Source organism: Eurosta solidaginis, chromosome 1, assembly GCF_040869045.1.
Source record: "Eurosta solidaginis isolate ZX-2024a chromosome 1, ASM4086904v1, whole genome shotgun sequence".
Lineage (NCBI taxonomy): Eukaryota > Metazoa > Arthropoda > Insecta > Diptera > Tephritidae > Eurosta > Eurosta solidaginis.
Window position 1 is genome coordinate 48,561,776 of NC_090319.1, and position 72,089 is coordinate 48,633,864.

At 37.9% G+C, this 72,089-nt stretch overlaps 1 protein-coding gene and 1 pseudogene across 1 annotated transcript; both read left to right on the forward strand.

Annotated features, from left to right (window-relative positions):
- Positions 1–3,885: 3,885 nt before the first annotated feature.
- Positions 3,886–22,211, forward strand: LOC137236536 (uncharacterized; annotated as a pseudogene).
- A 20,987-nt stretch (positions 22,212–43,198) lies between these two features.
- On the forward strand, positions 43,199–52,762 carry LOC137238704 (uncharacterized). Its single transcript, XM_067763809.1, has 4 exons — positions 43,199–43,617; positions 43,697–43,862; positions 47,064–47,595; positions 52,284–52,762. Exons 1-4 carry the CDS (start codon positions 43,226–43,228, stop codon positions 52,466–52,468), a joined length of 1,275 nt encoding a protein of 424 aa, XP_067619910.1. The 5' UTR covers positions 43,199–43,225; the 3' UTR covers positions 52,469–52,762.
- Positions 52,763–72,089: the final 19,327 nt, after the last annotated feature.

The window sequence follows — 72,089 nt, forward strand, 5'->3', positions numbered from 1 at the left end:
TCCAATCATAGTTAATATACTCTGTGAGTTTGGAGACAAAGTAAGGGAAAATCACCATGTTGTAAAAAGAACCTAGGTTAACCCTGGAATGTGTTTGTATGACATGTGTATCAAATAGAAGGTATTAAAGAGTATTTTAAGAGGAAGTGGGCCATAGTTCTATAGATGGACGCCATTTAGGGATATCGCCATAAAGGTGGACCAGGCCTGAATCTAGAACTTGTTTGCACGATATGGGTATCAAATGAAATGTGTTAATGATAATTTTAAAAGGGAGTGGGCCTAAGTTCTATAGGTGGACGCCTTTTCGAGATATCGCCATAAAGGTGGACCAGGGGTGACTCTAGAATTTGTTTGTACTATATGGGTATCAAATGAAAGGTGTTATTGAGTATTTTAAAAGGGCGTGAGCCTAAGTTCTATAGATGGACGCCGTTTCGAGACATCGCCATAAAGATGGACAGGGGTGACTCTAGAATTTGTTTGTACGATATGAGTATCAAATGAAAGGTGTTAATGAGTATTTTAAGAGAGCGTGGGCCTTAGTTCTATATGTGGACGTCTTTTCGAGATATCGCCATAAAGGTGGACCAGGGGTGACTCTAGAATATGTTTGTACTATATGGGTATCAAATGAAAGGTGTTAATGATTATTTTAAAAGGGCGTGGGCCTTAGTTCTATATGTGGACGTCTTTTCGAGATATCGCCATAAAGGTGGACCAGGGGTGACTCTAGAATATGTTTGTACTATATGGGTATCAAATGAAAGGTGTTAATGATTATTTTAAAAGGGCGTGGGCCTTAGTTCTATAGGTGGACGCCTTTTCGAAATATCGCCATAAAGGTGGACCAGGGGTGACTCTAGAATTTGTTTGTACTATATGGGTATCAAATGAAAGGTGATAATGAGTATTTTAAAAGGGCGTGGGCCTTAGTTCTATAGGTGGACGCCTTTTCGAAATATCGCCATAAAGGTGGACCAGGGGTGACTCTAGAATTTTTTTGTACGATATGGGTATCAAATGAAAGGTGTTAAGGTGTTAAAAAGGAGTGGGCCTTAGTTCTATATGTGAACGCCTTTTCGAGATATCGCCATAAACGTGGACCAGGGGTGACTCTAGAATGTGTTTGTACGATATGGGTATCAAATTAAAGGTATTAATGAGGGTTTTAAAATGGAGTGGCCCTTAGTTGTATATGTGAAGGCGTTTTCGAGATATCGACCAAAATGTGAACCACGGTGATCCAGAACATCATCTGTCGGGTACCGGTAATTTATTTATATATGTAATACCACGAACAGTATTCCTTCCAAGATTCCAAGTGATTTTGATTTCGCCCTGCAAAACTTTTTCATTTTCTTCTACTTAATATGGCAGGTGTCACACCCATTTTACAAAGTTTTTTTCTAAAGTTATATTTTGCGTCAATAGACCAATACAATAACATGTGTCATCCCTTTTTTCGTATTTGGTATATAATTATGGCATTTTTTTCATTTTTCGTAATTTTCGATATCGAAAAAGTGGGTGTGGTCATAGTCGGATTTCGGCCATTTTATACACCAATACAAAGTGAGTTCAGATAAGTACGTGAACTAAGTTCAGTAAAGACATGTCGATTTTTGCTGTAGTTATCGTATTAACGGCCGAGCGGAAGGACAGACGGTCGACTGTGTATAAAAACTGGGCGTGACTTAAACCGATTTCGCCCTTTTTCACAGAGAACAGTTATCGTCCTAGAATCTAAGCCTACCAAATTTCACAAGGATTGGTAAATTTTTGTTCGACTTATGGCATTAAAAGTATCCTAGACAAATTACATGAAAAAGGGTGGAGCCACGCCCATTTTGAAATTTTCTTTTATTTTTGTATTTTGTTGCACCATATCATTACTGGAGTTGAATGTTGACATAATTTACTTATATACTGTAAAGATATTAACTTTTCTATTAAAATTTGAATTTAAAAAAATTTTTTTAAAAAGTGGGCGTGGTCGTTCTCCGATTTTGCTAATTTTTATTAAGCAGACATATAGTAATAAGAGTAACATTCCTGCCAAATTTCATCTTGATATCTTCAACGACTGCCAAATTACATATTGCAAAACTTCTAAATTACCTTCTTTTAAAAGTGGGCGGTGACACGCCCATTGTCCAAAATTTTACTAGTTTTCTATTCTGCGTCATAAGTTCAACTCACCTACCAAGTTTCATTGCTTAATCCACATTTGGTAATGAATTATCGCACTTTTTCGATTTTTCGAAATTTTCGATATCGAAAAAGTGGGCGTGGTTACTATCCGATTTCGTTCATTTTAAATAGCGATCTGAGATGAGTGCCCAGGAATCTACATACCAAATTTCATCAAGATACCTCAAAATTTACTCAAGTTATCGTGTTAACGGACAGACGGACGGACGGACATGGCTCAATCGAATTTTTTTTTCGATACTGATGTTTTGATGTATGGAAGTCTATATCTATCTCGATTCCCTTTATACCTGTACAACCAACCGTTATCCAATCAAAGCTAATATACTCTGTGAGCTCTGCTCAACTGAGTATAAAAAATTTATGAACAAGATTAGCTTGGTGTCATTGGGCCACTAGAGGGCAGTGCGCTGCCACAACGCCCAATTATTATATTCAATTTATAGTGAGTTTCGTTAATGTATATTTTCATGCCACGCATAATATGAAATGAAAATCAACCCCGCTTTTACGATATTCCTCTCAAATGTCTTCACAAAAATATTGAGCGATTGTTTTTATATATGCATGATATGCATGCTATAACTCCGCTAGATGCTCTCAAAATCTTGCATATAGATAGATAGATAGATAATTGTGAGGCTATGCTCTGCGACTTATTGGTCTATTGTTCCCTCGTTCTCTTCACAGCATCTCGTCAAAACTGAGTTCTCTGAGGCATTCAAAATTAATGTTTCCACTTTCTAAATTTAGCCATTGAAGGATCTTTATAATTCTTCTCGCGTCTGCATCGCATTCAATCTCAATGTGTTCTACAGGCTCGTATTTGCTGTAACCGAACCGGCAGAAGCTATTAAGCCATATACCCAATTTGGCATGGGGCTTTTTAATCCGCAGCAATTTTAATCATGGATTTATAATGCTTTGAGTTATATCCTACTATTACTGCCTCTGCCTACCGAAGTCCTGGATTATCGCGCTAGTGTCGTTCTCTGAGCTCTTCCCTTATAGTGTTTTAACTTACTGACATAATGGCCTTAGGCCCTATTGGCTTTTCGGCCACTGCCATCCTGTCTAGCCTGTCCGCTTGCTCCTTTTCTGCAACCCTCTGTGGCTAGGTACCCAAGCCAAATGAATGGTGTTATTAGCCCCTCGACGGTTTATCCTTTCCACGCGCGCAAGGACAGTTGATTTATTCTCAGCCGAAAATATTGACTTGGGTGCGGCCTGACTCCCACTTAGTATAACAATTCTCTCATATGTTTATCGCCTCTGCAGATTTATGTCAGCACTACATTTTATGGCTATAACTTCGGCTTTGAAAATGGTCGGATATTTTTCAATTTGTATGGGCATTTGGGTTCTGGGTCCGAAGATTCCCTGCGGCGTCTTCGTGCCATCGGTGTACCATATGAGTGTGCGATTCTGGCGGAGTGCTTGAATTCTTGAAAAGGTACTGTAATATGTCTTGAAATTCATACCTAAATCAGCTATTAAAGGGTAGCAAAATATCTCGCGATTATACTAAAGTCACTGAACAAATTAGGAAAAATAATACATAGTTTAATCGGCCGGCTTACCAACGATCACAATACTACAGCATATCAAATTTTTTCGAGTGGTAGAGTTTAATTGATGTCTTCACTCACAAGATATAACATATAATTAACAATGCCAACTACGATTGAAGAAGACTTACAGATTGACTTCAATATTCTTTTATCAGAGTCCTCTTCAAATCAAACAGAAGATCAAAAACCAGTTGAAGGTACCACGCAAACCCCCAACACAAAGATCAAAATGGCACAATCAGTAGTAGAATTCATTAAGACAACTTCATCAGTGTTGCCTGAATTTGATGGTAAGCCAGAAAATTTGCACAGTTTCTTAGATGCTCTTGATATCCTTGAAGTCGTGAAGCAAAAGCAATAACAATTATCAAAACCAAGCTAAAAGAAACTTTATTATCAATGAAAATACAATACAAGAAAATAAATCAAAGTTAAAATCGGCTATTAAAGGCGAATCAGGGAAAGTTTTGACAGCAAAACTCCTGAAGGTACAACAACGTAGTAAAACTGCAATCCAGTATGCTTCGGAGATATAAAAACTCACGAAATCTTTAGAAGGAGCATACATACAGGGCCGTAGAGAGAAAATCCGGGATCGGGACTAAAAATTCACTAATACATTTCATTAACTTGAATTAATGACGTCTCATTCATGAATCATTACACTGCGTTACAAAAACGAGCTTTAGTACTATCCTATGGACCAAATATACTTTTTCGTAAAGGGGAGAAAAGATAAAAATACAAGTGTGTCGGCGATTTTCATGTACATGTCAGAATTTTTTTATGTAAAAAGGATAACGTCCCCTTTCCGAAAAAGTATATTTGGTTCATAGGACAGAATGTGTGCAACGCGGTGTTATTGATGGATTACATCAAAAAATTTTTGCCACATCAGTTAAATGATTTTTAGACTAAGAGCTGACAATAAAATTAACACAGAATATTTTCTAGTTATAATATTTTATTGTAACGTAGAAATAAAATTCTCTTTTAACAGCCACATATTGTTTCAAATAATCTTTTCCAGTTATTTGGTAATATTCTAATACATTTCTGATAAATTTAATGATTATTATAAATTTTAATTATTCAATATAGAAAGATCGGATATCAAAGAGTGGCTTTACTTGCTTTTTTCGCCGCAAAATTTTTATAATAATATCAAAATTTAACTGTCTTGCCAAAACGGATTCAACACAAAGCGTGGCAAGTCCTGAAACTCGCTCTTGAGATGAACACGATCTATAAAAGTTTTTGATTCTTGAAAGGACGCTGAAGGAACGTTCCGCACTAGCTACAGTGACAGGTATAGTGCAAAAGATACGTAAAGCAACACAAATGTTGGTGAAAATCGTATACAGATTTTGAACATATGTATATGGCATTCCAATGGTGGCAGACTGGCATTACTGAGAGATTTGCAGCTATGAGAAACTTGAGTGAGACGTTTTTCTTTTTGTGGAAACTTGAAGACATGGATGAAACTACGGTTCGATCAAGCGCAGCAAAATTTGTCGAAAAATAAAAGTCGGACATTTCTCAAAGCTTAGAATGCAAAATAATTCACTTGAAATACATTTACGAAGCAAATTTTGATAAAGAATTGTTTGTGAAATCCTAACTTTCTCCAAATGATCTCTAGGTATCGGATCATATTGGCTTATGAGATTTTAGATGTCCAAAAAATGTCCATCGTTTCGTTCACTAAAATATATACTTTCGCCCCTGAAAGCTAGGCCTCTTTCACCCAAAAATAAAATGGTGTCCAAAATTCTATATAAGATTTCTTTCCACTTTTGAGTTTTAGTGATTAGCTGGTCATTGACGTGTATCAATTTTAGCCTCCTTTTGAATTAGAATTTGTAAAGATCGCCATAAAATATAAAATTTATTAAGATCTTGAGTATTTTCGTGTGATGGTGGTAGGGAATAAAAAGCATTGCTACTGGCACTCCACACTAACCAGTCACGCTCCAATTTCTCTCCATTTGGCAAGATTCTGTTCAACAACGAGGTAGAAAATGCCTCGTCATGACAATCACGTGGAAAAATAACAGGATACTTTTGATGACCTCGACGAATTATTTCGTTGACTTCTTCAGATCGCAAAAACTCATTATTCACGGCACCGATATCGAAGTCGTTTAAATAATCTGGACTTTGATACAGAGTTGGTGGTATTGTTGGAAGACTTTTTGAAGATGAACCTTCATCAGTGTAACGACGGAACTTTACGATTTCGGATTCATGTAAACATACATTTTTGTTTGATGTTTTTATTGTCTCCTCAGGCCCAGGGAAAAAATCATTATCAATATTCGTTGCTTTAGAAATTCGGCGTAAAATTTGCACATGGAACAACTAAAGACTCTCCTGAATTAAAGAAAATGTCTTAGTACCTCTAAATCGCGGGCCCCCTGAGAAACCCCGGGCCCGGGTGAATAATCTACAAGTAAATAGTTACATATCTACCAAAACATCTCTAAATAACTCAATTTCAACTGTCTTGATAGATAAAGTAGCATACATACATATCAATTATTAAAAGAACCAAATTGATAATAATATCAAAATTAATACTTCACAAAGAACTGATTTACAATGCATTGGTCAAGGAATAACAAGCAGACTTGAAAGGAGACGATCTTTTAATTAAAAACAAATCTCACATAGTAGAAGACAATTTCCCAATCCCATGCGATGGAATTTTAGAACTATATTTTATAGAGAAATATAATTGCATTCTAGACTATGTTAAAACTGGAGACAGATTAATTCTAAGGCGTTATGATTTCCCACAAAACATAATAATGCATAAGACAAATAGACCAACTATTAATAAAACCACAATCCCCGCCAGATCTGGTCTAATTCGATAAATTAACGTAAAAACTAAAGCTCAACATCTTTTTATTCCTCATTAAAAATTGACTAAAGATGTCTTTATCGCTAATACAATTACAAATATAGATCAAACTTTTGTTAGAATCATTGTTAGAAAAACAACAGATAAAAACGCAACCATTCAAAACTACAATACTAAAACAGAAAATTTAAATAACTACATACTACTTCAAGTGACTACATAAAATAAAAATAATAATACAAAAATATTAGAAAGACTTGTCAAACATTTCAAAAATTGGTCAGTTCGCAATTAACTTCAATATGCTCAGAATATGTATATGGACAATGTCTATTAGACATATTTGCATTAGAAACACAACCGATATCTTCTAATAATTTTTATAAACAAAAATTACATATGAAAGATAACACTCCAGTCTATATCTATATAAAAGTTACAGACAGGGCCGCAGATAGCCGAGCCAGGCCCCTGGGACAGTTCGCGTTTACGGGCCCCCTAAAAAACAAACTCAATCCAATAAAAAAATAACATAACATAAATAAATTTTTCAATTCACATTGTCAGTTTTATTTCATATAAAATAAGATTTACTGGAGCACTTTACATAAATTAAATCTTAGATTTAATTTGCTTACATTAACTTTTTCTAAATATGTACATTTTAAGAGCTTGAATCAACCAAGCAAAACCGTCCGTGCTTTATGGTCTGCGAATATGTATCCTGATACTTCCACAAAAAACTAAATTTAATCGCAATGTCATTTATGGTTTCGAAACGTCTTGTCATGTTACCAATCAAGCAGTCCAAAAGAACGTAAAAAACTTGCTGTTTGAATTGAGTTTCGGAATCACACTCAGGCATATATGTAATACTCCTATATTCCTACAAAAGGCAAGGTACATTCCCAAACATCAGAGTGCCGATATATTGCTATCTAAACGTTTTTATTTTTGTATTCCATAATGGAATATACCTAAATTTAAATTTTTTCTTGTCACACTTATTCTGCTACAATCACAAAAATTTTATAGGCTGTCTTGTTTTGATTTCGAATTCAAAACACGTGACGAGCATTTTCTATTAGTAATATAGGAGTATTACATATATGCACTCAGGTGATTCACCGGGTAATTCATCGAACTGACGCTTTCTTATCTTCCTTCTTTTCTCTGCAAAGGTATTGACAATTCCTATACTCCCTGCCAGAGCCTTACATTCTTGAAGTATGATCGACCATTGATCCCTGAACTTTTTCAACTTATCAATCGGGCTACGTGTATTTTCTGTTTCCACGTCCAGTGTAGCATTTGTAGCTTGCAGTATCAGATTTCTATGGTTGATTACCGTCAACACTTTGAGCCAAATTGAGGCTAAGAGGATACACTGAAATTTCCCCATATATGCTTCAATACCTTTCAAATCCGTTACTGTTTCTGAACTCAGTGTCAAAAGCTTGATTTCATCAATAGCTTTCAATATTTGGGGATGTGAGTTGCGAAAGGTTTCACACTATCCACACAAGCAGACCATCGTGTTTGTGACATGCTGTGCAAGGAACAACTAGTTTTTTCCTTGAGAATTTTCCATCTCTGAGGGCTTGCGCTAAAGATAGTATACAATTTCTGCATAATACCGAAAAATATGATGACTTCTGCGCAACATTCAGCAGCTTGCACTTCACATAAATTTAAACTATGAGAAGCACAAGGTGCAAATATTGCCAGGGAGTTATCTCTCAGGATATGACTCTGCGCTCCTTTGTAATGACCGCTCATATTATTGCCAATATCATACCCTTCCCCACGGCAGTCATCCAGTGGAATATTGTGCTTTTTTAGAGTGCTGCGAATCAGCTCAGCGATAGCTTCTCCTATTTTTGCGTTCCAATCGACAAACTCTAAGAAGTGTTCTTGGATTTTCCATTTTCCGGAGTCCCTGTCTAATAACACATAACGCAATATAAAAACAGTCTGCTCAATATGCGCCGAATTAGGGGTTGCATCCACTATTACTGTGTTAATACTTGACGGACTTTCTCTCGCTTTCTATCTAATTACTTGACTTGCACAGATTTCTGTGAAGTCATTTTTTATTCCATCAGAGAAATAATGTGCTTGGAGACGATTCTTTTTCGTTTGAGATTCCCTCACCTTCTCCAAATATTCATACAATAGGGGGTCATAATTTCTGATCAGTTCCAAAATTCCAAAAAATTTTCCATTTTTTGGATTTCCGATCAATGAATTATCCCCTATAAATGCCAATCCTCTTTCTCCAAGAAATAAAACAACATCAAGGATTCTGCGAAGTATCTGTCTCCAGCGAGCTGCTTCGGTTTTAAGGGTTTCCGCTAAGAGAAAATCCACTGAACTTGCATTTCGAATTCTCATTTCATATTGGCGCAACCCTATATAGCAAGTTTTATGATTTTGACTATTTTCATGTTCAGGAATTTTGTCGTGTAACCTCTTCCAACCTTTTTCTTTAGAATAACCTGAAGAGCAACAAAATATGTGTGTATCTACGAAATCCTAGTTAGAGTACTGTCAATACTGCTTTGCCTTGCCGGGCCCCCAAAAACCTTCCGGGCCCCAGGGCAATTGCCCTGGCTGCCCTCCCTCTCTCCGCGGCCCTGATTACAGATTACCTCAAGCACACAAAGTAAACAAGTAGATAAATTAATCTTCTTCTATAGTGTTATTCTAAAACACGACGCTTAGCTAGGCTAAACTACAATACGTACATAAATGAAATTATATATCAAATGAAAGCTTTTCATGAGCACGTTTGCACAGAATTATAAAAATTAAAATTGGTTAATCTGTACATGAGATATTAGTGTTTAAAGCTTGTTTATTTACCCCTGCATTGTTTTTGCAGTGTCAAATTCTAATTAGCACAAAATCATATGTACCCTGCAGTCAAACCAACTAGTTGTGTGCTAGAAGAATACTAGTTTGCCAAAAATCCCAACTAGTATGAGTTCTGTCTTTTTTCCATATTAGCAACTAGCATTTTTAACACGGCGATGTCCTACGAAATATCAATTGCCAGCCTCTGCATCAGCATCATACCAATTGACAAACTAGTCATTATATACACCAACATCATACTAGATGACATACTAGTCAGCATACCCATCAGGGTCATACCAATCAACATACTAGTACGCCAGCATTATACCAGATGGCATACTGGTCATTATATACTTCAATATCATACCAATTGACATACTAGTCAGTCTATGCATCATTGTAATACCAGTTGACATACTATTCGATATTTGCATCAGCATCCTACTAGTTAAAATACTAGTCTCAGTTGGGTTGAAAAATTACTAAAAAATTGATAAATTAGCTCAAATTCATGTTATTCGTTATATTTCATATATATAAAAGATATGTATATATACATAGTGTGACCAATATGAGTGACACTAAGTGATACTCACATCCCTAGTCTGATGCCAAGTAAATGAAGTCACAACAACAATGAAGCAGACAGTCACTTGTATCTATATAAACGAATCAATCATTATGTCTGCACATATGTAGGTACACGCAGCTGAGAAGCAAGGCACAACCACATGTATATATCTGAGATACTCCTGAAAGTATGCAATGAGAGAAGCTACAAAATCGTGCAATTGTAGTTACAGCCATGGCGGAACGATACAAGGTGGCCGCATCGAACAACAGATTATAACCTTTTTTTATTTGATTTGATACATCAACTTCCGGCGCAGTACGTTTTTGACATTTGTCCATCGAATTTACAAAAACAAAGTACATGGAATTCTTATTTATATATGTTGGTATGTCACCATGCTGCCACCTTGTATCGTTCCGCCATGGTTACAGCTGAGAAATTTGAGAGCTGATGGCCAACTAGTAGATTCTGAAAATGGAAGCGCCTAGAAGATGCGAACGAGGAAATCAGAGAGTATAAAAGGCAGCAAATGTAGAGGCGCTGGAATTCAGTTTCATTTGAGCTATCAATCAGTTTGGTTATTAAGCAAGCTATTCGTTGCAAAGTTTGAGGGTTATTGTGAAGTACTTTAATAAAGGCCATTTTGCATTATTTAATATTGGAGTTACTTATTCAACAGTTTAGTGATTCGAACTTAGCAGAGGGTTGGAAATAAGAGGATTTGCAAGTAAATTCGTTATAATATGTATATAACTTTAAAATTTATCACTTCAATACATTATACTTTGGAATAAATTTTAATGAAAATACGTACATATATATGAAAACTAAAAAGTAACGGAATAACACATGAATGTGACGCAATCATAAGACGCAGGGCTAAGTTTATGGGTTCACTATGGCCAGAGCATTCCCAAATTAAATCCCTCAAACCAAGAGAACTGCTGGGGTTCATGATGGAAGTCGGATGGGATGAGGTGCTGACCAATGGTTGCAGTGCAATCCTCAATACATTATCTATCTATCTAATGGAGAAGGAACGAGTGGTGACTGTGTCGAAACAGGCCAAGCTGCACTAGCGCCGTCCTGTTATGAGTTCAGAATGGTGGTAGTGATATGCACTTTACGGAAGTCATGCTGATGGCTGGATAACCGAAGAATTTCATTTAGTTTAGGGAATCAAAAGGGTTTTAAACGTTTTCGTTACTGACTGGGTTTCCGGTCTTTCTCTGTTATTCTGGAAAGGCATAGGCTTTTAACGACAAGTAGAAACAATTTCCTAGGCTACTGATGCCCTCATGGCTAAGGTGTTTTGGCAGCGGTATAAGTCTTCCATCTGGGACTATTGATATGGAAGGCTTGGCCTTTTCAATAACTTATTTAACCTCTGTTGAGGTAACGGTGAGGGTTGACTCGTCATGCTTGTGTTTATATGACAGTTGATTTGGACGATATCCAGCATTGTCAACTGAAGTATGCATTGCAAATTGGCTACAGAAAGCACTCGCGCATTTCCTCGAGCCGGCAGACGAAATTCTAGTCAAATGAAATATTTAAATACTAACTAGTATTAATAACAGCAAAAAATATAGTCAATGAAGTATTCAAAATCTGACTAGTATGAATAAACCCACAAAATTTTAGTCAATGATCTAGAATGTTTGTACATCAAAAGAAGGCTTTTGATGAGCACATTTGCAGAAAACTATACAAATTTAAATTGGTTAAGGAAACCTTTGCCTTTTGAAGAGGATAAAGCCGTACGAACAAATGACTGGAATATTACCTAATTTGGGCTGCCGTTTCAAAACCGCCTTGCCTCAAAATTTATTTCAAAACGCCCTATATAAGAATACGTCCCGTATTAGAATTTCTTTCAAAAATGCGCTATCTCAGAATTCGGTTGAAGAACGGACATCATAGAATTTTTTTCATAAACGGCGTTGCTCAAAAAACATAGATTGAGGCCATTTAAAGAAATTCTGAGACAGGGCGTTAGGTTAGGTTAGGTTGGGTGGTAGCTTCCCTGATAGGTGAAGCTCACTTGGACAACATGCAGGTCCGTTGTGATACCACATATAATAAACTAAAATAACGGTGACGTAGATATAACTACTTAGAGAATCATTGCGTAGCAACGATAAAGTTCCGAATGATCCTGATCTGAACCATGGATAGCTCCTCGGAAGATCCAAGTCAGTCGCGACCAAGTTTCGCCTAGTTCTGGCAAAAGCCGGGCAATCAAGCATAGAGTGATTTGTTGATTCCACCTCATCATCCTCCATACAGCTGCAGCAGGATGGAGTTTCCAATATATTGAGACGTACCGCATGGATACCCATGGAACAGTGCTCTGTCAAAACCCCAATGACCATTGATAGGTGAGCCTTAGTGAACCCAATTATTTCACCAGACATCCTGCCATCCACTTTCGGCCATAACGATCTTGCTACCCTGCAAGACGTAGTGTCCGCCCAATGTTTGCTGAGCTTACTCTAGGCCCAGCTAAGGAGGAGCAATCCACAGGTGGCTAGCGGAATCCTGAAATCCCTACAGCCATCTTCATCCGGTCCAGTTGTACCGATTCGGGTAAGAGATCCGCTTAACAGTTAGCCGGAATATCACTATGGCCCGGGACACAGATAATCTTAATTGTAAAATAATTCGATGCAATCGCAAGTGAGGTCAGGCACTCCCAGACCACCCTCGATCGCACTGTAGTTGAGCTCAAGGCCATTATAGCCGCTTGAGTATCAGAGTAGATGTTATATTCCCTAACAGTAGTAGAACTGGATAGCATTTCATCCACGGCATCCTTAATCGCAGCAACTTCCGCTTGGAATACCCTGAAGTGATCAGCCAACTTATACTTGCGGCTTACATTTAGCTCTTGACAAAAGACCCCCCCCCCCCCCCCCACCAACCTCTCCGCCCAACTTCGACCCATCCATGAACAAGTTAACCGGTCCCATGCCTCAGATAATTCCTCTTCCCCCGCTCCGCCCTCGGAGGAATGACTGGGGTGAAGGTTGCATAGTGAGTGGTTATCGGCATACAGTAGTCCATTCTGTCCGGGATAAAGTCGAAACTGGTAAGTAGACTAGAGTGTCCCATATCACGAAGCCTGATCAACGACCGGGCCGCTGCTGCCTTTCCCGGAATATCTACTGGATGTATGCTCAGCATGACATTAAGTGCCAAGGTAGGTGTTGTTCTCAGAGCGCCACTGATACCAATCAGCGCCGTCCATTACACTGGCACTAACATTTTGGAGGTGCTCGCCAGTCCAGTGCTTTCCACCAGACCAGCACCCCATAGAGCAGATTCGGTTTGACCACCATCTCAAAAAGCCAGTGTACTACTCCTGGCGAGAGCCCCCATCCCTTTCCGATAGCCCCCCTGCAACAGTAAAAGGCAACCGCGGCCTTCTTGGCCCTATCTTCCACATTGGGTCTCCAGGACAGCTTCTTGTCCAGAACAATCCCTTAATATTCAATCCTGTCAGAGCGTACCAACGGTACCCCTCCAATCGAGGAAGTTCTGAAGTTGGGTATCTTATATCTCCTTGTAAAAAGAACCAATTCTGTTTTTCCGGGTTGACCGCCAATCCACATGATTGAGCCCACCTAGCCACAGTATCCAGGTAGCCCTGCAGGTCATAGCGCAGGGTGTCCAGAAATTCGCCTCTGACTAGGATAGCGAGGTCATCTGCATAGGCAACCACCCTACAGCCATTGGCTTCCAGCTCCGCAAGAAGCTCGTTGACTTCCGCATCCCAGAGCAGAGGAGATAGGACACCCCCCTGTGGCGTGCCCCTGCACACCTACCTCTCAGTTATGGCCCCTCCCCACTCAACTGCGACAATTCTGCTGCATAGAAGTTTGCTAATAAATTCAACCACAGCCGCCTCGACTACTAAACCCACCAGAGCTGTTTCGATTGCCCCCGGTAAGACATTATTAAAAGCACCCTCGATGTCTAGAAAGGCACCCAGAGCAAACACTTTGTGTTCTAGGGACCCCTCTATTTGCTTTACAATTGGATGGAGAGCGGTTTCCGTCGATCTGCCCTGACATTAGGCATGCTGTGAAGCCGACAGGAACCCCCGAGGAATCCTTTCCCTTAAGTACAGATCAATCAACCGCTCAAACGTCTTAGGAAGAAACGACGAGAGACTGATTGGCCTGAGATCTTTAGGTGATACATGAGAGCTTCTTCCGGCCTTCGAAATGAAGATGAGCCTAGCCGTGTGCCACGACTTCGGGATATAGTTCAGCCTGAGACACTTAGTGTAGATCATGGCCAACCAGCGGCAGGAAATCCCTAAAGACTTTTGATGTTGCGCAGGAATGATGTAATCAGAGCCGTGAGACTTATGGGGCTTTAACGAACTTATAGCACAGGTTACTTGAATTTCCCGTAGTGGAATGGCAGGCATTTCTGCATGGCCAGCGACCGCCAACCATGTAGGTGAAGATCCCTGCGCAACTCGGACGGTGAGAAAATGATTGTCCAGTAAAAGCCTTAGGACTCCTCGCTACTCATCGACCAGTTCCCACCATCATCTCTCAGATAGCCACGAGGGGCGGGATTCCTAGAGAGTATTTTTCTAAGCCTCGCGGATTCATTGCAGCTTTCTATGTTTTCGCAGAAACTTCGCCATGAATCTCACTTGGCTATTCTTATTTCATATTTATAAATCCCCAGACTCACTTTATAGAGCTCCCAGTTCGAGGGTAATTTACTCCTCCTGGCTCTGTTAAAGAGCCGCCTCCTGGATGCTCTTAGGCCGTCAAGAGAATCAGACCACCAGGGCGGTTTGCCCGTCCCCTGTAAGTTTTCAATGAAAAAATCACAGTTGAAAGGCGCTATTGCTTGCCGAGGTGAAGTTTTCCACCAGAACCTCTATCTCAGATTCGGACAGGTCCGAACCAACGATAGGCGCCGCAGGCAATAGCTCTCCCAGCTTCCTACAATACAAGTCCCAGTTGGTACATTTAGGGTTACTAACAGATATTTTACCGGGACGTTCTTCGTTCACCGAGAACTGAATATATCGGTGATCAAAGAAAAAGTGCTCGTTGAGAACCCTCCAGCCAGATTACGATCTTCCAGTTCTCTGCTAACGAGGGTGAGGTCCAGGACCTCCTCCCTTACCGCAGTAATAAAAGTCGGGTCATTCCCCTATTACATATAAAAAGTCCCTCATCTACAATAAAATTTAATAAAGACTCACCTCTGGTGTTCGTATCCGAGCTACCCCATATGCTATGGTGGGCATTAGTATCGGCAACTATGATTACTTCAACACCTCTTCGCCTTGCTTCAGCGGTGATTTCGCCCAGTATCAAAGATGGTGGCCCGTTCCGTCCCCATGGGGTATGTACACTGAGACCACCCATATTTCGTTACTGCCTCACTCGAGGCAGACCGTGGTTACGTCAGAATTACTGAAATTAGAGAGAATAAAAGCTTTAAATTCCTTTTTAATAAGCACACAGGATCTAGGCCCACCTGCCTCCCCATGCACCAAGGAGTTGAATTTTCCCATCCTTAATCCAGAAATTTTTCCGCCGTTACTACTCAGCCATGGTTTCTAGACAAGGACTATATCAACTCCGCCTTTTTCAAGACAGAGCAACAAGTTTGCGGAAGCCGCCTTAGAATGCTGAATATTGATTTGACGGATTTCCATCAACACCACTCTTCTTATTCTGCACCCAACCTTGGCGGATCCGCCTTTCTCACCAACAAACAGACAATTTACACTGATGACGGATCCCGCCATCGATGATTCGCCCCCGGTGGCTAGGAGCTCCTCCTCTGCCCTATCAGCCAGTCGACTACCACTGATGATAGATCCCGCTATAGACGGAACGTCAACAGTGTTTCGTTGTCCAAATTAGCGGGGTCAGCTTCCACAACCATGGGTACAGGCTCCCTGCGGACGCCTCCATCTCCCGAACATTCTCTGGGGAAGAGGAACTTTGTCCCCTGGAATCGGCGTGGCAGATTTTGAGAACCACACGCTCGAGACCATAGGAGATAACCCCCTAATGTCAGAGAGAGGAACGGTGGACTCTGCGTTTAGCAAAATCAGCACTTGCCGACGTGGCCCAACAGCCTCATCTACTCTGAGGACCCTCCATTTATGCGTCGGAAGGTTCGGGTTGCAGTAACGCATCAACTCCAGTATGTTATCCGGCTGAGAGGGTCCGGCAGGCAACCACACTTGCGCCCTCGGTCGAAGGGGGAGATCCCTCCGTTCCACGGCCACAAGCCTGGCTCCTTTCCAGACCTTCCCAACCAAAGAAACTATTCTCTTCAAGACAGGCCGACCGCTCGTCAGCACATGTAAACAGTCCAAATCCACGATACCACCCCGAGTATTCGAAGCATGGCCGCCGACCTGGGCTCTCCATAATAGCAGTCATATAGGCCGCTGATATGGCGTTGGCGACCCACGGCCACTCCACTCGGGAAATGGCACGATCCTCCCTACTCCTATTCAGGACACCGAGGGTGATGGAGCCCACTCGTTTAGCGATTTCGATAAACGCAATTGCGTCCCCACCTCCTCGGGCCCTTTTTGTCAGTCATTGAGGTATTCTGCTCATCCGACCTTTGCCGCTTCCTAGCCCCAGACCCTACTGCTCACCCGCATCGTTCGACACCGGTGTGTGGTCGTCGCCAGCTATCACGCTCCTGGCCTACTCCAGCGTCCGGGAATGCTTCTCAGAAACCTGAGCTGCATCCCTTCCTTCGTAGCGCTCCAAGATCTTCTCAGCGAGGCGCCGATCACCCAGAAATTTAATACGCGACGTCGATCGCCTACCTTTCCTGGCAGGCTTCGACCCCAGGGCTCCCGTTGGGAAAGCTCCTAGCGAAAGGGCTTCCTTACTGGTGCTGGGCTGGTCCGTCGAATTCGACGGACCTCTCCTTTTCCCAGTCACGACCCCATATGGGTCTGCATTGGGTGTCGGTTTCGACACCCCTCCACTACCCGAAATACCTGTACTTACGGGGTTTTAAAATAATAAGCTATATCTTACGAAAAAGAGCTTTGTATCAATAGAATTTTTCTTTCAAAATTGAATTATAACATTAAATTGGAAAATACGAAAACTTTTGAAAATTGGTGTGGCACTGCCCCTTTATGACTAAGCAATTGTCTATGTTTCGGGAGCCATAACTTGAAGAAAAATTAACATATCGTCGAGAAGTTGTGTACAGATATTTTCATCATAGCAGAAAATATTTCTAGTAAAAATGGGTGGGATCGGTTAAAGACCACGGCAACTTAGATATAAAAGAAGTTTAAACGGGTCGTAGAATAATAAGCTATAACTTAGCAAAAATTAGTTTTGAATCAATGATATTTCACTTATCAAGTTTTATTCAGCCCAATTCTAAACGAAAATTCCGTGCGAGTTTTTTCCCTTCTCCCATTCCTCGTATTCTAAATAAAAATTCCTTGTGAGTTTTTTCACTTCTCCCTTTCCTCCTATTCTGAACAATGTTCGAAAAAGCGGAAACCAGTTATGGGAGAAAAGTAGGTATTATGAATGGGAGGGAGAGGGAGATTTCTCTGCCATTTCATAGGAGTTTTTTCACTAGTTAAATTAAAGGGAATGCATCAAAATAGTTAAAGGACATTGGTTATTTTAAGAAAGAACACTTATTTGTACAAAATTGTGCTAAAATATATATTTACATTCTACCACAATATTCTCACTGTTAATACAAACAACAACAACAACCACAATATTCTTTATTTTAAGTCGAAAAGTATATCATAAGCAACGGAAGAGCTCTTCGCATATTTGATGCAGCCATCCAGAAATTGTGCAAGGATTTTTTAAGAAGGCTTAAATTGATTTTGGCATATGGCGAAAGGCGAACTCAACTCGACTTGGCCGCCAGAAAATTGCTTTGCAGAATGAATGCAGGCAACTCCGGCGGATTTGTGTTATCCCGCCGGTCTTCTTCTTATGCTCCTCTGTTGATGTTGCTGTGGCACCAGTTCATTACTCATTTCAGTGAATACCACATGAAATGCAATAATGTGCATTGCTTATACCTTATTTCTTAATTTCAAACAAATTGGCAACAATAATTAAACTTTAAAATTTTTTTTAACAAAATACGAAATGCGCAACGAAATTTCAATTGACAAAACAGCTGACTTCGAAAATTCGAAATTCCCATTCCCCAATTATTCTTCTCCCTAGGAGAAAAGAATTAGAGGAATTTTTCCGCGAGAACAAAATTCCGCGAGAATATTTAGAATTGGTCTGATTGTAAGAGGAAATGGGGAGACATTTTTTTTTAAACGGGCGGTGTCACGTGTTATGTATAAAAGTAAATTATCTGAAATGAAATGAAATGTAAAATTGAAGCTCACGTTGAGTATATAGTGTTCGGTTACACCCCAACTTAGACACCTTAACTTGTTATAATAAAGAAAATATGGGTATTTCACTTATTCAAAAATCTCACCGTATTAATCAATTTGTAATTTTGAATCGCCAATATAAGTATATGTACAAATAGTCAAATCATTGTTGACGGTACAAACATACTCTTATACATGGGGCATTCCATCCCATTTCGACCAATTTTGAACCCGACCCCTTTAGAATTGGCTGAAAGTTTTTCTTCTTTTTCTGGCTTACGAAAGACGTTTTTCAGAATTTTTTCAAACTTTTTCATTCAACTCAAATAAAGTTATGAATTTTTAAAAAAAAAACCGTTTTTGTTTTCAAAATCCTATAACTTTTTCAAAAATTGACCGTTCGGGATCTTTTTGTTTTTTTAAATTTTTTTTTTAAATGTACTTTTCGGAAAAAATACAAAAAAATTTTTAAAGTTTTTTTTTTGTAATTTTTCAGTTTTTCGAGATTTTTCAAATTTCGCCATTTTTTTTTCTCATAAAAAACTTCAATCAATTCTGCAATCATCCCCACTAATCCCGGAGTGGGCCGATTATTTTTTTTTTTTTTTATTTAATTGAAAAAAAAAACTTAAAAAATTTTTTTGTATTTTTTCCGAAAAGTACATTTAAAAACAAAATTTAAAAAAAAAAAAAGATCCCAAACGGTCAATTTTTGAAATAGTTATAGCATTTTGAAAACAAAAACGGTGTCCAACTCAAAATAAGTTATGAATTTAAAAAAAAAACGTTTTTTTTTTTCAAAATGCTATAACTTTTTCAAAAATTGACCGTTTGGGATCTTTTTTTTTAAAAAAATTTGTTTTTAAATGTACTTTTCGGAAAAAATACCAAAATATTTTTAAAGTTTTTTTTTTTTCTCAATTAAATAAAAAAAAAATAATAATAATAATCGGCCCACTCCAGGATTAGTGGGGATGATTGCAGAATTGATTGAAGTTTTTTATGAGAAAAAAGATGGCGAAATTCGAAAAATCTCGAAAAACTGAAAAATTACAAAAAAAAAATTTTAAATTTTCTTGTATTTTTTCCGAAAAGTACATATAAAAACAAATTTTAAAAAAAAAAGATCCCAAATGGTCAATTTTTGAAAAAGTTATAGCATTTTGAAAACAAACACGGTGTTTTTTTTTTTTTAATTCATAACTTTTTTTGAGTTGGATGAAAAAATTTGAAAAAATTCTGAAAAACGTCTTTCGTAAGCTAGCAAAAGAAGAAAAACTTTCAGCCAATTCTAAAGAGGTCGGGTTAAAATTGGTCGAAATGGGATGGAATTCTCCATATATATACATATGTATGTTTGGACTATCAATAATTGCATTGTTTAGCCCTCTTTTCTAATGAGCACAGTATTATTGTATGTGCATATATTTGAACTCTTATTAGATTTTTGTAGAAGCATGCAACTTGCGCCAATTATGAGCGATCTTCTATTCCATTGCTATGTATTTCATGTTTATCAATTTTGTTTTGTTTTGACTCCCTTATTCGTATAATTTAGCTGCTGCTAATTCTTTCAAAATTTTGGCGGGATGCCAATAATTGGTATGAAATGACAATTGAATTGGAATTGACAATTCACTCAAAACAACGTTAACAGTGCAAATTAGAACGTGTAATTATAAGTTTTATAAGAAAAGCAAGGTACCTGCATATATTTAAAATATAATAATGCCTAGAGGACGACCAAGAAGAGATCGCAGAGGGAAGACTTCTTTAAGTGGTAGAAGAGAACAGGTAAATGCAAAGGGATGCAGGTGTCGGTTTTGTTACTCTGAAAAAAACAGGCTCAACGTTTCTGCTCTGGATTGTATTTTTGATGCGTAAAGATCTTTGCTGACTGCAAGTTGTTTGTGAACATGATTATGACACTGTAAGATACATACATATGTCGATTATCGAAATTGGCTTCGGTTTAAATTTTTAATTTCGAGTCCGATTTCGATGTTGATTTTGATTTTGTATTTGATTTTGATTTTAGCTTTATTTCCGATTCCGACTTCGAAACCGTAAACAAAATGGTATCAGAAACCGAAGACGGAACCAAAAGAAAAATGCACTGAAAGTAAAATCCGAACCGAAAATAAAACCGTAACCAAACCCGAAGGTGGGGCCGAAACCGGAAAGAAAATCAGAATCCAAATTTAAACTAAAAACCGCAACCGAAATGGAACTGACGCCGAGCCAAAACATTGACCGAACGAATGAAATCCCGACGAAATCCATATCTGACGAATCCATATTCGAACCGCAACATTAGCTTTCTCGATGTAGATACCCATGTATGTTTACACATCAAACTTCAAGAGTATTTGGATGTATGTCGCTACTACAAAAGAACACATGTCTATCGTCCAAATAAAATTGTGTTTGAGCAAAGTGATTGTCTGCCGTATAATTCAAAAACCAAATAAGTCGAAAAACATTGATGTGGAGAATTTTCTCCCACAGTTTTTTATCGTAATATCAGCACAAATACTTACTGAAATTTAGACATATCTTCCTGTATAAGGGTCAGAAACTGGATCTGAAAGTAGATGTATGTAGACTAGATCAAGGACAATTAGGAAATGCATAAATCGACCTTGATGATGGCACAACACCGAAACCGGTTTGTCTCAAAACCAAATTTGACAAGGGATGACGGCAAATCGTTCCAATATACATCATTTATCCACCCTGTCGGAAAATCAACCAAACAAGATAAGTCATAAATTTCACTAACTAAGTAAGTCGAGTTTCTTGGTTTTGAATTGTACGGCAGCTGTACACTTAAATCGATTTTTGTAGAAAACTTACATCCCCCTGCTTCTGACCGCCTCATATTAAAACGATTTTATATTTTTTATTAGAATCGTATTCATGTAAGCACGAGTACACACAAAGAAACGTTTGATCCAGCATTTAATGCACAGTATAGCACCCTTTGTGGTTTAACCAGTATTTGTTCGTATTGCAATGCTAAACATTTCAAATGTGAAAAGGTAACTTCATATTATTGCAAAATTCTGATAAACTTGAAAAACAAAATTTTTTTATAGGGACGAAATCATTTTCTTACGTGCTGTCATGGTGGGAAAGTTAATCTACCGATACTTTCGCGTACCTGCTTTTTTGGAAATGGTTTTCCAAAATAATTTGAACTCTTTCCGGTCCCACTACTTACAAAATATACGACAAATAAATAGCTCATTTGCTTTTGCATCTTTTTAAGCTAAAATCGAGGAGCTACCTGGGCGTGGCACTTATTACTTTCGTATACATGGAGTGGGTCCTCTTCGTGAAAACAATGATTTAAATTAATCATACGCAAAGCTTTATATACTTGACACTGATCAAGCCACTAACATTTGACTACAAAAGAATACAAATTGCGATAGTTCCTTGATGAAATGTCTTCATGAGATGTTATCAACTGTGAATCCCTTAGCCTTCAGTACAAATTTATGGCGCAAGTTGAACGCGAAGAAGAACATAGGGTACGCAGGAAAATCGAGTCCCCCATCAAGTGAGCATGATTTTTTTAGTAGACATGCAAATCAGCGTTACAATTTGCCAAACTGCTCAGATATCGCAGCCGTTTTCACAACTGAGGATGGTGAGCCACCGGCAAGCCGTGATTTACGAGTATTTTCGCACAGCTCAGGAACACAATATTGTCACGGATATTAGCATCACTAAGCTATACCATCACTAAGGCGATGCTAAGGCCATGCTAAGCGATATTTACGTCAATAATCAAATCATGTATACACATATATAAGGCAGCCGAGAGATGTCACACACAGATGTATTTACTTATACGTCTATGTGTGCGCGAGAGACTGTAAAATACAAACATTCACATAAATAATACAATCATGAGAAGCAAGGCACAACCATATGCAGACATCTTATTTGAGATGCTCCTAAATGTAGGCAATTATAATTGTGGAAGTGTCGCTCACACATACAAGCATGGGGTTATAGCTGAGAAGTTTGAGAGCTCATGGACAATGCTAGTAGATTCTAGAAAATGCGAACGAGGAAACCAGAGAGTATAAAAGGCCGCAGATGTAGAGGCGCTGGAATTCAGTTTGATTTGAGTTGTCAAGCAATTTCGACTAAGATGCTATCTAGTGAGCAAGAGCAGTATTATTTTGAATAGTAGAGTTTCATTTGAGCTATCAATCAGTTTGGTTATTAAGCAAGCTATTCGTTGCACAGTTTGAGTGTTATTATGAAGTACTTTAATAAAGGCCATTTTGCATTATTACAAATCGGAGTTATGTATTCAACAGTTTAGTGATTCGAACTTAGCAGAGGGTTGCATATAAGAGGATTTGCAGAAAATTCGTGACAACTGGTGTCAGAAGAGGAATTGTTGAGTAAATTCCGAAGATTGGGAATACAACTTGGACATGGCAAAGTTCAGTGAATTGAAGATCCAGCAACTGAAGAAGGAGTTGGAGAGCCGTGGATTGAATACAAGCGGCGTTAAACTCGAACTTCAGGCACGCCTACGAGAAGCAATGGAAGCAGAAGGAATTGATGTGGACGAGTATGTCTTTTATCCTGATGGGGACGAGACAACAACAAAAATTGAAGAGAAAAACGAAACATCAATTACCAGCACAGACTTGAACATGATATTGGCTGCAATAACTGCTCAAACATCGACAGTAACATCCAAGATGGAAGCGCAAGAGGCACGTATAACAGAAATGTCATCACAAATATCCACCAACATGTCATCACAACTAGAAGGACAGAAAACGTATATGTCATCTCAACTAGAAGAACAGAAAACGTATATGTCATCACAATTGGAATCGCAGGAGACACGTATAACATCCAAGATGGAAGCACAGGAGACACGTATATCCGAAATGTCGTCGCAAATGTCATCTCAACTGGAAGAGCAGAAGACATATATGGCATCCCAGCTGGAATCACATGAGACACGTATTTCAGAAATGTCGACACAAATTACATCAAAGATGGAAACACAACTGAAAGAGCAAGAGGCACGTATATCATCAAAACTCGAAGCGCGTATGGACGAGAAAATAACGCAGTTTGAAGAAAACATCGAGGCAGAGGTGGATGCTTTGAGAGGTCGTATACAGGAATTGCAACTAATTCGCCCAGTTGTTTCAGCAAGCAATACGAAGGTAAAAACTCCAACTTTTGACGGCTCTGTTCCTTTCCAGGTGTTTAAGATTCAGTTTGAGAAGACCGCAGCAGTGAACAACTGGAGTGCGGAAGATAAAGTTGCTGCACTATTCGTGGCATTGAAAGGATCTGCTGCTGAAATCCTACAGACTATTCCCGAGGGAGAGCGGAACAACTACGAAACATTGATGAGCGCTCTAGAGAGGCAATACGGAAGCGAACACAGGAAGCAGATACACCAAATAGAGTTGCAAAACTGCTACCAAAAAGCTAATGAGACTTTGCAGGAGTTTGCGTCAGATGTCGAAAGGCTTGCACATTTGGCGAATGCCGACGCACCCGTGGAATACACCGAAAGAGTAAAAATTCAGAGCTTTATAAATGGCATACGAGATGTGGAAACGAAGCGGGCTATATATGCGAATCCAAAACTAACATTTGCTGAAACGGTATCACATGCTCTAATTCAGGAAACAGCGTCGCTTCTGTGTAAGCCAGTTTTCAAAGCACGCCGTGTGCAAGTAGAAAGGCAAGAGTGGGTAGACACAATTTTGGAAGCACTGAAGGGATCTCAACAAAAGAATGCCGGAGTTTTTAAATGTTTCAAGTGCGACAACTCAGGTCACATTGCGATCTTGGTCCTAATAGTTCCAACAATGTGGGTGGCCGTAAACGCAAAGCTGGCGGAAGTGAGCAAGAGCGTGTCGGATGTAAAGAACGAAAACTTGCCCCGGCTATTGAATGTCCTGTGATATATGTGTCGCAGATTGGAAGGAAATCAAGCAGTCTTACCATCAGAGGGAAAGTGGATGGTAAAGAGCGTGTCCTTGATTCGATCTGATTTGGTCTACAGGAGAGTAAAGTCATTACCTGGAGCAAGGTTGCGTACGGTCACAGGCGAGAATAATCAAGTCCAAGGTGAAGTGGTATGTGAGGTATTAATTGGAAAAGTCATGGTTCTACACAAATTCGTTGTGGCGGAGAGCGTTGACGAAGTCATATTGGGAGTGGACTTCTTGGTTGACCATGACATCAGGATCGATATGCGGAGAAAAATTATGCCCTATAAGAACTAGGACATACCACTTAACTTTAGTTTGGAAAAGGGTTCAGCAATAATCGGGTACTGGTGGAGAAGACTCGACAAAAACCACGGAAGTCAAAGGCAAAGGTTAATAGGTCGAATGGGCCAAACAAAACAAAACCAAAAGTACCTGCGAGAGAAACACTGGCATTGACAAAACCTAAAAGACGCAGGAAAACGAAGCAACGAATTTCCGAGAAAGAATGCGAGGGTAGTTTCAAGCCAGGGCGCACTACTGTTGTGTACCGTGGGAACGATACAGATTATTCGAAGCCAATCCGTCAAGCGCAAGCTCTGCGAAGTGGTTCATTGGCTAAAGAGCAGAGTGTGAGGGAACGGCCCAGGGTAATGAGTAGAAGGATGAAACACAGTTATGACAAGGACTGCAATTCGGAAGGTTTCTTGGGGGGAGATTTGGTACTGCTATACAACCCTCACCGGCGGAAAGGTGTTCCATCCAAATTTTGTGCAGTTGGGGAGCCCGTACAAAGTTGTGAAGAAGATCAGTGATACCATCCACTGCGTACGAACCATTTGGAAACCACGAAATAGAAGGGTGGTTCATTTGGAGAGGCTAGCGGTGTTTAGATCACGAAATGTGTCTGATCTGGACTTGTATGCACATCAACAAATAAATCATTATGTCTAAATATATATCCATACAAGCAGCGGAGAGCACAAACACATGCATATATCTGAGATACTCCCAAAAGTAGGCAATTATTTGGGCAAGTATCACTCACATATACACGCGCATATGAGAAGCTATACACGTGCATCTTTAGTTATAATTTTATAGCTGGTAACTGAGTAAATTCTGGAAATGCCTAGAAGTATGGAACGAGGAAATCAAAGAGTATAAAAGAGCGCAATCTGAGCCATCATAGATTCAGTTTGATTTAAGCACGCTATCTGTCGAGAATTAGTAGTGTTATTGTGAAGTACTTGAATAAGAGCCAATTTGCATTATTGAATAATGGAGTTATTTATTCAAGAGTTTAGTGATTCGAACGTTAGTAGAAGGTTACAAATAAGAGGAATTGCACTAAATTCGTTACAGTATATATAAAGGATATGATTGTGCAAGTATTCAGATTATTGAACAACCTGTTAACAACTGCATTAATTTTGAAGGGACTACCACTTTTGTAGATGCTAGGTATGTAAGTGCACCAGAAGCGTGTTGGAGACTTTTTGAATTTCCAATGCAGCAAAAATCGCACACAGTAAAACCTCTTGCGCTTCACCTTCCAAATTTACAAAATATTTACGTTCGTGATGACAATGCTATAATAGCGCAGGCAATTACGGAGTTTCGGGACACTACCCTTACTGCGTACTTTAAACTAAATACAACTGATACGTTTGCAAATACATTGACTTACCAAGAAATACCTGAATATTATACTTGGCAAGAAAGTTCACGTTTGTGGCAAAGGAGAAAAAAATTAATCAACGTAGTAGTTAGAATTTATACAGACGATCCAGAGGATCGCGAACGATTCGTATTGCGTTTGCTCTTAGATTCTGTCAAAGGCTCTAAATCATACAACAATTTATTGACAATTGGTGATGAGCTCCTGTCTTCTTTTTGGGAAGCGGCGGTGAAACAAAATCTCGTATTAGTGGATAATTCCGAATGGATTGCTCTTTTGACAGAAGTTTCTAACTTGAAAATGCCTTCACAATTAAGACGGATTTTTGACATGATTTGTTCGAACTTTGGATAATGTTTAAAGAATATTTTGTTGATGATTTTGTAAGATATCATAATATAGAGGAAAGTGAAATATTGGCGTTGCGAGAAATCAATCAAATTTTACTTTCCAACAATACATTTTTGGAAAACTTTGATTTGCCAGAAGTTTCTTTTGCAGACGAACGTACAAATTTACCGATTTATATTGAAGCCGATTAAATATGCGCGCAGACATTAAAAGATCAGCTCAATCCAGAAGAAATAAACATTTTTGACCAAGTATGTATAATGTTAAATGATGTGGGCACAACTGTTAAAGCTATTTTTATTGATGGACCTGGTGGCTCTGGAAAAACATTCCTTTATAAAACTCTTGCACACTATATTCGCAGTATTGGAGAAATAGTAATTACCGTCGCTTGGACAGGTATAGCTTCAGTTCTGTTGCCAGGTGGTCGAACTGCTCACAGCGTTTATAAATTTCCATTACTATTAAATGAATCGTCGGTTTCCTTGGTTAAACCAAACACTAAAGCTGGGCATGCATTAAAGGCAGCAAAAGTTATTATTTGGGATGAAGCTAGCATGGTACCTGGAGCAGCTCTGTTGTGTTTAGATCGTCTTTTTTGCGATATTCACCAAAATGAAACACCCTTTTTTGGGAAAATTTTATTCTGGGTGGAGACTTTAGGCAAGTTTTGCCTGTGGTACCGAGAAGTATACGAAATGCCATAGTTGGTAATTGTTTAAAGCGTTGCTCGTTATGGAAATTTTCTAATACTATTTTCACACAGACGGCTTATTGGATAATAAAGGCAGTTTTCTACATTAAGACGCTTATTGAGCTCAATCTTCCCTACAAAATTCGAATCTATAATTATTTCATTAGTAGCTAATCGAATGCCTAATGAAGTCAAAAGCACAATGCAACTCTGTTGGCCGCGTTTCGCTTCTTAGTTTTTGGTGTGTTCAGTGCTTAAAAATGTCATTTGTCAAAGTAAATGTCATTGTCTGCATGGCGGAACGATACAAGGTGGCCGCATCGAACATCTGATTATAACCTTTTTTATTTGAATTGATACATCAACTACGGGCGCAGTACGATTTTGACATTTGTCCATCGAATTTACAAGTACATGGAATTTTGTTTGTTTGTAGGTATGTCACCATGCTGCCACCTTGTATCGTTCCGCCATGAATGTCTGTCATATAGCATTGTCATTTTATTCGCTTGACATTTCATCCTTCATACTAATCGAGCAGTTACTTCTGTGTGAAAGCACAAAATTTACGATTTCATTAGAAGGTGAAATGAGATCATTAGGTTTCTGTGTGAAAACAGTATTAGTCATTTAAGCTCACAATCAATATGCGCAGTCAAGATTCCGGCTATTGTAATTTTCTTCTGCGCATAAGACACGGCCAAGGGAAAGGCGTTGGATCAGGAGTAAAAATTCCTGATCAAATTGTTCTAAAAATTGGAAATCTTATTGACTGGGTTTTTCAACCAAATAATGGAATAATAATAGAAATCGGTAATTTAAAAGACCGAGCCATACTATGTCCAAAAAATTATCAATGTGCCATGATAAACTCGAGTATAGTCGATATGTTACCTGGTCAAGAGCAAACGTACCTCAGCGCTGATACGATTGTTTTACGAGATTCACAAGATTTAAAAGATCAGATAAGATTCCCTGTAGAGTTTTTACACTCTCTGAACTTTAGTGGAACTCTGGCGCATAAGCTGCGATTGAAAATTGGATACATCGTTATGTTAATACGCAATTTAAGCCCAACAGAATGATTGGTGAATGGCGCACGACTTATTATCAAACAAATGCATCCAAATTGTTTGGACGCGGAAGTCTTATGCGGAGAGCCGCAGGGAAGACGATTTCTATTGCCACGTATAAATTTGTAGCCGAGCGAAACCACATTTCCTTTCACGTTGAAGCGCCGCCAGTTTCCCATTATAATAGCCTTTTCTATAACAATAAATAAGGCCCAAGGACAAACATTATCGAGGGTGGGGCTTTATTTAAAGGAGGATTGCTTTTCCCACGGCCAGTTATATGTGCCGTTAAGCCTAGTCAGATCCTGGGAAAACATACGGGTTCAAATGAGCAGTAATGAAAACTATACATTGTATGTAGTATATAATGAAGTACTTTTGTAAAAGAAAATTTGTTATATTGAAACATTTTATTATTTATTTAATAATTTGGCCGATAAAAACAAAAACAATTGTTAATTTGGGAAAAATTTAAACAACGTAACATCAGGACGGACAAGGCGACAGAAGTTTCGATTATAACTTTTAAATATCTTCAAAGCCTTTTCTCCCGAGAGTGGGCCACGTCATGCCTTAGTTGTTCTTAAGTTTTTCCCAATTGCCTTCTTTGCATATTTTATTCTTTTACACACTACATACTTCGTATGTATTTATGTGTTAAAGTTATGCTTGTTGGCGTTCTTGTAACCGATGTCCAAGAGTACTTACATTTTAAATGACTGATGACCTGATATGAAACTTCTCGCTCTCTGAGAGCACGTAAAAAGGTGCATTTTTTAACATTGGCAATAGATGCCATCATGCTCAAAAACAAATTTGGGCATTTCAGATTAACTTCGGGGTATTTGATATGGTAAAGCTTTAATTTATGATTTTCACCGAAAATTTGCTCAAAATTCTCAAAAAACTCGAATTGATGTCAGGATTACAAACACGAAGAAAAAAACAAGTAAGGAAGGTTAAGTTCAGGTGTAACCGAACATTACATACTCAGTTGAGAGCTATGGTGACAACATAAAGGAAAATAACCATGTAGGAAAATGAACCGAGGGAAACCCTGGAATGTGTTTGTATGACATGTGTAACAAATGAAAGGCATTAAAGAGTATTTTATGAGGGAGTGGGCCATAGTTCTATAGGTGGACGCCATTTAGGGATATCGCCATAAAGGTGGATCAGGGTTGACTCTAGAATTTGTTTGTACGATATGGGTATCAAACGAAAGGTATTAATGAAGGTTTTAAAATGGAGTGGGCCTTAAAGGTGGACCAGGGGTGACTCTAGAATGTGTTTGTACGATATTGGTATCAAATTAAAGGTATTAATGAGTATTTTAAAAGGGAGTGGTGGTAGTTGTATATGTGAAGGCATTTTCCAGATATCGACCAAAATGTGGACCAGGGTGACCCAGAACATCATCTGTTGGATACCGCTAATTTATTTATATATGTAATACATGCCAAGATTTCAAGGGTTTTTTATTTCGCCCTGCAGAACTTTTTCATTTTCTTCTACTTAATATGGTAGGTGTCACAACCATTTTACAAAGTTTTTTCTAGAGTTATATTTCGCGTCAATAAACCAATGCAGTTACCATGTTTCATCCCTTTATTCGCATTTGGTATAGAATAATGGCATTTTTTTCATTTTCGTAATTTTCGATATCGAAAAAGTGGGCGTGGTCATAGTCGGATTTCGTTCATTTTTTATACCAAGATAAAGTGAGTTCAGGTAAGTACGTGAACTAAGTTCAGTAAATATATGTCGATGTTTGCTCAAGTTATCGTGTTAAAGGCCATGCGGAAGGACAGACGGACGACTGTGTATAAAAACTGGGCGTGGCTTCAACCGATTTCGCCCATTTTCACAGAAAACAGTTAGCGTCATAAAATCTATGCCCCTAAATTTCAAAAGGATTGGTAAATTTTTGTTCGACTTATGGCATTAAAAGTATCCTAGACAAATTAAATGAAAAAGGGCGGAGCCACGCCCATTTTGAAATTTTCTTTTATTTTTTATTTTGTTGCACCATATCATTACTGGAGTTGAATGTTGACATAATTTACTTATATACTGTAAAGATATAAAATTTTTTGTTAAAATTTTACTTTTAAAAAAAATTTTTTTTTAAAGTGGGCGTGGTCCTTCTCCGATTTTGCTAATTTTTATTTAGCATACATACAGTAATAGGAGTAACGTTCCTTCCAAATTTCATCATGATATCTTCAACGACTGCCAAATTACAGCTTGCAAAAGTTTTAAATTAATTTCTTTTAAAAGTGGGTGGTGCCACGCCCATTGTCCAAAAATTTACTAATTTTCTATTCTGCATCATAAGTTCAACTCACCTACCAAGTTTCATCGCTTTAGCTGTCTTTGGTAATGAATTATTGTACTTTTTCGGTTTTTCGAAATGTTCGATATCGAAAAAGTGGGCGTGGTTATAGTCCGATATTGTTCATTTTAAATAGCGATCTGAGATGAGTGCTTAGGAACCTACATACGAAATTTCATCAAGATATTTCAAAATTTACTCAAGTTATCGTGTTAAAGGACGGACGGACGGACATGGCTCAATAAAATTTTTTTTCGATCCTGATGATTTTGATATATGGAAGTCTATATCTATCTCGATTCCTTTATACCTGTACAACCAACCGTTATCCAATCAAACTTAATATAATCTGTGAGCTCTGCTCAACTGAGTATAATAACTCTTTTTCACCCGTGGAAAATTTATCTGTGACAACACCTTTCATCGAAGGGCTGCACACGAAACGGGTTTTGGTAGCGACTTTCGATTGGTGAAAAAGTTGCCTTCTTAGCCTTCGCATTGATGTAAGTGGATGGATAAAGGCCATGTTGTTGTGGCGCGTTGCGACATTCAATTTTTTAAAAGTGAGATAAATTTTACTTATACGTATAGGTTAACACAACATGTTGCATTAACTGCTTTTTGGGGACGATAACGCAGGTACTTCACCAAGTTTTATCTTTTTACGTTCGTTAAAATAACAGTGGATCTAATTTCGTAATTGGTTATAAATTTTTTGGAGTTTTCATTGTATGTGGATATACGTATACGTTTTGGTCGCATCAAAGCCAAGAAGGGGGATAGCCGTTCATTGTTATCTTATGGCGGTGCCAGAACATCAAAGCAAAGCAACGCGATCGAAATTTATTATTTCAAATTTTTTCACTTATGTATATACCACAAAATATTTTTACAAAACTTTGCCTTTTTTATAAATTTTAATAAGTTTTGTCAGCTTACTCGCTGATTTATTCGAAAATAATGAAAACGCACCGATTTCTTGCAATTTCTTTGGCGCGTTTTACTCTATAGCCATCTGATATTCAAGACCCATTCCTGGAAACGAATTGAGAGAGAATGAATGTTTCGTATCAGGTCAACAGTGTTTTAAATCTTGAGAAAGGTATTGAAAATCTTTATCTTAGCGTGTGTTGCTTAAAATAAAGCTTTTCAGTATTTAAAGCACATGCATTTTGTTTGGTAATAGATTTAAAATCCCTTAGCTTCTCCCTTAAGGCAATTTTTTATTGAACATTTGCTATTGGGTTTACCTTTCCTAAATGCTAACAAGCTTTAGTAACCAATCGTTGATTGGGCTGGTATTTGCCTTTTATATTTAATTCCTTTTATTCTCTAAATTGACCACTTTTTTTTAACCAAGTGAAGCAGTCAAGTAGCAGCTGCAGATAGGAAAATTGAAAAGTCCGTAGATTCAAAATAGACATAAAGGAGATGTGTATCTAAGAAAAACGAAGGCATTATATCGAACAAAAAAAGAGGCAAAACAAATAATAAAAAAAAACACACAGAAGCGGAAATAGATAAAATGCAACAAAAGATTGTATTTGTAAGTGTTCAAACTGTCCAGATGCATTCAATATGATTTGGCTTTCAAGGCAATGTGTCACATGTACTTAGTTAAGGCATAATACAGTAGAATGAAATACAGAAAGTAAAAAAGGATGAAAAGAGTTTAAAAGGGCATGTGCTGTGCAATGGTAAGGATTTGTAGGTTAATACTTCGTACATATTCAAGCTGCAGATAGGAAGACAGCAAAATGCCTTCACAGACGTTTTGCAAATAAAGATATTTTTATTGAAGATGTTTCGCTTAAATTGAAAGGCTTTCAGCTTCTGCTTTTTTTCATTTTTTTCTTCTTTGTTCTAGTTTGTCAAAGCTTATGCTAAAGTAACAACTAAAGTATTCGTTCTTAAACTTTATCGTCTTGTTACAAAGGCTAATTGAAGTTTAAAAAAGATTTTTCAAAGCTTTGAGTATAATACATTTTAATAAAGATGCCAAAATTGTGACAGACTTTAACTTAGCAGCAACTCGGAATTACGAGTTTTATTGAGTTTTTCTCTCTAGATCTACCATATTCGATAAACAAAAGCATGAATCACCTTGTGCGTGTGGGTATGACACTCCACTCTCTCTCACGTTTCATCGGACTTGAGCTACAAAATAGCCATTGAAAAATTGCAAAAATAGCCCTGATTGAAACAGCAAGGGGTATCGATGAGAGCAGGGAGAAGAAGGGAAATTATCGAAGGGATGAATCGAGTAGTCACCATGAGGAGGCTGTACACCAACGTAGAAAGTATGAGGCAAGCGCTTACGAGTAAACGTTTCGGGATGAAGCCGGCTAGATACACAATAGGAAAAATTTTAAGGAGCAAGGCGCATAATGAAATAAAAGCTCTGCACTATTTTGTATTTTTTTAGTATTCCTGTTTTATAGATTTGATAATTTAAGAAAACAACATTCATTCTATTCAAGAAGTCTGCATGAAAGTTTTGATGTCTTTCGTTAGACATTTCAGATTTTTTTGAGTATGACATCCAATAAATTTTTGTCTAACATAGTACAAGTCATAAGTCTCTCTCGATGTATGAAAATATGTTTTTGAAGGCTATTTAATATTTTCTTTCATAATAAGGTCGCATATTTTGATTTTATATAAGGAAAAAAAATCTAAACCAAGCACTATTATGCTTTGTACCCGACCATCTCAATAATGATTTAATATGACCACATTGAACCTTTTAAGCCATACCGCCATCCAATCTCTACTTCTATGAGAAATTTGGGGTCGCCAGGGCCTCGGCTGCTAAAGAAATATGATTCGCTACGGGTAGCTGAGATTGACAATTTGGTTGGGGAATCTATAAATTGCGTTGGTAACCCCTTCAAAGAGTTGCGCTACCCCCATGAATCGTTGGGTATGTTTCGCCTCTTATGATAGGCATACCTGCTGTGCGTATATTCTACGTACCTCACCCGCTGAGGGGACTATATCGTCAATGCCGATCTTTCGTGTTACAAGCCTCCCAGACTCTATCGTCATGATATTGGTCCAAATCAGCAGTCATCTCATTGACGTCAACGGTCATATATGAACATATCAATTATCCAGCCTTTTTATTTCCAGGGGGGCGCCAAATGGTCCGCAAAGCAGAACTACCTGCATAATTTGTATTTTTGTTATAACTGATTTCTGGAAAAAAAATCTATACTAAAAAATGCATGCATATATCCGGAACACTTGCGACAGGCTTTGGAATAATTAAAAGCATATATCACTGTCATATCTGAAACACGAAGAGCGCCAGAATACAGGCGGTTAGCGTTATCGTGGATGGGCTAGAGAATGTACACTTAGAACTATTAGCTGAGGACACTAACACTACTAATATACCAAATTTTAGTTTCATAACATTTTTTCATTTCGGGTATGAAATCTAAAGGAGGATTAATCTTATGCAGCTCAGATTACAAGATCCGGGGATGAATTTTATCATGATCTGAAATCATTAGCGACTGAACTCTCTGAAATTCGAGACACTCTCTGTGAAGAAGTAATAGAAAAAGCGAAGTCTCTTTATGAAAAATGGGATATTGGTATAGCAAAATGTGTAAGAAGGCGCCGCAAAATGCCTGGAGAATCGGCTAGTGATGTTAGTCCTTCCACAGAATGTGACATTTCTCGTGTTATTAAAAATGTTCTCGATCGTCTCTAACAAGAAATACGTTCACGATTTACACGACAATATTACCTTGATTTTAAACTTGAATTTCTCTTAGACGGTGGAAATTTGTTAAACAACTTAGAAAGCAATTGTAAAAACTCGGGTGAATTTTATAATACAGATTTCGATGGAACAAAAATACATTTTTTTCCCGGGCGCAAGAAAACCACACTACGCCACTGATCAATATTAACCCACCTTAATGTACATATGTACATATCTGCGCTCTTGAGAATACGAAATTATATTGCAGTAAAGAGAGTGATTGCTTGTCATACGTAGCTTTTAATTTTCTAATTATATTATTTAATTAGAGGTTTGCAAACCCCAAAACATTGATACTTTCTTCCGGATACTATTTCTCTAAGCTGACAGCTTTCATCTTAGTCATATTTGGAGGTCGTGTTTTTTTTTCGAATTACGAGTAAAACGTAACTTTGTTGCACTTAAAAAACGTAGCCGATAATAACTGAAAACCTCTCCTCATGTTATCTATTATCTCAGCTATCTATTACTCACTTGAAACAATGTGTAATATGCTCTCTCTCAGTTAATAACTATTATAAATTAATTGCTTAATTATTGCGCAAAAAATGCAATGTCAGTATGTCGCTACCAAATTTTTGAAAAAGTTTAACTCGCAGTTTGAATAGAACTGGAAAAATTCTACATAATTTAATAGCTGTGAATCACATCTTTGATTTATTTACTGTTAAATTATCTTTGTTTTGCTTTGAGCATAAACTTTTAGTTTTTTATTAGTTTTATGTTGAAGCTCGAGAAAAAGGTATAAAAAAGGCGTGAGTATTAAGTCTCGCGAAGTTCGATATGTAAACATAAAGACGTACGACACGAAATACTGCAAAAGCAAATCCAAAACTTTTTAAAAACAAATCGATATATTTCGAAATAAAATCGATAACTTTTCGATAAAAACTCGATACATTTTTGATAACAAGTTGATAGATTTTCGGAAGAAACCCGATAACTGATCAATAAAGCCTGTTAGCGATAACAGTTTTATAATAATTGGAATACAAATAGAAAACTCATTTATTTCACGTCGATAAAAACCATTAAAAACTAATATTAAACAAACCGCTAACGGTTACAATCGATAATAAACCTTTAAACTCACATTCTATAGTCTCTCATACAGCATGCCACTTACAAGCCCTACGCTTATACTAACACCTACATTTACACTGACTCTTGGTACTGCACACGCTTTTATTAGCTTGGCCTGTATGTGACGGAATTTTTGAGCTTAATTTTCACCGGTTTCTAGAAGTCTGATTAATTTGAAACTTTGCATACGTATCAAGGACCGATGACAATGCATTAATGTGGTGGTGTGGTGACACAAGGTCAATGGCCATAAGGTCAATTGGCCTTATTATCACTTTGAATGGCCATAAGTTTGATTGCAACTTTGCACACATATCAAGGCTCGATGACAATGCATTAATGTGATGGTGCGGCGACATAATGTCAACGGCCATAAGGTCAATTGGCCTTATTACCACTTTGAATGGCCATAAGTTTGATTGAAACTTTGCACACGTATCAAGGCTCGATGACAATGAATTAATGTGATGGTGTGGTGACATAAAGTCAACGGCCATAAGGCCAATTGGCCTTATTATCACTTTGAATGGCCATAAGTTTGATTGAAACTTTGCATACGTATCAAGGCTCGATGACAATGCATTAATGTGATGGTGTGGTGACATAAGGTCAACGGCCATAAGGTCAATTGGCCGTATTACCACTTTGAATGGCCATAAGTTTGATTGAAACTTTGCACACTTATCAGGGCTCGATGAAAATGCATTAATGTGATGGTGTGGTGACATAAGGTCAATGGCCATAAGTTTGATTGAAACTTTGCACACGTATCAGGGCTCTATGAAAATGCATTAATGTGATGGTGTGGTGACATAAGGTCAACGGCCATAAGGTCAGTTGGCCTTATTACCACTTTGAATGGCCATAAGTTTGATTGAAACTTTGCACACGTATCAAGGCTCAATGACAATGCAATAATCTGATGGTGGGGTGACATAAGCTTAACGGATGTAAGGTCAATTGAACTTATGACAACCCCAAATGGCCACAGATTTGAAACCTTGCACATAATGCGAAGAACGCATTCCTTTATTAATGATAGAAGGGGATGCATGGCACATCTACGAAAGAGCATACTGGAGCCCTTTTTAACACGCTTTCATTAGCTTAGCCTGTATCTATCTATGTATCTATGTATCCATGTATGTATGCAACGGAATCTGGAGTGGAGCCGAGAGCCCCGGTAATGCAGAGCTCCGAACTCCGTTACACCTTTTGAAGCATTTTAAGATAGGTACTTTTAGCTAGTGCAGGCCACCAGACCAAGGCACCATAAAAAAGAATCGGGCGAACAATGGCTGTGTAAATCCAGTAGGTCACCTTAGGGGAGAATCCGCAGGAGGTGCCAGTTGCCCTCTTGCAGGTTAACAGCTCTGCTGCTTGGATCGCTCCACTATATGGTCACTCCATAATAGCTTCCTATCCAGAATTACTCCCAAATACTTGACTTCATCGCTAAACGCTAAGAACGTACCCCAAATTCTTGGCGGTGTAAGATTTGGTACTTTGTACCTCCTCGTGAAGAGGACAAGCTCGGTTTTATCCGGGTTAACTTCCTAACCTGTGGCGGTTTGTACTCCTGGAGCAGCTCCAAGATGTCAGCTGGGTCCGTTGGCGTCACTGGAACCCAGGCTCTAGCCTTTGGTCGTGAGGGGATATCACGCGCCTCCACTACCTTGAAGCCCGCGCCCGGATATACCACCCCTATCAGCGTGACGGCGGCCCTATAGAGGTTTACCGACCTGGCATCGTCACAGGCAATAAGCTTGATATTGCCCTGGAACCACACTTCATCGGTGTAAGATGGCGGTGGACCAGGGTTGTCCTTTTAACATTAACGACCACCGTAGCGAGCGCGGCCTCGATCCACTTCCACTGTAGTTTCGGGATCCTGCCATCTTCGCTGCTCTCGTCTATAATGCCAATGATCTGCCGACCCTTGGCGAAAGACCGCGTCCAGCCTCCCTGCGTCTTGGCCCTTTTCGGTGCCGTGGGGTTGGATTCATCCATGGACCGCTGGCGTTTCGAGGTTTCATCACTCTCGACTAAAACTTTTAAAATTACTTGAACTAAAAAATTAAAAATAAATTATAGTTTAAAAAAACTAAAAAAAACACGCTTTTATAGCAAACCGAACTAAAAATCAGAAAATAATTTTCAATTAAAAAGAGTTTATATAACAGTAGTAGAAGGTTAAATAATCGTTTATAGTTAATCACCTCAAAATAAAATTATAATAAAATTTAAGTCCTTAACAGAATAATTTAATTCACAGTAAAAATCGGGGGGTGTTTGATATTGAATATTACAATCATTCTATTGGCAACTATCTGAGACGAAAGATATGAAATATTGTCAAATGCACCCCACGCATTTTAATCTGAATTAAATTATTTCTTTAATAACTTAAATTTTATTATAATTTTGTTTTGAGGTGATCAGCTATAAATGATTGTTTGATCTTCTACTACTGTTATATAAAATCTTTTTAATTGAAAATTATTTTCTATTTTTTAGTTCGGTTAGCTATAAAAGCGTGTTTTTTTAGTTTTTCTAAACTATTATTTATTTTTAAGTTAACTAGAGCTTACTCATGGAAGGAAATTAAACGAGAACAGAGGCAACTTTACCAGAACCAACTAGTTTTGGACTTCTTGAGAAGAGCATTCGATTTGATACCATCTTGCTGTCGATCAGCTTGTCGTCGTCCTTTTATTGGTTTCTTAAAGGCTTGCTATCGAAAGGTAACACATTGTCAACGATTTTGTATTGAAGTTTTGTCCAATTGTATCTATTCCATAACAAACCGATGAGTACTCGTTAACAGAGCGATAGAATGCTGATAACAAATTGATAACATAGGTGGATAGGATATAACTTTACGCTATAAAATCGATAAATTTTTTTATCAAGAATCGATAACTTTTCTATAACACGCCGATAACAATTTGTTCACACTCCGATAACAAATCTAAAAGTTTAGAGAAAGAAATTCAAATCCTTTTTATAATATGTCGATAAGTTTTCGGCAAGCAATCGATAAATTAAAAATGTGGGTACAATCCGATAACAAATCTAAAGCATATTGATAACATATCTATAATTTTTGATGATAATTTTATTTAATTTTACCTTGCTTTATTTCAGTTATTTTATTTTAATTTAATTAATTGAAATTATTTTATTTTATCTTATTTAATTTTATTTTATTCTATTTTATTCAACTTAATCGAATTAAATTAAATTTAATTTTATTTATTAGTTTTATTTTATTTTATTAATTTAATTTTTTTTAAATTTTTTTTATTATTTTTTTTTTATTTAATTTAATTTTATTTTATTTTACTTTATTTCATTTCATTTTATTTTATTGTATTTTATTTTATTTTATTTTTATACGGTTTTATTTAGCTTGACTCTGTGTAGCGGCCGGCCAGCCGTTGTGAACGAATTTTGTAATTAAAATTTAAGTAACTTCCCGATAAGCTACAAGCTTGAAACTTGGAATATAGTTCAGAACCCGATGACAATGCAATAATATGAAAAAAAATTCAGATAGGTGGCGCATGGATCGAAATATTTCAAAAATCGTATTTGTGGTCCGATTTGGCTCATATTACAAGAATAGAAAGCGACATATAAAAAAATCGCCGCCAGGTGGGGCAAGGATCGAGATATTTAAAAAAAATCGTATTTTTGGTCCGATTTGGCTCATAATTGGAACACATATTACATACAGAAATATGTAGAAATCACTTCGATCGAGGTATTAAAAATACTCGTATTTGTGGTCCGATTTGGCTCACATTTGGAACAAATATTCCATACAGTCCGGTAGAAGTGACAACAAAATATTTCGGAGTTCAAGGAGGGACAAGCATACGTGGTGCCGAGTAGAGTAGAGTCTTTGGAAGGGTTATATATTGAGGACCTAGATTGTAACAAATTGTCAGGAAAGAGTCCTTGTAACAATGAGTCACTACATGAACTAAATAGAATGAGAAATAATAGGCAATTATATAAAGACTAAAAACTTTAAAATAAAATAATTAAACAATTTTTTTAATTTAATAATTAGGCAAAAATTTAAACAAACGTAACATCAGGACGGACAAGAGACAGCTGTTTCGATTGTACCTTGTAAATCTCTTCAAATTCTTTTCTCCCGGGAGTGGGATTTGAACCCGCACTCCTTATAAATTATTATAAATTAAAAATTGCTTCAATTAAATATTTTGATACATTTAAAGCAATAAGGGTAATCCCCGCTTAAAACTCATAAAAATGTGTTAAGTTAAACGGTTTTATTGAAAGCAATATTTACATTAAGTAATAATAATACTAAAAGCTAGAAAATAATTAGGTAGGTCCTAGGTACTAATCATCACACTCCTCATTAATCTAGGGCGTTGATCAGACAATTAAATAAAAGCGTTGGATGCGTCAAATTTCTATTGATAGTCATAAGTAAGACCAAATGAACCTTAATCATATTCTTAGAAATTTAGAATATTGATGAGGAGTGTGATGCCTAGTACCTAAGACCTACGTAATTATTTTCTAGCTTGTAGTATTATTATTTCTTTATGTAAGTATTGTTTTCAATAAAACCGTTTAAATTAAAACAAAATTTTAAATCATTTTATACTATATTTTAATTTTTTATTTTATTTTATTTTAATTATTTAATTAATTAATTTTTTTGTCTACACTTTTATAATTCATGTAAATCTATCCAATAACGCGCACATGCAGAACGGCAGACTAGTTTTTTGGCTCAGAGTTAATTTTAGAAATTGTCAAAAATTTATGAGTTTTACCCCTCACGTCAGGTTAGCTTTGAGTTAAAAACTTAATTTCTCGTTCTGCAATCAACAATTTTTTTTAAAGCGATTTACAACCTTTTAATATAATGCACTTGATGTCAATTCGTCTCTTTGTAATACTTTGTATGCGAAGTCATGGCTGCAGGCTATAAAAACACTAACATTAATAATTGGTTTAGAGTACAAAACGCTTAAGTTGCAAAAAAGTATAGGCAAAAAGACTATTTGAATTCTTTGTCATAAGCTTGGGATGTTCACATTATACTTAACTGACTTACTTTTCCATAAACAATTATTAATTTTACTGTTAAAAAATAAATTATATAGGGTTTTCTGCTCTATCGAACTGCATTAATAAGCCAATCTAGTGAAAAACCTATTTACCAGGTTAACATATAAGACAAGTCGACTAGTAGCAGAAGTAATTATCTTATTCTATGAATGTAAATATGTAACAAAACACATCAAGTTTCAATAACGTTACTTAGTAATGTAACTAACTACTAAAAAACTGGCAATAATTTTTAGTTGTTAGAATTACAAGTATATAAATATTTCAACATGTAAATATAAGGGGAAGTTTAAAGTAAACTGTCCATTATATACCCAGTTGTATATTTTACTTATGCACTTATTTTGATGTTTGCAGCAGAGATGCATGAGATCCACTGAAAATTTTTTTTATAGGAAGAGAAATACTTCACGGTTACGTTTTATCACTCTCCCCCCCTTGGGGTGTAGCACTGAACAATAAAATAATCGAGTTTTATATAATCGCCGTTCCTATTCAACCTCTCTTTGCCAACTTCCGTCGTCCCTGAAAAATGGAAAATGGCGACTGTGATACACTGCTACCACTACTGAGAAAACAGCTAACGTATCACGCAATATCTTTCCTATCGTCAGTAGCCAACATGCTTGAAGCCATTCTGCTTCCTAATTTCACTGAAAATCAGCGGCTTACCAATCATCACCATCGCTTACAAAAATTACATAGTCCCACCTACGCGATAAACATAGTAAACTCACAGATAAATTGTGGATTGAATCAAGAACACCACCATAGAAGAGTACTCATAGCACTTGACTTATCAAAAGCCTTTTATACAGTCAATCGGATCACGTTACTGCAAGACTTAGAAGGGACGATCCTTCCTCCCAGTCTAAAATTATTATTTGTGTGGTAGGCAGGCATCGGTGCAGCTCAAAAGCAGTTGAATTAAACAAGTGGTGTCCTATTCCCAATTTTGTTTAGCTTTTATTCAAAGTCCTTCAGGGACATCCACCCAAAGGCATCGGACTATTTTGAGAGGGATTGCCCTATAAGCTCCGCGATTGTCTTTTAGTTCGCAGCCGAGGAAAGCCGTTTTAAACTTCAAATGTCCTTATATCACTGCTAGAGGATATTATTGGTTAATGGTGAGTGGTCATACCTATTGAATAAGGCAAACCACTGCTATTAAATCAACAACAATCAACGTGCATCGCATACTACTCATACAAGAGAATAGACTTCTTCCACCCCAAGCGGGTTAGGGGGCTTAGAATATACCCGCTGTAGATATACCTGTCCTAAGAGGCGACTAAAATACTAAATAGTTTCAAGGGGTTGTGTAGCGCAACCCTCTCAAGGGGTTGGCAGCGTAATACATAGCATATCCAACTCAATTACCTACTCGTGGCGAATCCTGTTTCATTAACAGCCGAAGCTCTGGCGACCCCGAACTCTTGATGGATCTAGGGGGTGGGCGGACACTATGGCATAGCTGGTTTCATCTGGTCATACTAAAACGTTCCTGAGATGGTCGGGCTGGTGCCTTAATGGTGCTTGTTACCGGAACGTACCGGACGTACCGGAAGGACATTCAACATCGATACAACAACAACAACAACGATAGATTTCTTCCAAACTCACCCACCATGTTTCAAGCATAGCTACTAGGAATATTGATGGGCTGTTATTTCCTGTTGGATAACAAACTAAGCGGCAGTGAGGTATGCATATAGTTACTCTCGCAGCTAAGCAGCGCTCAAGGCGTTCAATTCACTGTTCAACTCCGCAAAGGCCGTCGATAACTATAAGAGGGTGCTATGCGAAGCTTTAAACTTAGCGAAGATCACGCTCACTCAGATACCTGGTCACAGGAATATTGTCGGCAATGAAAAATTGGATGAGCTATCAAAGACCGTTTACAACAATAAAGAGAGACATTCTTCATTCTTCCATCTCAAGAAAACCGCAAATCGAAATTTGTATTCTACGGGTACATTTCCCATGACCGAAACAATCTTGGCTAGACCAAAACCAGAAAAGAACGGAGAATTTACTGAATAACTATAGAAAGAAGAGTTTAGGATCAGCGCCACAATAACACATGTTATGTTATAGCTTGTTATGTTTTATTATGCAATGTGTTTTTATGTTATTTTAATGTTATGCTATGCTATGTTATGCGATTTTACATAGTTCTATTTTATTTTTTGTGATGCTACGTATTGCGAAGTATTGTTATGTAATGCTGCATACTGTTATGTTATGTAATGTTATGTTACATTATGATATGTTTTGTTTTGTTGTGTTATATTATGTTATATTATGTAATGTTATGTTATGTTATACTATGCTATTTTTATGTTATGTTATTTTATGTTATGTTATGTAATGTTTTGTTATATAATAATATGTTAAATTATGTTATATAATAATATGTTATGTTATGTTATGCTATGTTATGTTATATTTACGATGCTACGTTACCGAATGCTTTTTTGTTGTGCATTGCTTAGTTTTGTTGTGTATTGCAATAGGAGCATAAAACACAACCGGGTATACAAATCGAGGTTACAACGTATCCGTATAAAATGCTCACCCCCATTGAGCGCCATTCAGTACCTGATAGAACCAACAGACAGGTGATCCCCAACTACAAACAATATGACCTCGGCTAAAACTGAACAGTACAACGAAGACGAATTACAACCACCGCAATGGCTAGACGATAGTGCATTTTTTACAAAAGTTTTAAAAAATTCAGAAAAAAATGCAAACGATATTCAAGTGAAAAACTACAAAATTAGTCCCGCCACAGTTAAAGGCGATCATTATGGGAGTGTTATGTTTCGAGCAACAGTTGACTACATCACAGATAATGTAAAAAAAAGCAAATCAATGATCATTAAAACAATGCCATCAAATGAAGGCTTCAAAAAGGAAATGTTAGAAAAATATGGCATATTTGAAGTTGAAATCGGAATGTATACAAAAGTGTTGCCACAGTTTGAAAAATATTTGCGTAAAATTTGTGACGACACCAAACTAATGGCGCCGTAAGGAATGAAATATTTTCGAATTTAGTGAAGTGGAAATAAAACAAAATACATATTTTTTTATTTTTTTTTCATATAGTGTTCTTTATCATTCACTATCGCCATATAAGCTTATCGTTTTTGAAGATCTTGTGCCTTTGGGTTATGATGTGCTACGTGATCGTACCGCTAATGAGGAGGAAGTGAAAGCGGCTTATACTAAGTTAGCGAAATGGCATGCCATAAGTCATGTTATATTAAATAAAGTGAGTGTTATATCAAATAAATAATCTACGGTTTGAGCTTAAATATATATATAAAATCATTTCTCCCTGCGAGGCGTAGTACAAAGGCGACTATAATACTATGGCTATCCGATCCTGAGTGGTGATAACTTGGAAGGAATTTATGTGAACATGTGTATAACTTGCGCGACCCTAGCACGGTCGTTGAAACCACACCGCGTGGAGCAGGAAAAGCTGCTTGTATACAGGTATCTTCTCCTGTGCTTGAGATCACCCCCTTGCAGGGGGTGCGAAGCATAACTGACGAAGCTATGTAGTCTTTTTCTCGCTGAAGTTGATAATAAAGCATTATCTTCTTAGTAATGCGGTCTTTTAACACAAGCATACATTTTTTAATGATTTTTCTTCGATAGGTCAAGGAAAAGGTTGATCACATTCCTTAAATGTGACCTCGGTGTATGCCCTCCCATTAGTTGTTGTATTAACGATAAAGATACTCGCCTTTGGGCGATCGATTTTGATGGTTCTTTGCCGGATATAGATCCGGTACATTTCGGTAACAAGTACCATTAATGTATTAGTCCGACCGAAAATTGTGAGCAATATGGTTGAGTAATCTTGGTAAAGAGTTTCGATAGGCTCCAAATATTACCAAGATATGGCGTTGTGATTGTACACTCAATTACAAGCTAAAGCGATTTTGTTGGACACTGATCAGATGTGTCTGACACTGTGTGCTTGGGCCTAAGAGGCAGATACTTACGTTTAACATATACATGTATTAAAATATACGTTCATACTAAGATTTTTCAGCAGAGTCCAAATCCGCTTATCGCAATTTTTGATCACCGTGTTAGCGTGTGCTATTACGTGCATGCTTATTTAGGACGAGTACTATCCTGGCAGCCTCCCTGCTCTCTCTATGGCATATACCTATGTCTGGAAGGCACTGCAGGAGCTCCGAAGTGGGTATGACTCATTTGCCTGCAAACTCTTTGAGTACATTCCAGCTCCGGTTACCTTCTACATATTCGAGCCATCTTGTTGTTGTTGTTGTTGTAGCGATAAAGACACTGCCCGAAAGTTTATTGGAGCCAATGTTGATGTTTCTTTGCTGGAGATAAATTCGGTAACAAGCACCATTAAGGTACTAGCTGACAATCTCAGTAACGATTCAATATGACCACATTCAACCTTCTAGACCATTCCGCTCCCACCCCTAATTTCAATGAGATATCTGGGCTCAACAGAGCCAGGCCTGCTAAATATGTGTACGATACTACCCCCATATAGGCGTCATTCCCATTCCTTCTTGAAGGATGTTTTATGTTGTGCATCAGGAAATCAAAACCGCAGTGATAAGATCGGTTTCGGACGTATGTGATTTTAATCGTTCCTTGTCGTGTCATCTAATATCGTCTGGCAACCAGATTCGTTTGATCTCCACATGCTGGATTCTATTAATCGTAGCTGCCCTTTTGCAGCTAATCTCAACACGTACACTTGTAGAGGCATCATTTGAAAAATTACGTTAAATTTTTCTGAGGTACGCTACTTACTGTGCCCGACATAGTCATGCCTTCTAGCCTTTGTACCTTTCCAGCAATGTATTAATTACTCTTTTTGTCTAGCGCCTTCCACTAGACAAGAGCTTAACCTTTAGTATCGGTCGAATGACTGTGTTGTGCATGGATGATATGCGATGACTGTCCGCGGTTCCTCTCGATCTCCTTTTTGCAATTTTAGTATGATGTCAGCGCTTTCTTTGATCTCACCTCAAGGTTAATTTTGTCCTCCTTAATTTGGGGTGGAGTCGGGTAGCATGGTAAGTTATTTGGCTTCAGACGAGAGATTTTTCGTTATGCTGTTTAACCTTGGCAAGTTAAAGAATTTTCTTGTGAAGGGGACACGTTCCGTTTTTGATGGATTTACCCCACGCCCGTTTTGCTCTGCCCGTCGACAAAAATAAAATCTCAGTCTAACCTTTCTTTGAAGTTAATGATATATCGTTTTATAACCTTGATATATATTGTGCTTTGCACACAGAGTATATTAACTTTAATTGGATAACGGTTGGTTGTACAGGTATAAAGAAATCGAGATAGATATAGACTTCCATATATCAAAATCATCAGTATCGAAAAAAATTTGATTGAGCCGTGTCCGTCCGTCCGTCCGTCCGTCTGTCCGTTATACGATAACTTGAGTAAATATAGAGATATCTTCACTAAATTTGGTACACGAGCTTACCTTGACCCAGAATAGATTGGTATTGAAAATGAGCGAAATCGGATAATAACCACGCCCACTTTTTTATATATATAACATTTTGGAAAACACAAAAAACCTGATTCTTTAGTAAATAATACGCCTAGAATATTGAAATTTGACATGTGGACTTATATTGAGATTCTTGATAAAAATTTGAAAAAATTTTTTAAAATGGGCGTGGCACTGCCCACTTGTGCTAACATCAATTTTACAAATATAATTAATCATAAATCAAAAATCGTTAAACCTATCGTAAAAAAGTTCGGCAGAGAGCTTGCCTTTACCATAAGGAATGCTTTGAAGAAAAATTAACGAAATCGGTTTAAGACCACGCCCACTTTTATATAAAAGATTTTTAAAAGGGTCGTGGTCGAATAAAATAAGCTATATCTTTGCAAAAAAGAACTTTATATCAATGGTATTTCATTTACCAAGTGGATTTATAACAGTAAATAGGAAAAACTTTAAATTGAAAAAAATGGGCGTGGCAGCGCCCCTTTTATGACTAAGCAATTTCCATGTTTCGGGAGCCATAACTCGAAGAAAAATTTACATATCGTAATGAAATTGTGTACAAATATTTTCCTTATAGCAGAAAATATTTCTAGTAAAAATGGATGGGATCGGTTAAAGACCACGGCAACTTAGATATAAAACAAGTTTAAAAGGGTCGTAGTCTACAATAATATGCTATATCTTAGCAAAAAATAGTTTTGAATAAATGATATTTCACTTATCAAGTTTATTGTAAGAAAAAATGGGGAGACATTTTTTTAAACGGGCGGTGCCACGTGTTATGTAGAAAAGTAATTTATCTGAAATGAAATGTACAATTGAAGCTCACGCTGAGTATATAATGTTCGGTTACACCCGAACTTAGACACCTTTACTTGTTTTATTCTATTCGTTTCTTGTTTTTTTTTTTTGTTTCTTTATTCTTTCGCTACTTAGAATCCACACTATTTCGATGAATATCGCGACAACTTTTTTACACAGGCCGATGTGAGAGAAAATCCTTTATTTGGCGCAAGTGTTTCAACATTTATGCATATGATGCGAAAAATGCCCGAACTGAAAAAATATTTGCCAAAACTTGAAAAACTTGTTGAAAAGGTAGATCTTCTTGACGAAACTGTCAACTCGTTTACAGAGTATCGTAAGGCACCACGCAATGATGCTTATTATGTACTCAATCATGGTGATTATCATGTTAAAAATATGATGTTCAAGTATAACAAAGATAACGGAAAATTAGATGATGTGATGTTGGTGGATTTTCAATTCTCGCATGTTGGTCCAATTACAAATGATTTGATTTATTCGATAATTATGGCAATGGATAGTGATTTGCGTTCACGAAAAACTGAAATGTTGCATTATTATTTTGACGTTTTTAAGGCGACTCTGCAAAAAATTGGTTTTGAAGGCGAATCGCCAAATTATGCTAAATTTCAAGAACAAGTGATGCGTCATAAATATTACGGTGAGTGGTAAAAAGTAGGTGGCTGGTTATATGTATATAACTTAGATAAGCATAACATTACATAAGATAGCTTGAAACGATTTAGGTAATCTCTTTAGACTGGTTATTTATTTATTTGGGCTTAAAATATGCTTCTCTAGCTTATTTTATTTTGTACACTGAGTATACGCATAGATAAGCATACCTTCATGAAAAAAAGACAACATTACATTACATAAGATAACAATACATATCTTAACGTAAAATAACGAAACATATCATAAAATAGCAAAACATAACAACAACGTAACATTACATAACATAACTGCTGAGCATGGCAAGAAATGGATTAACTGGGAAGATTATGGAGATAGTCGATGTCATCAAGTGGCACAACATTGCTGCGATTCAAGAGACTAAACTCACAGCCAGATCTGCTCTGCTGATCTGTTCTGGGTATAATGTCCACAGAAAAGATCGCTAGAGCGGAAATGGAGGCGGCCTCGCGTTTATCATACACCACTCTGTGCAATATCATATATTTGTTCCCGACATCAGCAACATCTACATCCCTCCTGCCACCTGTTGCCCCAGTGGATACCCTCTTAATATCAGCGCCTTACTCACTGGCAACAATCGCATTATCTTAGGCGATTTCAATGCCCACTACGATCTATGGCATTCAAACTTGCGGGCGGACCGTAGGGGTGAGATGTTGGTGGATCAAATAAAAGAAACGACGTTCGGCACAATAAACGGAGACGCCCCCACACGTATGGTAGGAAGCTGTCACAGTTCGCCAGATATCTCAATCGTGAGCGTGAAACTCGTAAACTGCGTCAACTGGCAGCCGATGGTAACACTGGCATCCGACCACCTGCCTACACTTATTTCGCTCGAGCGTACCGCTGACTTCATCGTCACAGAAAAACGCACTTTCATAAACTTTAAAAAAGGAAAGTGGGACGAATTCAAATCCTTTACAGACAACCGCTCTGCTGCCCTCCCTATCCCGACTGATGCACGCCAAGGGGAGCGTGCTTTCCGCAATGTCATTGAATCCGCCCCGGTTCGCTTCATTACCGCCGGTAGGAGGCCGAAAATTTAGTGAGAGAACGTGACCTTATAAGACAGCTTGATCCCGGCGACCCCCAAATAAGTGATATAAACCAACTCATCAGATTGCTTGTGGATGAACACAAGCGGGCGAAGTGGGAGGAGTACCTAAGCGGTTGTAACCTCTCTGCCGGTGTAGGTAAACTTTGGTCCACCGTAAAGTCCCTATCGAATCCGTCTAGGCACAATGACAAAGTCTCCATCGCCTTTGGCGATAAAGTGCTGTAGGATGCGAAAAAATGCTCGAGCGCTTTCTGTCGACAATATATAATGCATTCTACAGTCGACAAAGATAGACGGAGGGCCAACAGACACGCACATGAACATAAATTCAGCGCGTCACCAATTACCATCACCGCCAAAGAGGTTGAGGATGCCATCGGTCATGCTAAACCATCCAAAGCTGTGGCTCCAGACGACATAGCCATGCCGATGCTTAAAAGCCTAGGGAAAGAGGGTTTCAAATATTTAACGCATGTCTTCAACCTATCTCTTTCCAACTTTGTCATTCCCGAAAAATGGAAAATGGCCAAGGTGGTCCCGCTACTAAAGCCTGGGAAACCAGCTAACACAGGAGAGTCGTATCGCCCAATATATCTCCTATCGCCAGTAGCCAAGATGCTTGAAGCCACTACTTCAAAGCAAATTTGCAGCTAGCTTGTCATCAGCATGGCTTTAGAAAACTCCATAGCACCACCACCGCGCTAAATGCCATTAGCACCCAGATAAATTTCGGTTTAAATCAGAAGGCCCACCATAGAACAGTACTCGTTGCGCTAGACCTATCAAAAGCTTTTGATACGGTCAACCATGTCACGTTACTGCAAGGCCTGGTAGGGTATACCCTTCCCCCATGTCTTAAAAGGTGGACCGCAAATTATCTGAGTGGGCGGCAGGCATCGCTGCAATTCAGAAACGAAACATCAAATCCAAGAAGAATTAAACAAGGGGTGCCACAGGGTGGTGTCCTATCCCCACTTTTGTGTATTATAACATATCTAAGCTACCTTCGCCACCAGAAGGAGTTACTTTCGTTTCTTACGCCGATGACTGCACAATAATGGCTACAGGCCCAGGCTCACAGGTCGATGAGCTTTGCAACAGAATAAACGGCTACCTCACTGATCTCTCCAGTTTTTTCGACTCGCGAAACCTGTCGTTATCACCGACTAAATCTTTCGCGATCTTATTTAAAACATGGACGTCCCAAATGTCGACCATTGTGAACATCCACGTCGATGGCACTACGCTACCGACTGTCCTACACCCCAAAATCTTGGGTGCGACGTTTGATCAGGATCTACATTTTGGTGGACATGCAGCCGCAGTTGTAGCGAAAATCCAGAGCCGTAATAAAATCCTCAAATCGCTTGCCGGCAGTACTTGGGGAAAAGACAAAAAACGCTCAATACTACATAAAAAGCAATTGGCCAGCCGATTGCATGCTACGCGTCCCCTATATGGTAGCCAAGCTTAAAAACTACCCACTGAAAAAATCTACAGGCCTGCCAAAATACTGCTCTCAGAACCGCCACGGGCTGTCTTCTTATGTCCCCAGAACACCACCTACATAATGAGGTGAGAATACTCCCCATCAGGGAGAGAAATGATATGCTAACCAAACAGTTCCTGTTGAAAACTCAGAAACCTGGGCATCCAAGCAGACATCTGATTGATGAGCCAACACCGTCTAGGGGCTTAGGGAGTCATCTCCGTAAGCATTATGAGGAAATACGGCACCTGACAACTCAGCCTTATGATGCAAAAAAATACAAGCAGGTCCTCAGTGAACTCCACAAACAGGCGTCGGACCTTTATGCCAGGAATTGCTCGGTGAATCCAGTACTCAAACAACAGTACCCAAAACTTGCGGAAGAGGAACACATACTCCCCAGGGAAACGCAAGTCACTCTAGCTCAACTTCGTTCTGGATACTGTAACAGGTAAAACTCTTACCTATCCAGAATCAACCCCGACATGCAAAATGTATGCCCCGCTTGCAATGTGTCCCCACATGACACCAACCATCTCTTTAATTATAATGTGGAACCATCGCCTCTAACACCCCTTTCATTATGGTCCACCCCTGTTGAAACAGCAAGTTTCCTTTGACTCCCGTTATAGGATATTGATGACAATTTGTGATCGGCCGTAACTATTAAGTAGGGCGAAGCCCTGCTACAGCAACAACAATATGGCAAGAAAACTGATGGACACTGAAGCAACGTCTCACTAGAGCTATAGAGGATGGAGGAGGACATGCGGAAAGTTCCGCGATTGCGCCCCAATCAGCAAGACCCCTAGCTTTGCTGGTCTAGCTAGACATTAAGCATGTTTTTGATTCAGCCACGTCAAACGATTAACTTGATGCACAAGACCGCTGGTTTATAGTATCTCAATACCTGTTAGAATTTCTGAGAGACTGCTTGAAAGACATATGTCTAACGTAAGATACCAACCGCGGTCAAACAAAGGTTAAGCTAACAGGCGGGGCAGTCCAGGGTTGGGTACCAGGCCCCAATCTCTGGAACATCACTTAAGACAGTCTTCCCTGATTGGACATGTCAAAAGTTACATTTCTAGATGCTTTCGCAGACGACGTGGCAGATGTCATAACAGAACAAAGCTACGAGCTGACACATCTTTAACTGAACCAGGTCATGCGCAGTGTAGAAATATGGATAGCTAATCATGGCTTTCAGCTGGTAACAATAAAAACGGAGGTTGTTATCCTTACGAAGAGACATAGTGGAGATACGCCACTAGTATGGCGCTTTGGGAACAGCAAAGAGAAACATGCACTTTAACGAAATATCAGGGGGTGAATATGGATAATAAGCCTACATTTTCGGAGGACATACGAGGTGCTAGCGAAAGCGCTGCGCAAACAATAGTTAATTTTAAAGATTAATGCCAAATACAGGTGGCCCAGATCCATGTACAAGGAATCCGATTGCATCAGCCATACTCTTATACGGTGTGGAAATCTGAGTGGACGCAATGAAATACTGGAAAACTCGAATCACCATCGTCACGGTTCAACGCAGATGGGCACTGCGAATAGCTGTGGCTGCAACTGTCGCGGTCTTTGTTTAACAAACCGATATATCTTCTTGCTGAGGAAATAAAAGCATTGCACCACAGGGGTTGAAAAGAGAGTAGAGCTGTTGTTGCAATACAGTCGCGAGAAGAATCGATTCGACGCTGGCTAGAATAGTGAAGCAACAGCACCATAGGAAACAGGACTGGTTGAGGCCATCATATGGGGTGGTCGCCTTTTACCCGACTTAATTTCTAACCGGACACCCTAACTTCTGCAAATATCCCCGCAGAATAGGCAAAGTTGAAAACGCGAACTACCTGTACATAATGATGAAAAGTAGACGAAGGGGACATAACATAACATAGCATAGCATAGCATAAAATTACTCAACATAACATAATATAACACGAAATTACATAACAGAACACAACATATCATAACACAACATAGCATAACAAGACATAACATAACATAATGTAGCATAACACAGCGTAACAAATATAATATAGAATAGCGCAAAATTTCAAATATTTTTTTTCTTATTTTTCAGAGCTTTTCCTAGTAATGACCTTCTTGCCGATATGTCCAAAATTTTTTCGGGGAGAAGCTTCAATTGATACTATAATAAGCGATCCAGAGTATCGACGCAAGATTTATGAAGATAAAGAATTTATCGATGAGCTACTCATTATTTTACCAAAATATTTAGAATTGGGCTATTTGGACGCTAAATAATAATTTTAGGAATATATTAATGGAAGTACAATGATAAGGAAATCTATGCAAAACAATAACAAGCAAGGCGACTTTATGGCGGAGGTTCGCCAGCGAACGTTCCATTGACTCCTTAGCTACATATATACCGCTTAATACTAATTTATAGTACATACTATACAAACCTATTCCAACGACTAATTTCTAGTAATAAAACACGGGAATTAAGTTAAAAATAAAAATGCAAAGAAAATAAACCGAAATATAATGATTGTGTAGTAAAAAATATTTATATTGCGCAACAAACTAATTTCAATAGGATTCGCTCTTAAATTTACCAAGATATTATCAGGTGAAGATTCTGTAGCTTTCTGAAGTCCCTCAGCTATAAGAGTGTCTACATTAGGTGCTGCATATAATTTTTGAGGATTGCATTTTTCACCGAATGGCCAGAAGTCAAAGGTTAAAAATCGCTAAATTTAGAAAAAAAAGAAGCTAAAAAAGGGTCAGCATTTTTTTCGTTAATTCATTAAATTTTTTTGATATTTTAGTTTACACATTTGTAAATAAAAACCTATAAACATAACTTAAACATAACTTCCTGTTTCAAAACATATCAGGCACATTTTCCTTGACTAGCACATGGACTTACTTTAAATGATAGCTTATGTGTATATACATAAAAAAATATTACAAACTAATTATTTATATAAAATATTCCCCGTCTGAAGAATCAGAAAGGCTTAAGTCTGGGTATAAAATTTGGCTATTTACCATAGATATGAGATCATCCGTAATTTCAAAGTCATTACAACATTTAGATAAGCGTTTTAACGAGCATCTAATATTAAGCAGCGCATTAAGTATTTTAATTTTTAGTTTGTTCCTTAATTTATTTTTCAGAATTTTCATGCCACTAAAAATTCTTTCAACCTACGCGTTACTGAGTGGTAATACTAAAAAACTAAATATGAATTCGACAAGTTCTAAAAAAGGAGGTTCGTTTAATGCATTTTTATGTTCTCGGACTTCCGACCAAAATTCCATGGTGGAGTGTACATTTTTCCATTGTATAGTTATAAGTTTTTGCCACTGTAGCTCTATTAATGCTATTTGACTTGAAGATTAACAATGCTTCTCTTTTTCAAAGTAAGAAAATACATCTGGTTTTGAAACTTTCAACGAATTTTCAGCAGAAAAAGAATTAATCTTTTGTAGAGAACTCATATTATAAGGTATTAGGTGTTCACAGGAACTATTGAAATTATTTTATTTTAGAAATTTTTAAAAATACATTCGGAGTAAAAAGGCTAGAAAAAAGTCACGAAGCTAAACCCAAAATTTCGAGGCTAAAGGCAAAAAAAAAGGCTAAATCTAGCCTCGAAAAGAGAAACCTGCCAACACTGCTCGGTACCAATAAGTCGTGCAGTCGATGCCCCTCTCGCCAGCCCAGCCGCCCGGTCTATAACCTCCACTACAATGTGACCCAAATGGCATGCACTCCAAGACTAGTGCTAACTTTATTTTGGTTTTATACTATGCGCTGCAAGGCTGATTCCGCGATTGTTGGCGCAGTGTTTAGGATCCCCTTTTTTTATACTCAGCTGAGCAGAACTCACAGAGTATATTAACTTTGTTCGCATAACGGTAAGCTGTAACGGCATAAAGTAATCGAGATAGATATAGACTTCTATATATCAAAATGATCTGGGCGAAAAAAGAAATTCATTTAGCCATGTCCGTCCGTCCGTCCGTCCGTCCGTAAACACGATAACTTGAGTAAATTTTCAGGTATCTCAATGAAATTTGGTATGTAGGTTCCTGGGCGCTCATCTGAGATCGCTGTTTAAAATGAACGATATCGGACTATAACCACGCCCACTTTTGCGATATCGAAAATTTCGAAAAACGGAAAAAGTGCGATAATTCATTGCCAAATACGGATAAAGCGATGAAACTTGGTAGGTGCATTCACCTTATAACGCAAATAGAAAATTAGTAAAATTTTGGACAATGGGCGTGGCACCGCCCACTTTTGAAAGAAGGTAATTTAAAAGCCTTGGAAGCTGTAATTTCGCAGTCGTTGAAGATATCATGATGAAATTTGGCAGGCACATTACTCCTATTACTATATGTGTTCTAATAAAATTAGCAAAATCGGATGACGAACACGCCACTTTAAAAAAAAATTTTTTTAAGTCAAATTTTAACAAAAAATTTAATATTTTTACAGTATATAAGTAAATTATGTCAACATTCAACTCCAGTAATGATATGGTGCAACAAAATACAAAAATAAAAGAAAATTTCAAAATGGACGTGGCTCCGCCCTTTTTCATTTAATTCGTCTAGAATACTTTTAAGGCCATAAGTCAGACAAAAATTTACCAATGCTTGTGAAATTTGGTATGTATATAGATTCTATAACGATAACTATTTTCTGTGAAAACAGCCGGCCTTCCGTTCGGCCGCTAACACGATAACGTGCGCAAAAAATGATATATCTTAACTAAACTTAGTTCACGTAATTATCTGAACTCACTTTGTAGTGGTATAAAAAATAGCCGAAATCCGACTACGACCACGCCCACTTTTTCGATATCGAAAATTACGAAAAATGAAAAAATGCCATAATTCTGTACCAAATATGAAAAAAGAGATGAAACATGGTAATTGCATTGGTTTGTTGACGCAAAATATAACTTTAGAAAAAACTTTATAAAATGAGTGTGACACCTACCATATTAAGTAGAAGAAAATGAAAAAGTTCTACAGGACGAAATCAAAAGCCCTTGGAATCTTAGCAGGCATATTGTTCGTGGTATGACATATATAAATAAATTAGCGTTACCCGACAGATGATATTCTGGGTCACCCTGATCCACATTTTGCTCGATATCGCGAAAACGCCTTCACATATACAACTAAGGGCCAAAACCCTCATTAATACCTATAATTTGATACCCATAGCGTATAAAAACATTCTAGAGTCACCCGTGGTCCACCTTTATGGCGATATCCCGAAATTTCGTCCACCTATAGAACTATGGCGCACTCCCTTTTAAAGCACTTTTTAGTACTTTCCATTTGAAACCCATGTCATACATTCCAGGGTTACTTTAGGTTCATTTTGCTAAATGTTGATTTTCCCTTATTTTGTCTCCAAAGCTCTCAGCTGAGTATGAAATATTCGGTTACATCCGAACTTAGCCTTCCTTACTGGTTAAACTGAGCAAAGGACACCTATATTCCAGCCAGGGCCATAGAGAGAAAATCCGGGCCCGGGACTAAAAACTTTACGGCCCCCTATAAAAAATCTAATAATACATTTTGTTAATTTTAATTAATGACGTCTCATTCAAGAATCATTATTGGTGGATTACATCAAAAAAAAATTTTGCCACATCAGCTAAATAATTTTTGGACTAAAGGCTTGGTTTCTCCAACAGCGGTGCCGCTATATTACGACCGCCAAAGAGCGGCCGGCATACTCACCGTTTTCTGCGGCACCGTTTTGTTGGAAACTACGAACAGTTACGGCAGACGATTCGCAAAATTAAATTTTACTTTTTTGCTTGTTTTTTTTTTAGTTTTTTTATTATTTTCATTAAATAAACGTACAGGAAACAAATTTTTATTGAAAAATTTTTTTTTTTTTTGTAAATAACTAGCAGACCCGGCAGACGTTGTTCTGCCCTAAATTTGGTCGATCTGCATACATCTTAATAAGCGTTTTCCGTCTAACTCTGCCTTCCCCCTCTTATATTTTCTTAATCCTTTTATTTACTCCTCCCTCCGCCGTTTTCTATTCAACTATCTCTATTTCGTCTCACTCTATCTCTTTCTCAGTCTCCTTCTCCTTCCCTATGTTCTCTTCTCTCAAGTTCTTCCCATTCTTCTTCATCTATTATTGCAAGTCCCAGAGAGTGGTATGCACTTTGCTCCAGTCCCATTCCGAGTCCCAGTCCCACTCCGAGTCTCAGCCCCAGTCCTAGTCCCAATCCCAGCCCCAGTCCGTCTCTGGTCTAGTTCCCGGAAAAAATGATCGTAAATATTAATACAGGCAAATTAATACACCAAATTTCAGGCAAATCGAATAGCTCGTACATATGTACGTATATAGTTATGTGGGTATTATTTATTCATGTCTTTATTTCGGCTTCGCATGCTTATTTATCAGTTTTGCCAGTTTGATGCGACTAAATCGAATATGACAATGGAAATTACTTTAAAGCTCTCAGGAACAACTTTCATTTGATATCCATATTACCCACACATTGTAGGGGTATCCGGGTCCACGTTTTGGCCTATATCTCGAGACCCAAGGCACCCAGCGATATAAAAAATTATCTGTAGTAAAGCAAACAGCTTCAGTTTAATAGCCATAATGTAAAAATACACCCTATTGTTACCCTGATCCACGTTTTTGCCTATATTTCGAGACCCTAGTCACCAATAGGTATGGAAACTACCCTGTACTAAAGCACTTATCAACAGCTTTCATTTAATATCCATATTGTATAAACACAATCTAGGGGATCGAGTTTTGACCCGGGATCGAGTTTAGACCTATATCTCGAGACCCTAGTCACCAATAGGTATGGAAACTCCCCTGTACTAAAGCACTCATCAACAGCTTTCATTTGATACCCATATTGTATAAACACATTCTAGGGGTGCCCGGGTACACGTTTTGGCCTATATCTCGAGCCCCTAATCACCCAGGGGTACGAAAAATACCCAGTATCAAAGTACTCATAAACAGCTTCCATTTGATACCCATATTGTACAAACACATCCCAGGATTACGCAGGTCCACGTTTTCATCTCAAGACCCTGGTCAGAACGGGATAAAAAGTATCCTATGTCCGTTCCCTGGTTCTAAGCTACCTCTTCACCAATTTTCAGCCAAATCGGTTCATCCGTTCTTGATTTATGCGTATTGTAACTAACACGACTTTCTTTTATATACATATATAGATTTCAATTATTTGACAAAATGTTCACCGTTTTGACAATAGCGGTGGCAAAAAAACGGTGATGATCTAGTTTCAACCATCATGACGGCCGTAATATTTTATGCCCTGCCGCTATATTGCGTTACGGTGAACTTCACCGTCTTCTTAGTTTCCACATAATTACTTTTAAAGTGCGTGCACACTAAGTGACGCGACACGTAGCGCCAAAATATTCTTTGCATCTATTCTTATGGAACCATGCACACCTAGCGACAGTCGGACGACACGACACGACCAACTTGACCTATTAGGTAAAAATGCCGCGAATATTTTGTGGAACGTGTTGCTATGTATCGCGTCGCTTAGTGTGCACGCACTTTTACACTGCAACATTTTTGACAACATACTGTACCGCTATATAGCGGCAGCGCTTCCGAGGAAACCAAGCCTTAAGAGCTGAAAATAAAATTAATAATAATTAATTAATTTACTATTTATACTATTTTATTGTAACGTGGAACAAAATTCTCTTTCATCAGCCACATAGTCAAATAATCTTTTCTAGTTATTCGGTAATATTTTAACACATTTCTGATAAATTTAATGATGATTATAAATTTTAATTATTCAATTTAGAAAGCTCGGATATCAAAGAGTGGCTTTACTTGCTTTTTTCGCTGCAAATTTTTTATAATAATATCAAAATTTAACTGTCCTGCCAGAACGGATTCAACACAAAGCGTGGCAAGTCCTGAAACTCGCTCTTGAGATGAACACGATCTATGAAAGTTTTTGATTCATGAAAGGACGCTAAAGGAACGTTCTGCACCAGCTACAGTGACAGGTATAGTGCAAAAGATACGTAAAGCAATGGTGACAGCCCTTTATCAAAATTTGCTTCATAAATGTGTTTCAAGTGAATTATTTCGCATTCTAGGCTTTGAGACATTGTGTACTTATCCACAATGCTTTGAGAAATGTCCGACTTGTATTTTTCGACAAATTTTGCTGCGTTCGCCCGAACCGTAGTTTCATCCATGTCTTCAAATTGCCACAAAAAGGAAAACGTCTCGCTCAAATTTCTCATAGCTGCAAATCGTTCAATAATGCCAGTGATTACCGAACCAACGATCACCAGGAATGTATTGTTTTTAAAATCAGACCCTGAATCAAACATAATCATCTCATTTAAATTATCTTCAGAACGTCTTTTGGGGTTTCTCTTTCGAATGTCCGGAAACTTTGCGAGATGATCAATTGAATAGCAGCAGTTTTGCATTCGTTTAAATTTGTTTCCCATTGGTTCCTGATCAACTTCAAATCAGCTAATAAGGCATCTTGATGTCGGACCTGAACATCTACGGTGGCGTCTCTAGCTTGGGGGGACCACGTTTCTTTCATTAATGGTAGTCAGTATTTTGAACCAAATCGAGGGGACAGCAAGACACATTCAAACTTGTTGATGTACTTGAGAATGTCGGTAAAACGTCTCAGTATGCTTGCGCAGTCAAATTTTGCTTTTGACTGAAAGACTATGAAAAGAGCTCGGTACATTTTTTTTGAGAATGTCCCATCGTTGCGGAGTGCTGCAGAAAATAGTAAAACATTTTTGTACAACTCCGAAGAAAGTAATTGCAGCCGTAGAACATTCTGCATCATCAACACCACATAAATTGAGAATGTGAGTTGCACAAGGCGAGTAATCCGCATTCGAGTTTTTGTCGAGAATGTGACGTGATGCTCCGTTGTAAGCTCCATCCATATTGACGCCGTTATTGTACCCTTGTACACGACAATCTTTAATCAAGTATGGCAAATTAGATCAGCGATTTTCTGAGTTTTTTGGTTACAATTCACGAATGCCAAAAACCGTTCTTGAATTGTAAAATTTGTTGCTTTCGAATTGAAATGGAGTTAGTGCAATATGAACGTAGTCAACGCGACTAGCATCAGGCATAGCATCAACGATAAAGCAAAATACTTGGCTTTCTTGCCTTGATCTAATATAGTTTCCCTCACGTGCTTTGCACAAATTTCTATAAACTCGTTCTGAATGTCTTGGGAAAGATAGTGAACTTGTAACTTTCTCCAAATGATTTCAAAGTATCGGATCATATTGGCTTATGTGATCTTTGATGCCCAAAAAATGTCCATCGTTTCGTTCACCAAGATATATAATTTCGCCTTCGAAAGCTAGGCCCCTTTCACCCAAAAATAAAATATTGTCCAAAATTCTAAATAAAATTTCTTTCCACTTTGAGTTTCAGTGATTAGCTGGTCATTGATAAGTGTATCAATTGTAGCCTCCTTTTGAATTAGATTTTGTAAAGATCGCCATTGAATATAACATTTAATGTGATCTTGAGTATTTTCGTGTGATTGCAGTTTATCGTATAGCTTCCTCCATACCTGGAATTTCGAATATCCGCACAACAAATTAAAGGATTGGTGCTTAACAGACGACAAGGTAGGCAATATAAAGCATTGCTACTGGCACTCCATACTAACCAGTCACGCTCCACTTTCTCTCCATTTAGCCAGATTCTGTTTAACAACGAGGTAAAAAATGCCTCGTCATGACAATCACATGGAAAAACAAGTAACGAAGGCTAAGTTCGGGTGTAACCGAACATTACATACTCAGTTGAGAGCTATGGAGACAAAATAAGGGAAAATCACCATGTAGGAAAATGCACCTAGGGTATCCCTGGAATGTGGTCGTATGACATGTGTATCAAATGGAAGGTATTAAAGAGTATTTTAAGAGAGAGTAGGCCATAGTTCTATGGATGGACGCCATTTAGGGCTATCGCCATAAAGGTGGACCAGGGCTGACTCTAGAATTTGTTTGTACGATATGGGTATCAAATGAAAGTTGTTACTGAGCATTTTAAGAGGGAGTGGGCCTTAGGTCTATAGGTGGACGCCTTTTCGAGATATCGCCATAAAGGTGGGCCAGAGATGACTCTAGAATGTGCTTGTACGATATCGGTATAAAATGAAAGGTGTTAATGAGTATTTTAAAAGGGAATGGGCCTTAGTTCTATAGGTGAACGCCTTTTCGAGATATCTCCATAAAGGTGGAACAGGGGTGGCTCTAGAATGTGCTTGTACGATATGGGCATCAAATGAAAGGTGTTAATGAGTATTTTAAAAGGGAATGGGCTTTAGTTCTATAGGTGAACGCCTTTTCGAGATATCGCCATAAAGTTGGACCAGGGGTGACTCTAGAATATGTGTGTACGATATGGGTATCAAATGAAAGTTGTTGATGAAAATTTTAAAAGCTAGAGGCCCCTAGATGTATATATGTGAAAGCGTTTTCTCGATATCGACCAAAATGTGGACCAGGGTGATCCAGAAAATCATCTGTCGGGTACCGCTAACTTATTTATATATGTAATACCACGAAGAGTATTCCTGCCAAGATTCCAAGGGCTGCTGATTTCGCCCTGCAGCACTTTATCATTTTCTTCTACTTAATATGGAAGGTTTCACACCCATTTTACAAAGTTTTTTTCTAAAGTTATATTTTCCGTCAATAAACCAATCAAATTACCATGTTTCATCCTTTTTTTCGTATTTGGTATAGAACTAAGGCATTTTTTTCATTTTTCGTAATTTTCGATATCGAAAAACCGGGCGTGGTTACAGTCGGATTTCGGCCATTTTTTATACCAAGGTAAAGTGGGTTCAGATAAGTACGTGAACTAAGTTTAGTTAAGATATATCGATTTTTGCTCAAGTTATCGTGTTAACGGCCGAGCGGAAGGACAGACGGTGGATTGTGTTTAAAAACTGGGCATGGCTTGAACCGATTTCGCCCATTTTCAAATAAAACAGTTACCGTCATAGAATCTATTCCCCCACCAAATTTTGGAAGGATTGGCAAATTTTTGTTCGACTTATGGCATTAAAAGTATTCTAGACAAACTAAATGAAAATGGGCGGAGCCACGCCCATTTTGAAATTTTCTTTTATTTTTGTATTTTGTTGCACCAGATCATTACTTGAGTTTAATGTTAACATAATTTACTTATATACAGTAAAGATATAAAATTTTTGGTTAAAATTTGACTTTAAAAATAATTTTTTTTAAAAAGTGGGCGTGTTCTTCTTCCGATTTTGCTAATTTTATTAAGCATACATATAGTAATAGTAGTAACATTCCTGCCAAATTTCATCATGATATCTTCAACGACTGCCAAATTACAGCTTGCAAAAATTTTAAATTACCTTCTTTTAAAAGTGGGCGGTGCCACGCCCATTGTCCAAAAACTTACTACTTTTCTACTCTGCGTCATACGGTAAACCCACCTACCAACTTTCGTCGCTTTATCCGTCTTTGAATTATCGCATTTTTTCGGTTTTTCGAAATTTTCGATATCGAAAAAGTGGGCGTGGTTATATTCCGATATCGTTCATTTTAAATAGAGATCTGAGTTGAGCGCCCAGGAACCTACATACCAAATTTCATCAAGATACCTCAAAATTTACTCAAGTTATCGTGTTAACGGACAGACGGACGGACGGACGGACGGACGGGCATGGCTCAATCAAATTTTTTTTTCGATACTGATGATTTTAATATATGGAAGTCTATATCTATCTCGATTCCTTTATACCTGTAAAACCAACCGTTATCCAATCAAAGTTAATATACTCTGTGAGCTCTGCTCAACTGAGTATAATAACAGGACACTTTAGGTGACCTCGACGAATTATTTCGTTGACTTCTTCAGATCGCAAAAACTCATTATTCACGGTACCGATATCGAAGTCGTTTAAATAATCTGGACTTCGATACCGAGTTGGTGGTATTGTTGGAAGACTTTTTGAAGATGAACTTTCGTCAGTGTCACCACGAAAACTTTACGATTTCGAATTCATTTAAACATACATTTTTGTTTGATGTTTTTATTGTCTCCTCAGGTCCAGGCAAAAAATCGTTATCAATATTTGTTGCTTTTGAAATTCGGCTTAAAATTTACACATGGAACAACTAAAGACTCTCCTAAATTAAAAAAAAATGGCTTAGTACCGCGATTTCCCCCTGAGCAACCCCGGACCCGGGGGGAATCCCCCCATCCTCCCCCTCTCGTCGGGCCTGATTCCAGCCATCGGATATGCATTTGTTCGACCATATGCATGTCGATGCATGTGCCGTATCAACTCGCGCCGCAGTATTGGAATAGCTCCACAGGCAGTCCATCAGCGCCCGCAGTATTGTAATTTTCTAGCCTTGTTATAGCAATTTTAATCGTCATATTCAGGTGGGAGAATATTAATTACATCACCATCGACTTGGGGCTCATCACCTTCACCGCGTATTTCGTCGTATTTCGTAATTTAAAACCTCTCTGGACATAGGTTAAATTTTTTATAAAATGACCTGTCCAGATTTATAGCGAATTCCCATAAACCACACTTGTCTATTAAATAGTTATTTTCTTTATTTGTAGCAGATTTATTTATTTTTTTGATTTTGCTTACTGGGTATTAACTTAAACACCGAACTCAAGATTACGTGCATGGTATGATTTGGACGAAAATCTATAGCAGTTGCAGAATAAAAAACTTCAGCCATCCCCTTAGTCCAAGGTCTTATGCAGACCGGTACCTATTGGATGATTTGCAGCCAGGGGATAAATTCGGCTATATTACAACGGAGCCTTCTTCATACCGGACCCTCGGGAATAATTGATGGCTTTTCCAGAGATAGGGGCGCCGCTGTGGCGGGAGACTCTTTCCTCATATTTAATACTGCACCGCTGATCCCGCCTTGTTAGGTCATATGACGAAGATGAACGACTCAGGATCTGAGAGGGGAGAGATGAGACACGGAGAATGGGTCGCAAGCCGAGGAAGACAAAAACGCACTAGCAAGGCAACATATGGAGGATGGCGATAAGCCTTCCGCTAGGTAAAACAGGCGCATAGACAATACAAGTGGGTATAAAGCTGTAAGATAAATAGGCCCTAATAGCGAGGTAGTAATTACCTCGAAAGCTGCAGCTCAGAGACAGAACGTTAAAAGTGGCGATATGCCAAGCACCGTTGTGGAAGTAGGAGATAAACCAAAGGGATATATCGCTAATACTACGGCTTTCTCGAAGGTTTCAGAGGGTAGGTAATACTGAGTCAATGACTGTGGCACTGGTTGATCGCAGTAATTCTTTCGAACAGTTGACTCCTGTAAGGTGGAAATTTGTAAATAGGCTAGCTAGTTAGCTTAATGCTGAAATATTGCGAAAATAACCATGTAAGCCTCTTCCAATTTTTGATTCGGGGATCGCTCAATCGTGTGAAGGCGATATTGTGCGACAACGTCGCGAGCTTGGGGTGGCTGGAAGAAGTTGTCACAAACCTTCAAAGGCAAGGCACGAAAGCGCGTTTTGAGTTGGTGGGTAAAAGAAGCCGAGAGTTGCATATGATCGATCACGCGGGAATGCTTTGGACCCAAGTGCGGGGCTGTAAAGTGTAGATGGTCATGTGTAGGTCTTTCAAACACTCAAACTTACTCCCATCATTAAAAAGAAACGACTGTAGACTCATGACGGGTACTCTGGCCGGACACTGCCTTATGGCGTCACATGCTTTTACATAAGTCAGTGATAGCATATGTAAGAAGTGCGGGTTGGTGGAGGAAAAGATCGAGCACATTCCGTGCTCGTGACCTGCGCTTGCTCTCCGAGACTCTGTTAGGAGTGGTACAGCTTTCAGATCTATAAGAGATGTGTTAACAAAAAATTTAAATTAAATTCCTCCAGCTGACACACATACAAATACCAAAAGCAATAGTGTCTTAACAAGAATAAGAAATGCCGTTAGCTGACTTCTTACCTTGCTAACAAAATAAATAAACATACCTTCGAGCTTAAACTACATTCAAACAAATGCAAGCGAAATTCTAAAAACTTTTAAGAATGAATTTTAACAAGAATTAATAAAAATGTCTTGCAAGCTAAATAACGTTGACAAAAGCTATAGGAAGCAAAGTACCGTTGTATAGCTATACCATATACCAATAAGTAAGAAGTCGCGAAGTCACAAATTTCTTCAGCCGCACATCTTAAATACTACGAATGCATAAATAAGTTAACACAACCGATCCGACACATAAAAGCGTGTCTCATTTGCATATGTACCAACGTATGTTCATTGGGGTGGTCCTTATAAGTAAATTCATTAAACGATTTGATGGTAATATCTTGGCCAAGAATAGCGCATATATATATTTGGTACCGATTAAAAACAGTCAAGGCGTGTTTAAGAGGGTCCCAAGCGCATAATTCCCCAAGAAGGCTCAATATATCCCAATATGCGTTTTAACCGCTTTGCGAAAACCTTTAATTGTCTCCAATCGGGACAAAATTTTAAATGTGATGGCTCCAACTACATATTTAATAAAAGATAGTCCTTATTTGACGAAGGTAACTTTATAAATAAATGACCACGTTTTAAAAATATATTTATGAACAATGAGAACTTAAATCTAGAATAAACTAGAGTAGCAAGAGAATTTGTTCTTATTGTAATACTAGCAGACCCGGCAGACGTTGTTCTGCCCCAAATTTGGTATATCTGCATACATTTTAATAAGCTTTTTTCGTCTAACTCTGCCCTCGCCCGTCTACACTTTTTCCTAATCTTTATATTCACTCCTCCCTCCGTATTTTTCGCTTCATCTATCTCCATCTTCGTTTCATTCTATCTCTTTCTCAGTCTCCTTCTCCTTCTCTCTTTTCTCTTCTCTCAAGTTTTTCTCATTCTTCTTCATATCTTATTGCCAATCCCATTCCGAGTCTCAGTCCCAGTCCCACTCCGAGTCTCAGTTTCAGTCCCAGTCCTAATCCTAGTCCCAGTCCGTCTCTGGTCTACTTCCCGGAAAATAGAATCGTAAATACTAATATAGGCAAATTTATATACCAAAAATCAGGCAAATCGAATAGGACGTATGTAAATAGGTGTGTGGGTATTATTAATTCATGTCTTTATTTCGGCTTCGCATGCATATTAATCAGTTTTGCAAGGTTGATGCGACTATATCGGATATCACAATGAAAATTACTTTAAAGCTCTCAGCAACAGCTTTCAATTGATATGCAAAATACACACACGTTCTAGGGGTATCCGGGTCCATGTTTTGGCCTATATCTCGAAAACCTAGTCGCCAATAGGTATGAAAACTACCCTGTACTAAAGCACTCATCAACAGCTTTCGTTTTATATCCATATTTTATAAACACATCCTAGGGGTACCCGGGTCCACGTTTTGGCCTATATCTCGAGACCCAAGACACCCAGCGTTATAAAAAATTATCTGTAGTAAAGCATGCATCAACAGCTTCAATTTGATATCCATAATGTAAAAACGCATCCTAGTGTTACCCTGATCCACGTTTTGGCCTATATCTCGAGAACCTAGTCACCAATAGGTATGAAAACTACCCTGTATTAAAGCACTCACCAACAGCTTTCGTTTTATATCCATATTTTATAAACACATCCTAGGGGTACCTAGGTCCACGTTTTGGCCCATATGTCGAGATTCGAGTCACCAATAGGTATGAAAGCTACCCTTTATTAAAGCACTCATCAACAGCTTTCATTTGATATCCATATTGTATAAACACATTCTAGGGGTGCCCGGGTCCACGTTTTGGCCTATATCTCGAGAACCTAGTCACCAATACGTATGAAAATTATCCTGTACTAAAGCACTCATCAGCAACTTTTATTTGATATCCATATTGTATACACACCTTCCATAGCATCGATAGAAGTGCGGCGAAACTATACTGCTATGTAGCGCCAAGACTTCTAAGCTCTTGGACGCATAAAAAGAAGGTTGCCGAAGCACATACTGAAACGCATGCAGATGTTGCCTTCGCGCTTTACTAACATGCGTAAAATGCCTACATACTACACAAGCACAACACTTTGTTCGCATGATCTGGAAGTGTCCCATCCATAGTACTCCAAGGTAGGGCATAGACTATTCTAGATTGCATAGTCCAGAAGACAATTATAAACATGTAAAGTAGATCTAAGTTAGGCTTAGGAAAGCCGTAATAAATAAGTAAATACAATAAATACATTCTAGGTGTTCCCGGGTCCACGTTTTGGCCTATATCTCAAGACCCTAATCACCCATAGGTATGAAAACATGTTCATAAACACTCTCCGGGTTCCTACTAAGTTATCCTGAAAATTTGAATAAAATCGGCATGGTAGTTTCAGAGTCCATATGCCTCATACAAACATACAAGCATACAAACATATATACATACATACATACATCCTATTATATATATAGAGATTAATAACTTAAATCTGTAATAAAATTGAGTAAATACAATGTTGTTGTTATTGTAATGAAAGAGCTTAATCTAGAAATATGTAAGTGGTAAAAGAATTTATGTACTAACAAATAAAAAAGTAGAGAGTAAATACCATAACATTAGGAGTTGTTGGTAGTAGGAGAATTAGTATGTGACTATATTCATTATGTGCGACGCCCCTTAACCGCCTCTTATCGGAACCAAAATCTGTATGTGATATTTTCAGCCTCGCTATTACCGTCGGTTTGAGTAAGACTGAAAAAAGTCATTGATTTGATTTATAAGAACCACCCTAATGTACATAAGTAACCAAAAACATACATACTTACATTCTTCTCCGTCAACTAAATCTTTTGTGTAATTCGTCGTTTTAGTCATTGCAAATTCAGCTAAGACGCATTTTTCATGTCACCTCATTTGTTTGTCTAAAAACAAGCGAAAATTTGAGACACAAAACAATAAAAACAACAAACAAGAAAAGTTGTTGCTTCAAGTATCACCTTCAACATAATAATAACCAGAGCTTCAAACCATTTCAAATATTGTCGCTTGTAAATTTTTCACAAACCAGTTCGTGATTATCGAAGTAAAAAAAAAAATTTTAATCGGGTCATATTCCTCGGGATCTTACAATTTGGGAAAAGTGAAGATTGGCGTTAGCGCACCTCTCCCTCCCTCCATAAATTTTTTTGTAAATCATTGTTATTCTGAGCCTATTTAACTTCACCGATGGTATATTTGGCCACATAGACCTAGATCTAGCAGTTTTGATCAATGGAACCACCCTCTCTTAGCCGTTTTTATAAACCTTCTTTAATATGAGCTCGTTTGACTTTCACCAATATTATTTTTGGTATTGATCGCAGAATTAGGGATCCAGCAATTTAAGAGAAGGGAACACTAGCACCATTCACTTATTTGCGAACTATGTCGGGATGATTTTCGGGATAACTTCGAGTACATTTGAGGCTATTTCGAGTATGTGCCTGGAACCGTTTAAACGGCTAAGCGTCAATTAATTAAGTAAGCTCGGGACTATTTCCAACTAGTTTCAGAACTATTTCGGAACCGTTTTTAGAACTTTTCGTAGCCTTTTCAAAATAATTTTATGAATACTTAAAGACCGTTTCGAGATTTTTTAAGGACTTTTCCGGGGCCTTATCAAGATTTTTTCAGAACAATTAAGGAGTGCGTACAAGACTTTCCCGGCTAAATTTCGGGCTATTTCGAGATTTATTCAAACTTTTCCGGTCTTTTTTAGACTGTTTCAGATCTGTTTTTAATGACATCAAATCAGGCAAGTTTCGCGATAGTTACATAACTGTTCCCGTAAAATCGCGGTATTGTTTTGGAGATTATATCAGAACTATTTTTCTTCATTTCGGAACAGAAAACTGTTTGAGAATCATATTAGAGATGAATTTCGAATTATCCTCGTATAAATTGGTTATTGTTTTCGGAATCATTTAGAAAAAATGCACTCGCAGGTTGCGATTACACCATATCATTAAATCAAATTAATCAAGACTATTACCTACTTATCTTGTTTTGTTGATTTTCCGTCATCCCTTGTCAAATTTGGTTTCGAGACAAACCGGTTTCGGCATTGTACCATCATCAGTGTCGATTTTCGTTCTGATTTGTTGTTGTCATTTGTCCTGTATTTATAGTTCGTAGGAACATGAACAGATATTGTCAAAATGGATGCTTGTGTATATTTAGTTATGTGTATGTGCTATATGTTCATTCGGAACCGAGGGTGGTTTACTAATCAATTTGTGTGGCTGACTGGGGTAGGTAAAAATCCGTAATTTTAGTCGTTTGACCTTCTTTGTGGGTTTGGTGTTTTGGTGTGTTATTTGTTTTGTGTTTATTTGTTGTTGTGTGTTTGACTGTTGTACCTGTGTGATTAATTTGTTTCTTTAAAGGCTCGAATATTGTGTCAGAAATTGTGTTTATCTGTTCGTTTATTATTCTACCGTCGAATGTTTTCTGTTTGTAGATTTCCATGTTTTCGAGTACGTTGAAATGTCGGCCTTTTGCTTGTATGTGAAGAACCGTAACTGTTTTATTGTATCCCCAGCAAACATCAATAAAACAGTTAGGGTTCTTCACTTACAAGCAAAAGGCCGACGTATCAACGTACTCGAAAACAAAGGAAAAAAATATATATATATAGTAATTCAAAAGTGCGTGGGCCTTAGTTCTATAGGTGGACGCTTTTCGAGATATCGCCATAAGGGTGGACCAGGGGTCACTCTTGAGTTAATTTGCACGATATGGGCTTCAAATTAAAGGTGCTAATGAGTGTTTTAAAAGGCAGTGGGCCTTAGTTCTATAGGTGGACGCCTTTTCGAGATATCGCCGAAAAGGTGTACCAGATGTGACTCTAGAATTTATTTGTACGATATGGGTATTAATGATTTATGTATTAATGAGGGTTTTAAAGTTGTATATGTCAAGGCGTTTTCGAGATATCGACCAAAATGTGGACCAGGTGACCCAAAACATAATATTTCGGGTACCGCTAATTTATTTATATATGTAACTAGCAGACCAGGCAGACGTTGTTCTTCCCTAAATTTGGTCTATCTGCATACATCTAAGTAAGCTCTTTTCGTCTAACTCTGCCTCCCCCCTCTTACATTTTTTTTAGTCTTTTATTCACTCCTCCCTCCATCTTTTTTAATTCAGCTATCTCTTTTTCGCCTCACTCTATCTCTTTCTCAGTCTCCTTCTCCTACCCTCTTTTCTCTTCTCTCAAGTTCTGAAGGAGAATGAGCTTCATCTCTTATTGCCAGTCCCAGAGGGTGGTCCTAATCCCAGTCCCAGTCCGTCTCTGGTCTAGTTCCCGGAAAAAGGATCGTAAATACTAATACAGGCAAATTAATACACCAAATTTCAGGCTAATCGAATAGGACGTACATAGGTGCATATATAGGTATGTGGGTATTATTAATTCATGTCTTTATTTCGGCTTCGCATACTTATTTATCAGTTTTGCCTGTTTGATGCTACTAAATCGAATATTACAATGAAAATTACTTTAAAGCTCTCAGCAATAGCTTTCATTTGATATCCGTAATACACACACATTGTACAGGTATCCGGGTCGACGTTTTGGCCTAATTTTCTCAAGACACTTGTCACTCAGCGATATAAAGATTACTCTGTACTAAAGCACACATCAACAGCTTTCATTTGCTATCCATATTACACACACCTTCTAGGGGTATCCGGGTCCACGTTTTGGCCTATATCTCGACACCCTAGTCACACAGCGATATAAAAATTACTCTGCACTAAATCACACATCAACAGCTTCAATTTGGTACCCATAATGTAAAAACACATCCTAGTATTACCCTGATCCACATTTTGGCCTTTATCTCGAGACCCTAGTCACCCAGGGATATGAAAATTTCCCTGTACTAAAGCACTCATCAACAGCTTTCATTTGATATCCATTTTGTATAAACACATTTTAGGAGTGCCGGAGTCCACGTTTTGCCCTATATATCGAGACCCTGGTCACCAATAGGTATGAAAACTACACTGTACTAAAGCACTCATTAACAGCTTTCAGTTGATATCCATATTATATAAACACATTCTAGGGGTGCCCGGGTCCACGTTTTGGCCTTATATCTCGATACATTTGCCACCAATAGGTATGAAAACTACCCTGTACTTAAGCACTCATCAACAGCTTTCATTTAATATCCATATTGTATAAACACATCCTAGGGGTGCCCGGGTCCACGTTTTGACCTACATCTCGAGACCCGAGTCACCCAGGGGTACGAAAAATACTCAGTATCAAAGTACTCATAAACAGATTCCATTTGATACCCATATTGTAAAAACACATCCCAGGATTACCCAGGTCCACGTTTTGATCTGAAGACCCTAGACAGAACGGGATAAGAAGTATCGTGTGTCCGTTCCCTGGTTATAAGCTACCTCTCCACCAATTTTCAGCCAAATTGGTTCATCCGTTCTGAGTTATGCGTAGTGTAACTAACACGACTTTCTTTTATATAGTATTTTTCTAAAAAATCATAACTCAAGTCGAAAAAGTGGGCGCGGTCATAGTCGGATTTCGGCCATTGTTTATACCAATTCAAAGTGAGTTCAGTTAAGTACGTGAACTGAGTTTAGTAAATATATATCGATTTTTGCTCAAGTTATCGTATTAACGGCCGAGCGGGAGGACAGACGGTCGACTATGTATAAAACCTGGGCGTGGCTTCAACCGATTCCGCCCTTTTTCACAGAAAACAGTTGTCGTCCTAGAATCTAAGCCCCTACCAAATTTCACAAGGTCTGGTAAATTTTTGTTCGACTTATGGCATTAAAAGACAAATTAAATGAAAAAGGGCTGAGCCACGCCTATTTTGAAATTTTCTTTTATTTTTGTATTTTATTGCACAATATTATTACTGGAGTTGAATGTTGACATAATTTACTTATACACTGTAAAGATATTAAATTTTTTGTTAAAATTTGACTTAACATTTTTTTTTTAAAGTGGGCGTGGTCATTCTCCGATTTTGCAAATTTTTATTAAGGTTACATATTGTAATAGGAGTAACGTTCCTGCCAAATTTCATAATGTTATCTTCAACGACTGCCAAATTACAGCTTGCAAAACTTTTAAATTACCTTCTTTTAAAAGTGGGCGGTGCCACGCCCATTGTCCAAAATTTTACTAATTTTCTATTTTGCGTCATAAGTTCAACTCACACCAAGTTTCATCGCTTTATCCGTCTTTGGTAATGAATTATCACACTTTTTGTGTTTTTCGAAATTTTCGATATCGAAAAAGTGGGCGTGGTAATAGTCCGATTTCATTCATTTTAAATAGCGATATGAGACGAGTGACCAGGAACCTATGTACCAAATTTCATCAAGATCCCTCAAAATTTACTTAAGTTATCGTGTTAACGGTCGGACGGACGGACATGGCTCAATCGAATTTTTTTTCGATACTGATGATTTTGATATATGGAAGTATATATCTATCTCGATTCCTTTATACCTGTACAACCAACCGTTATCCAATCAAAGTTATTATACTCTGTGAGCTCTGCTCAACTGAGTATAAAAATCACGCATGTTATGACGATTTCCATTATTTTATTTCATTTCATTTTATTTTATTTTATTTTATTTTTCCCTCAAGCTCTACTGCGGGCTATACAATATACATCGGTTATATACAGTAAGACGTATAAAGCTATTTATACTAAATATACATAGGTAAATTTATAATAATCTGTAAATTATATATCAATGTCTAAAAACAAACAAACAATGGATGTTGTTGATAGGACTACT

What these genes read in the sequence shown, in the direction of transcription:
- LOC137238704 (XM_067763809.1), top strand. Translation starts at nt 43,226, where the DNA reads ATGACCTCGGCTAAAACTGAACAGTACAACGAAGACGAATTACAACCA. An exon ending in GACACCAAACTAATGGCGCC is followed by an intron (nt 43,618 to 43,696) that starts GTAAGGAATGAA and finishes TTTTTCATATAG; the next exon opens with TGTTCTTTATCATTCACTAT. An exon ending in GATGCGTCATAAATATTACG is followed by an intron (nt 47,596 to 52,283) that starts GTGAGTGGTAAA and finishes CTTATTTTTCAG; the next exon opens with AGCTTTTCCTAGTAATGACC.